Here is a 60,948-nt window from a genome sequence, read left to right on the forward strand (position 1 = left end):
TTATCCAAAAACAGTTAAACCAAAAAAAAAAACCTTAGCTGCTATATTTAGCTAGAAGTCAAATATGGCCAACCTTGGTCTTTTGCTTGTCTGGGGTCAGGTGTCAGGGGCCAAATGTCAGCGGGGCTGAAATGACAGTTTATTTTTGGTGCAAACAAGACGGCTATTTAAGGCTACATAAAAAGGCCGGACAGATAATTATACCGGCGCTTGGTCGGCTGCCATTTATCCACCCACCCCGCTGGTCAATTGCAGCCATATGTGAACAGACTAGGGGGTCTGCCTTACTGCCGCCATCTGTGTAGATGTGTGTTTGCATTCATTGTTTTTTCTGATGGCATTTTTTTGCCTTCCTGTGTGTAAATACACTCTGAATTGTCTCTTATGAATGTGTTACCCCCCCCCCCCCCCCCCCCCCCTTATGCAACCTCATCCTGCAGTAGCGCTCGTGTACTTGTGTGGTTTGTCTGTATAAATGTTAGGATCTCACAGTTCCTCTGTTGCTGGAATGGCCCCGAACCTTTTCAATTTGGCTTTAGAAGTCCAAACACTGCTGGGCAGCCGTCCTCCCACATACGGAATCAAATCCTTCAGAAAGGTTTGTTTGTGCTACGGCCTTCGAAACCACCCGGGCTCCGACCTGAGCTCAGCGTTTACAGAGCAGCAAACGTAGCCAGGATGAAACTGAAGGCACCAAATGACAGGGAACACCTTCAGCGTGTTTTGTTACTGATCATAATAACAAAACCCTCTGGAACGAGAAGAAATACCAGTGTGTTTGTTTGAACCTAGATAGATAGCTAGATAGATAGCTACCCAACTATAAAACTGGCTATCTATCTAGCAAGTCAATTGACTAACAAACTGGCAATGTAGCAACCTAGCTAGCTATCTAGCAGTCCAGTCTCATCAAGATCATATAGACACAATGAAGTGACCAAATATCTGAAACTCCAGCTCCTGGCTCCAGCTTCTGTGCTTTCTCCCTGGACCAATCAGCAAATAGAAGACGTTATGAATAGTGACACTGATGTTTTGGGCTGTTTTAGATTTGTAGTCTGCCTGTATGGCAGCGGAGGAAGTGAAGGAAGCCATTCAGGTCTGTGCTGGCCACATTTCCAAATACTGAATGGACATTAGCAGCCGCCTCTTTCGGGTCAGTTCTTCTCTTTTCACAGTGGAGGATGGTTGTTTACAGCGCAGGCAACTTACTGTAAGCTTCTTACTGTTGAACTGGTGCATTACATACATCGCTTGCAAACATTAGCTATTGGGTAAAATTTAAAACCTCAACACAGAACACGCCTCCAGAAACCAATCATTTCTCAACAGCCGAGTCCAGACCTTCTGGACAAGCGCAGTACAAGGGTCTAGCCTTGCCTTTTACCAAGCTAAGCTTTAGCATAACATACATTTTAGCTAAACAATCTTTGCACATAGCAACATCAATGTCAAACTACCTGCAGAGGTTCAGAACAACATAATTCTTTGGTTCTGGTGAGAAAAAAGGTTTCAAGAACTGACTTTTACAACAGCATTTTGCTGATTTAAACAGCATTTTGTTGAACTCCAGCAGTTTTTCAACGTCTTTCAACGGCTCACTAGAGCAAGTTTCACTTCTGGATCTCGAGTTGGATTTCGACTAACAGATTATTCTAGTGATGGATTGTTCTGACACCAAGAAGTGTTGAATGCATTGCTGCTGAAAGAAACGCATGCAAAGACATGAGCCTCCACACTGGATTTTGACATGTCTAGAAGTGAATTAAGTGATTAAATAAGTAAGTACTGAAATACAGCATTACGTTATTTGGCTAATTATTAGGTTTATGTGGAGGCCATTTGCACAATATGAGTTTCCCATTTTGACAAAACTTGCAGTTAAAGCTTCATCTGGGTCTAAATGCCCTGCATTTGAATAGAATATAATATAATAGAATAGAATAGAATAGAATAGAATAGAATAGAATAGAATAGAATAGACATGCCCCTTGTTGTCCCATAATGGGGGATTAATACAAAATTAATCTACCCCCCCATATATACATATATAAATAAATATATACAATATATATATGTTGTACAATACAAAATATATAAAAACAGAATAAGGAACAACATACTGTACAGCAAGGGCAACATCTTAGCATATTTAAGCATACTGCTGTCACACTATATATACATAACATATAAGTATCTATGTGAGTTAATGAAGCTGCACTGTAAAAAATGTACAGTCACAAATATATTCAAGAGCAGTAACTCATATGACAGAAAAGTCAGCATATTGATTCAACTTCTAAATTCAACTTCTGAGTTTTATTGTGAAGGTCAAACTTATAGCTAAGTTACTTAGCTGTAGCTTAGACCAGCTTGTCAGAGACAAGGTTCCATTCTGACATCAACCGGTCAGAGGCAGAAAATCATTTGCCCCGTTCAGAAACTGAAGAGTGTGATCTCACACTGTAAGTTCAACAGGCCAAACCTTCATTTAGAAGTTGAACTTTTTCAGTAACTTTGCTGATGAACAGACCGTTGGGGATTGGCCGATAATTCTCTATGAACCTTCCAAAAACTGACCAAAGACATAACAGGTTAAGAATGGTTGTTCAGTCGGAGGTTCTGAGAACTTTCTTCTTTAAAACTAAATTAAAGGATCTCCTCATAACCGTGAACTTGAACCAAGCCAAACTAGTTAGTTCATTGCAAACCCAGTTTTAATCTATGAAGAATACTCATGTGTGGATCACAGACTCTGGAAAACACCTAATGATCTCATTCTGAGCAGAGCATACACACATGAGTAAACCACCTAGAATCCTACAATCATTTGCATCAGTGAATTCCCATGACATTATGGAGCTCAGTCACCAGTTTCACTTTACAAAAATATATCAGCCAACTGTTACAGTGCTGTGTTGGTGTCCTTGTATTTCTAGCTGTTTAGTTCCATTCAATTATTTTTTTTTCTTGTCTTTCTACATTTCTCCTCTAGGCCTTGCCATTGTTCATATGAATCAGAAACCAGTTAAAGTCTCATGTGCTTGTGGGCCTCACCTTGATCAGCGGTGCTGATGAACAAAAGCTTGTGGTGACGGTTTTGAGACTTTGGTGTTAAGGATTAAACGCTGCTATGATCATTGTGCCATTAAATTAGGAGGTGCTGCATTATAATTGCTTGAAGTCAAAAGCCAGATTCCTTTCTATTCAGTCAAACTTTACGCTAATAGACTTGTTGGAGAGTTGCTTGTCCTGACAGTCACACTGCCAGGCTAATAAACGCCTGACTGAAAGGGAGGGCGCCCCGTGTGTGATGCAAAGAGAAAACTAATTATTTACCGTGCCTCGCAAAAGTATTTACATTATAACGTTCGACGTAATCTTCAGATTGGATGTAATAGCACAAGACGAAGCAGGGCTTAAATGTGTTGAAGAAGCTTCTCGTGGTAAATCTCCCCTCAAATTCGGACTCTGACCAGTTTTCCTGTCCCTGCTGATGGAAAGCATTCCCCCACCGCAGAAATGTCTGCTCTGCTTTTAGTGGTGGAGACATTCACCGACAATCCGATTGTCTTGAACGGCTCTCTGCTCTGAACGTCTCAGTCCGTGAGAGCTCCTTTGTATTTTACAGCTTTGCTTATTGCAATTTTCTGCACACGCTGCAGTGGCTCAGTTTATACTATTTCATTTGAAAATGGATTGATTTAATTGGTGAATAAATAAAGTAGAAGAAAGGGCTGGGATTTTAGATTTTATGACAATAGCTTTTTTTTCTGTAAGAAAATATAGTTATTTACTTAATGCAGATTATTCAACTTTTACCCACAAAAATTATTCAAATAAAACTATATTATGGATAAAATGGCTCGTTCTCAGAAAAATGGACACTTGAGGTGAACGTATCCTGAAGATTTGATTCCTTTCAAGGAGCCGTAAGTCTCATCAGTTGTGCAGACCTTGTCACATGCTTGCTGTGTAGTGTTGGTCGAATCCCGTCACCAGTTAAATTGAATGAGTTTTGTGGCTGTAACATGACGAAATGTCCAAAAGTTGAAGCAGCAAGAACAAGAATGAATTTGTTCAAACTTCTTAAATGTTGAAAGTAAGAGTAGAATTCACAGTGTTCCCCATGAGAAATGTTGGCATTGCACCTTTCACTGGGTTTGAAATATCTTAACGCATCTTAAGTGAGTTTTACGGCTGAAAATACGTCTTAAAAAAAAACTCTAACTCTAAACTGGTAACAGGTGTCTCAGCTAAAGTTGGGATGCATCAGGTCTCAAAGTGAACAATCTTCCAGATGTCTGAATCTGGTTTTTATAGATCCAGTATTGGTCTAAAGGCAGACACGATTCAGCCGAATCTGAAGTCATGTTCAATTACTCAGGTTCAGCATAAAGTCAAAAGCCAGTCAAACTTTCCAACTAAATCTGTCAAATGAAAACTCGTCGACAGGAGGCATCGGCGAGGCCTCCTGTCGATGCCTCGTCTTCTCTGTGTCACAAAGTTCAGATCTCACCTTCAGCGGTTCAGAAGTGCTGCCATTGGGTCAGAATCTAGTTGGAAACTTTGATTCAAGCTGAACAGCTGCTAACTTGTTTTTAGAGTAATTGACTTTACTTAGTTTTTCTTTCTAACACAGCATACAGCCCTTGAGCGTCTTGAAGGAGATTGTTTGCTGTTCAGATGTTTCGCCCATATTTGATGCCATCACTGTGTATCACATTTTCATAACAATTATAATAATCTTGTTAGATGAAATGAAAACTTGTCTTGTATTAAGTTAAAAATAAAGGGCAAACCAGGAACCAGAATCGTCTGGCTGCTGAAGGAACAGGAACATTGAGGAAAATCAAACACAGAATAGAAACACCTGAACAGAAAATAATGATTCTATTCATTAAGGACAAAATTGAAATACAAACTAATCTGGCATACCAAAAAAAAAAAACCTCCTAAATCTAACCATTGGTTGTGTCATTCTTGGCGGCAGCATTTGTGGTAAAATTTTGATCAGATTTCATTTGAGATGTTGACTTCACCACTCCACCACCTCCATTTTGTTTGCTTTTGTACGCACATCCATTCAGACTCATCAGACTACCATCATGAGCCGATGGCCTCAAGTTCTCCTTCAGGATTCTCTGGTCCATCAGAGAATTCAGAGCTCCACCAGTAACATCAGGTTTTCCAGGTCTTAAAGAAACAGAGCAGCTCCATACAATGAAACTTCCGCCACCGTGTTAGACAACAGAGATGATGCTGCATTTCTGAGTCATAAGTTCCCCCCCAAAATAAATTCTAAATTAAAGTAAAGATACTCAAAAACGTACTGAAGTACAGTACTCCATTAAACGTAACGGTCCACCGCTCATAATGGTGGAGTTCCACAATCAGTCCATGAAATATTTCCCAAAGTTCTTGGGGATCATCCAGCTGTTCTTTGACCGAATGTGAGCTCAACAACCTTTGTGTTCTTTTTGGTCTCCTCCAGGGAAGCTGTCTCTTTGTTATTGTTGAATCCTGAACACTTTAACTCAGCCCAGGGACGCCGCAGCGCTTTTCATGATGTTCTGGGTTCTGTTGGAACCTCTTAGATGAGTCACCGGTGTAACGCTGTTCCATTTGAGGATAACGGTTCTCACTGTGCCCACCATCGGCCTTTAAAGCTCTGGGAATGGACGCGTCACTGTTTCCAAGCTAATAGACAACAATGGCTTTGATTCTCATTTGATCTGCTGCGTTTTGAGCCGTTTTATGTCTTCATGTGGTCAGAGGTTATTTCTAAGTGATTTCTTCTTTCTACGTGCCTAACAGGAAACTGGAGCAAACAGTGTGGTCATTCACAATCACTTTATGAGTTTAATTTTATGGCATCGATTCACAACAACTATATCCTGTAATTGCACCATGCGGGAAAAAAAGAAAAATGAAAAAGAAGAAGTTTGGAGAGTTGTGTCAAAACTGTGAACACAGAGGAAATCCTTAGAGTCACAAATACTTTTTCTCAAAACTGCTGCCAGTTGAGTTGCAGCAGCTTGAAATCATCCATTCCGATCTCAAAAGTGTGTAAGATGGGAAGATAAACACATGGATAATTTCACTGTGATGCTTTAGTGTCAAATAAATATATAAAATTAATTTTTTTTAACAAAAGGAAGCTGTTGATCTCCATCAAGTAAACATGGAGCTCAGTCGATCAGCTTCTGATCAGCTGAAACCCAACAAGAACGATTAAGACATTCTCTCCCTCCATTCACCCAATGAAACGATACAGGGCAAAGTTCAAAGGTTAGATGTTTTTGTCTATTTCGAGGTATTAAATAAAGTACATGAGTATTGGTAGGGATTATTTTTATAATATTAACTTAAATTGTCATTTGAAAATAGGTTTAAAAAGAGTGAAATATTGAAAATTAATTCATCCAATGTACCGGAAGCATAACCTCACACTGAAAATTAAAAAGAAACTTCAATTTATTGCTCGTAAAATACATTTTTTTTCTTGTTTTTTATAATTATTTTGATTTTTTTCTACAAAGGAAATTTCAAATGAAAGAAAAATATTTTCAACAAGTGTCTTTTATTCCAAAAATCATCTGTTGAATAATGGAGTATCAGGGCCAGGCTGCAGGAATTTTTGTTTAAGAGAAGAAATTAAAGACAGATAGTTTCTCTCTGTGATAGAAGGGATTAACTTGATTCTCTGTGTGTGGGGGTGTGGGTGTGGGTGTGTGTGTGTGTGTTAACTATAGATGTTTATATGATTATCCTTGCAGTGTGTATTTATGTGCAGTTGGGGAAAGTTGTTCTGCTGCGATGTGAAACCGTTTCTGCATCAGAAAGTTGAAGTGACACAAGAACAACTCGGATTCCTCCCTGTTCCCACATGAGATCATTCGTTTCTGCTTTACAAAAGACCCCCAACTTTCTGTGTCTGAAAACTGTAAGCTGATAAGATTCTGAGGTTAAGCCACTAAAACCTTGACTAGTTTTAGAAGAATTTGATTTTTTTTTTTCCCTTTGGCTCACTGAGGGTTGTGATGTCTTTTTGAGGGAAGCTAATGGTTGTTTGACTTGGTGCCTGTAGATCAGGTGAGTCTCCAATCTAGATGTTGACTTCCTGAGCAATTTTGTTCAGTTTTCTTCTCCATTCAGTGCTCTGTTTCTGCTTTCTCTCATTGAACTAGATTTCTCCAGTAGAGTTTCAACTCGGCCAATCAGCGAACAGAAGGAGAAGTTGTGAACGTTGACGTTGATTTTCTGCGCTGGTTTAGAATTGTAGTCTGCTCTGTAGTTTTAGCGATGGCAGTGGAGGAAGTGAACAGCTCATGTTGGTCAACGTTCCAAACATTAAATTAAGATTAGCAGCCATCTGGTTTGTCTTGACATTTCTCTCTTTGTAGGAGACGATTGTTGCTCGCAGCGCAGACAACCTCCAGTTAGCTTCACAACGACTAACTAGCGCATTACATACGTCGGAGGTAAACGTTAGCAATTGGATGAATTTTAAAACTTCAACAGAGTTCACGTCTCCAGCACAAAAATGGTTTCTCAAACGCCGAGGTTCCAGACCGTCTGGATGAAGCGAAGCATAGAACAACGGGCCCAGACCTCATTTACATTGCCTTAGTAGAGACGTTCGAGAGAATGTTCATATCTGAGTTTAGCACATGTTAGGGGTTCATGTATGAAACGACAATAAAAGTTGCTCTGGAACCATGCAAGCAAAATGTTCTGTGTGCCAGAAAACCAGCCCTGAATTGAACCTCCCCACGGTGAAACATGGTGGAGGCAGAACTGTGAGTAGATCGAAACGAGAATCTTCAAAATTGCCATTCACAGATTCTATCCATCCACACTGAGGTGGGAATGATGTGAAAGGATGAATGGGCAAACATTTCAGTATCTAGATTTACAAAGCTGGCACAGACGTATCCTAAATACTTACACCGCCTTGTAACCCTAATGCTAAACCTAGTGGGTAACCCATAGTGTAACCTCAGAAAGTGCGAAATACAAATACAATCTCTTCTTCTTTTCTTATTGGTTTTCCCTTTAGGGGTCGCCACAGCAACTCATCTATTTCCATCTAACCCTAACTTCTGCATCTTCTTCTCTCAAATATGAATACATGCACAATCTTTGGATTTTGTTTGCAAAACAAAAACTAAAAAAACCCCACAACATTCCCAGGCACTACTTGGTGTTGGTTTATCAACTAAATCGTTGAAGCCCAGCTAGTGTATAGATCAGGGGCCCTCAAATCCAAGCACTGTCCATGTCTCACACACTTGTTCACACCTGTTTTTTTCTTTCCACGAGGAACTGAGAGGTTCCAAGTTTAACCCTTGAGAGACCCCAGTCTTCAGAGTAGTTTGGTTTCCTGCAGAGCTTCTGCAGGTTATATGTTGCAGATTTTGCAAATGAATGTACAGAAGCTGAGAGCGGACATTTTCTTCTCATTCTTTTTCCCGATGGTCTTCTCCAGATAACAAGTTAATTTTGAGAAAACACACTTTGTTTCGTCGTTGCTTTGAGTTGAGCGTGTTACGCCTGAGTCCATCCTTCAAATGCGCGCCACGGCTGAAAACGTCCGCTCTGGGCTTCCGTACGAACGCTCTCGATTGATTTAAAAAAATAAATAAATAAATAAAAAACTTTCAGCACATGTTGTTTTATATTAATTTCGTATTGATATATATGGCAGAGGTGATGGAATTTACTGTGCTAAATTGTGCTAAATTTTTACAAAAGAAAAAAAAATCCATATAACTTGTCAATTTTTACCAGCTGGATGCTTTCTCCAGAAGATTCTCAAAGAAGAAGAAAACCTGCTCCCCACTGGGCCACATTATCTCAGATTGGGACACCTGCCTTACATTCAGGGAAAGCTGAGTAATGACAAAAGCGGTCATGTGTGAGGCCATACTGTTTTTATAAGGACCCAGAAAATACCAGATTTAGTGACCAAGCATCCGTATTCCTGAAGTACTCAGCGCTGTGCAGAGAACCCAGCATTTTTTTCTTTAAGTAAACGTTGAGTAATGGGAATCACGGCTCATGGAGAAGATAAGATTGCACAAACCAAATGTTGCTGCTGTTGGGAATAACCACATCGCTCCAGCTCCAGTGTTTTTCCTTCATCAGAATTAATGTCTCACTGTTGGTTTACGCATCGAGTGATTCCGATTGGCTCACTCCCACTGTCCAAAAAAACGCATTTTATAATTTTCCAAACTCTACCGGCATAAATAAAATGTACGAGATCACATATCTCTTTTCTCATCTCGAAAGATAGACAGCCTTGCCCCCCCACCCCGTTCCTTTTGGGGTTGTTTTTTTTTTTTTTTTTTTTTTTTGTTCAACAATGGTGAAAAGCATCTGGTAACACTTCGGTGTAATTGCTGCTGAGAAACCCAGAAGATCTGAGAGGAGAAGAAAATTCCAACATGTTTTCCCTCCATCCTTCTCCTGCCCCGTTCGTGTCCGTGCTGGAATCCTACCAGCGTTTGGGCAAACACAAATGAGAGGGGTGTTCTGAGTTAAAAAAAATAAAATAAAATTTACAAAAATTAAGCAAAATACAAGAAGGGTATTTTTCAGAGACAGTGTGTGCAGAAAAGGTGTTTTCCAGAGTTAAGCCGTGAGAAGCTTATAGTCGGTGCCATTTTCTTTGGCAGCAGTCACTATTCCTTCTTAAAGATACAGAGCAGTAAATAGTAACACATGATTGTTAATGAATAACTAGTCTACCCTCAGCTGGTGTGGTATTTCCTTGTCTCTCCCTGTTTCAGCTGCCAGGTCTAAACATTAAGGTTGTGGTGTTTCCACACTCTGGTCAGTAGTTATCAGCTCCCACCTGAATTCTTTTATGCAAACCTCAAATATCAGTCCTTATTATTGTTGACCGATAATACCCCAAGGATTGGAGATTAAAAAAAATAAATTACAACTTTTTACCCTTAAAAAGCGATAATTTTCCAAGCAATATTCTTATCAGTGGTATTACATGTATCATTCTTCATGTGTCTATAGAAAACATGAATTGTTCACCTACAACAGAGTATTAGAGGAAAAACCTTTTTTCATTTAAAAAATAGTCAGAATATTACTAAATCTCAGACTCCAAAGTCTTTGTTTTCAGATGTTAAATGCTAAAGTTATTCCACTGATCAACAGGCAAAAAATGTCTTTGGTTTTTCCAACTGCTTTACGGTCATGTTGATGAGCTGAATCCAAAAATCACCTTGGTTTTGCTCAATCAGATCAACTCTCTGAACTGTGGAGCAACATGAGCATCAAAATGCACGACTTGTTCTCACATCTGGATCAGTTTGCTGAGAATCTGGATCAATGAGTGAAGAGCAGGAGGAGAGATTCCATCAGGAGAGAGAAGAGACGGAGAATTTTACACAATGAAGACCTAATGTTCACTTACCCTGACCAGTGTTTATTATTCAATTTACAAAAATTCAAGTTAGTAACATTTAATTAATAGACTGTGTTAGAAAACAGTTTTTTTCTGCTAAAACCTTTTTATGGATGAGAAATATTAATGGAGATGAACTGAAAATGTCATCAATTTAGACCAGATTTCTCTAGATGAAATTAGAATACAAACCTGACCTGATTGAGAAAAATGCAAAATAGTCCTAATTCAGTTGAACAAACATAGGCAACTTCCAAAAATTATTTGTAACCCAGTGTAATTATTGAAGACTGGAGACACATGATGTATGAATTGTTTTGTCTTAAAATCTTCCATTCTCTAAACTAAAAGTCACAGTATCAGTGGGAGGGTGATTTAGGTTGCAAAGTTGCATCTGACCAATAAGATGCGACCAGAATTCAGATGTTAGGCCTTAATGCTGAGAGCCATATTTGGAGAGAAACCAAAAGATGGGTTTTCGGGCCTGGTTTTGTTAGCACAGAACAAACCTTACCAATCTGTAAGTTGACCGTGAACTCATCTGTACCTCAACATGTTTTAAATGTGAAGCTATTTGGTGAAAACATTGTCATGTGAATGGATGATGATCCCAAATGAAGCAACAGGTCTGCAACAGGATCAAAGCCATCCACAGAAAACAGAAACTCTTAGACATGCTGTAGGGTCAAAGTCTCAAATCACAATCATCAGACAAATCCGTCGTCTGGTGAACCTGAATCAGCTTCTCAGCATTCAACCAAGTTCTACAGACACCAGCTGATGACTTCACAATGTGACTCAGGTGTGTGGGTGCACATCTAACAGTCATGAACATCAACTTGATGAAACTGTCTTGGGAAAAACAGAATGTATTCAGTCAGAAGCTTCTTCAAGTTCACTGTAACACAGACTGCTACAGGAGATACTTCCTGCCAAAAGCCATCACTGTCTGCAATAACTTTTGAATTAACATGAATTTGAATTAACATGAGTTACAAAAACATTTAATTCCCTTTTGGGACCAATAAAATATTTTGAACTGAATAGAATTTGATCAAATTCATAGAGTGTCTCTGGTAACCTCAAGAGACAATGTGTTTAAATATTCTATTTAAAACATTAATAGAAAAACATAAGAATAGTCACAAAAATGAAACTTTTGTATTTGTGTTGTTGAACACAAACTTTAACAAGAATGATAGAAAGTGGAGTAAAGTCCAGTAAACTCATTTATCCATGAGGGGCAACTTGTTGTGTTTATCAGCAGGAGGTTAGGCGTACTCCCTGAATCTGGTTATGAGCAGCAGTGTGTTTTCACTGGTCCAAGATCATCCATATGTGTTTTCCCATTTTGTTACAACCACAAACCTGAATGGTTTTTTTATTATTATTATTGGGATTTTATATGATAGACCAACACAAAATAGTAGATAATTTTGAATTGAAAAATTATGCATTTATTTCCCTTCTTCTTTTTTATTTTTTGGTTTTTTGCAAAGAATCACCATTTCAATGCGTTAACACCTGCAGATCATTTGGGGTATGTCTCTATCAACTTTCCCATTCAGATTCTCAGTCGGGTTTTTGTCTGGTCTTTGACTAGGCCGTTTTGACCCTCAGTAAGCTTCGGTCTGAACCCGCCGTCTTCACCTCCAGTCCCAGTGGGACCTGGTGTCCTGAAACGGTTAGTCTCCGGTCCAACACACAAATCAAACAACTGAATCACCTCCTCAGTTCAGTCCAGTTCTACAGAGTCCTGCTCATGACTGGATTATTTGAACACACACACACACATGTTTGCGCAGCTGTCTTTGCGGGGACTTTCCATTGACTTCCACTCATTTCTACAGCCTAAACCTTACCCTTACCCTTATCCTAACCCTAACCATTACATACCTAACCCTAACCAAAACTCAATTCACACCTTAGTCCTAAATCTGACCCATGACCCAAAAACAGCGTTTCCCCTTGTGGGGACCAGGGTTCGGTCCCCACAAGGAGCAGTGTGTCCCCACGACGTAGTATATGTCAGGAAAATGGGCCCCAGAAGGTATTAGAAACAAACGCGCGCCCACACACCCCAACACATTGCATATTTTAGATGTGTCTTTGTTCCAAAACACCTGATGACCTCCTTTGCATGCAATCAAGTGCTGCAGAAGCCTGTTAATCACCCACTTATTGAAGTCAGGTGGGTGGCAGAAGGGAAACACCTAAACCACCCAGGGCAGTGAACCCTGAAGACCAGAAACACTGACCTTACCTGACCCTGCTCTAAACCATCTTCTCCCTGACCCTTCGGCTGTGTGCTTTGTTCTTCATGATCAAGCTTATCTACTAATCTTCTCTAACACACCTCTGAAGCCTTTACAGAAAAGCTTTAATCCAACTCTAGTCTGTTTGCCTAGAAAGTCCAGTTTGTTTGGTGAAGTGTGAATGAATAATCCAACTCTGATGTGGAACCAGAAAGCAAACTTTAGTCCGCCTACAAACCCAGAGTTCACTTGGGTTCTGTTCAAGTGAACTCTGGTGCAGTTTGAATGGATATGTGGACACCAAGCAAACTCCAAAACCAGGAGGTGGACTGTAGCCCAAGGCATTCTGGGTAAATGTGACTAAAACACAAGCAGGAGAAACAAAAGAGAAATCCTACAACTGCTAAAATCTGACACGATTCCATTTTTGTTTACATTTAATGAAAAAGGGAGTTGAGCTCCGTGTCTTCTGGAGATGTTTTGGTGTTGTTTCCTGCAGTGGTTCTTGGTGCAGCGCCCCCAACAGGTGAGGAGGGGAACAGGTTGATCAGAGGGTTTGGTTTGAAACCGAACTGCAGCAGCTGAAAATGTAAGAAATTTAGCAATTTTGGTCCCCAAACAAAACTGAGTGAAAACACTCTAACATACACATGGGAGCTCTGTTTATTAAGTGACAAGTAGGCATTACTATTACTCAATTTTTTAAGGTAATTACTATTGAAATTGACCCAGAAATTTTAGGTAGAGCTAACCTCATTTCTTTTCGCGTTTCAGAGCTGTTGACAATAGATTCTCTTTACTAAAAGTATGTGGTTAAATTTACCCAACCAAATTTAATCCAAATTCTTACCTCATTTTTAAATTCTGCAGATTGTTTTTACGGTGTGAGTACCTCCAGGTTCACATTCAGATGTTATCTGTAGGCTGTTTCTCCATGTTCAGGGCCCTCTCTAAAAGTCGGAAAATGTGTGTTACTTTGTAAAAAAAAAAAAAAAAGTCAAATCCTGCCGTTCAAACGACCTGGACGCATTTGGATGCGAAGTGCAACAGAGCTGGAAGGTTTGGGTGTTTGTTTACTCCTCACTAAGATATACTGAGACAGAACCTGACAGCATGTTTAGCTCTTCATCTGCAGCGCGGTGACACTTTAATCAGCAGATCTCGTGGTCAGACAGACATGAGACCTGCTTACAACACACACAAACACTGACCACACACACACACACACGCACACACACCGATGCAGCCTGCTATCACTGAAATAAATACTTTGCACCCACACCTTACCACATTTCGCCAACAATCCCGACCACACCAATGAGCCCACCCTGACTCCAAATCCAAATCCACCATCACAACTGACTCTAATTTAACGTTTCAAGTCTGTGTGGCACCAGGGTGGCAGAGCGGCAGGGTGGCACTGCTGACGGGTTGTGGGTGTCTGTGGAGCCAGAGTGGGGGGGTGCATGTGCATCCAAGCTGTTAGCCAGGCTTCAAAGCACTTGTTAATTTTGCTTGGTAGAATATATAAGGTTTTACACACTTGTCACTTTACTGCAGCGAGGGCTTTTTTTGAAAGTTATTGGTGCGAGGATTGTTTTCTTGTGATGCCAAATTGATTCAGTATCCTGCTGGAATGTTGCTTTGGACCTGAGCATTCAGCAATTTTCAAAATGGTGTTTGGAACAAAGTAACTCCAGTTTTAATAAATGAAGACAAAAATATATTAAAAAAAAAAAAAAAAACAGGCTTCACAATAATTGGAGAGCAATTGTTCTTTTTAAAGGGGACGCATGGAAACATTTAAAACTTTTCTTAAAAAGAGAAGAGAAAACGCCTGTAAACCGAAATGACAAAAACAAAACATCACCTCTGACTCAGTTTTAATGATATCGTTTTATGTGCAAATTAAAGCGTCAAATAAAAATTTTGTGGAATGAGGGCAATAAATTCATATCTTTCCAGTTCATTAAATTATATTTGATCGACTTCAAACGAACCATTTTGGCTTCTTTCTTCTTTTTTTCTATACTGACTTCTAAAACTGTAGCAAAAGATAGTGTGATAAAAATGAGTTTTGATGGAGGCTCCAACGTTGGAAACACATCGCTGAACTTTGCCTGTCACCACTGGACACTTTGCCCACTGACAATTATTAAACTATTTTTCTCCCAGACGATCCGTGGTAAATGTGGGACCTATATCCCTCATGGCTGGATCTACTGTGGGCGGAGCCTGTGGGTGGAGCCTGTGGGTGGAGCCTATCGGCATGTCATCTGCTATTGAACATTCATTTGGAGAAACCTTATATCCACAAGTGAACACGCAAGCACACACACACACACACACACACCCCCTCTTTCTGTCTTCAGAAAGACTTAGCGTTGACTTCTATTCATTTTTCACTCATTTCTTTATTTTGTAACCAGGTTGCTGTGTATTGCAGACTTCTGCCCAGGTCCCTCTTGAAAATGAGATCCAGATCTCAGTGGGGTTTAACTGGTTAAATTAAATTAAATAAAGGAAATTTCTACAGCCTAACCTTTACCCTAAACCTGACCATTACCAGTAAACCTAACCTAGCTCTGGTTCTGCTCTGCATCCCCAGAGCGAGAACCAAACATGGACAAGCAGCATTCAGCTTCTATGCACCACAAATCTGGAACAAACTTCTTGAAAACGGCAAAATAACTGAAACACTGAGTTCCTTTAAATCTTGGCTAAAATCCCTCCTGTTTCGAGTTGCTTTGGAAACATAATAACTGGAACAATGACCAACATATTTTGACGTGCATTGATGATTTTGATGACGGCACTCGACAAAATGTAATGTTTGTTGCTGGTTTCACAGTTGGTGACTGTATGATGTTTTTATGATTTTTTAAAAATGTTTTAATGATGCACTGTAAAACAATTGAGCCACATTTAGTTGTGTCTACTATCTTCTATTCTTTATGTCAATTAAATTTAGCCAGTTTTAGATTTTGAACCTAAATGTTTGTGAAAGATAAACTTACAGTAGTAAGTTGGGCTAAACTTTTATTCATTCTGTCAAACCTCCAGGAGTTGAATAAACTAGAGTTTTTAGATAAGCGCTTATGGTTGCAAACGGTTTATACAGCTTGAGGATAAAGTCCCGCTCACACTAAATGCTTCTGAGCAGAATTCATGGTGATGATCAACATTTAATATCTCATCAGAGATTTTGTTTATGCAATTTGAAACAAGAATTTAGATTTTTCTAAAGTAGCATAAGTATTTATTTTGACTTGGTATTGTGAGTGGAATTCATGGAGGAATGTGTGTCGTTTAACAAAAGAGGCTTAAATTGCAGTTTTATGTTAAAACTCACGTTTCAAGATTAATGAACTTAAAAAAACAATGTTTAGACAACTTGTCTCTTTCTGTTACATCGACTTGATGAACTTTAATTCCGGAGTTGAAACCAAAAGACTTTTCTTGTTGACTTGAATTGAATTTTCAAGGCAACAGGTGAACTTTCATTTCCAAGTTGAACCAACTTCAAATGTTTTACAGTGTGTAAACAACTTTGAACTGCGTTGGTGCTGAAATGTGATGCACAAGTAAACTTTCATTGATGGACTGATTAACTCAATTTGCGCCTTAGTCCAAAACCAAACTCCTAACCCAAACAATCCTCTTCTTCGGGCTTTGGGACCCACAAGGAAAACATGGTCCCCACAATGAACACACACATGTGTTCACTCAGGTATGGATTCAGTCTGTCTTGGACTGCGGTTGAATTAAATTGGCACTGTGAGCTTTTTAATGACATTGACTTCTAAAGAACTGATTGTCTCTATTGTCATTAGACTGAAACAGAACAACACAATTCTAAAAGTAACTCCACATGATGCAAGTGATAAAAAAAAGATTTCAATAAATAAAACACACACACACATAATATAAAACAGAGCGCAGGGCGACCAGGTGGCTGTGAGGAGAAGGGGGAGGAGCTAATGAGTATATGAATGTTTAATCATAGCAGAGAGCTCTTAGTGAGTCTGGAGGTTCTGGGTTTTTATTGTTATAAATGCATGTAGTTTCTCTCTCTCTCTTTCTGCAGGTGTAGAAGCAGATTCCTACTGTGTTTTGTTTTCTCTCTATCCTTCTTTCTCTGCTCTTATCGCCCTTTTTCCCTCTTAACTTTGTACCCCTCTTTTCCCTTCCTTTTTTCTCTCTTGCACTTTTCGTTTCTGCCTCCATTCCCGTTGCACAAACTGCATAAAGTGATCCATTATAGCTAAAGCTGTAATGCTCCACTTGCTAATGTAAATCCGTTGGGCTTCTCCAGACCACAAGTCTGACTGCTGCACTGCAGAACAGCACACATATAGAAAATAGAAAACATCACAAATTAAGTCTAGGTGTAAAATACAGGCATTTTGGAAGAGAGAGAGAGAGAGAGAGAGAGGCCCAAAGCGAAACAGATTCTAAACCGCACTTAAGAGGCGACGTGAGGTGGTTCTCTACAAAACCTTCAGTCTCACTTTAATCTGACCAAAGTGTTTTAGTGATGGTAAGACAGAAATCTTTTTCACTAACATCTATATGAAAGGGGAAAATGGTTCTGGTTTGTAGATAGCATCTGATGGTTGAGATAACATCCAGCAGACTTGGTGACCCCAAGCTTCCCCTCCTGGCAGCTCAATGAAAATGAGTTTTGGATTTTTTTTTTTTTTTAAACCTCCCTTTAGTTGCATTTGGCTTAAAGGGATGATTATTAGTGATGCCAAAACGATGCGTGTTTTTAAAATTGCTCTTTTAATAAATATACATAGGAGCTGAGGACCCCCAAAAAAAGAGCCAACTTTGGATTGATTTAGCAGTAGTACGCGATATTGTATCTCATTTTTGTTTTCTGAACCTGAGAATCTGTTCTCAGCTGGATATTGAGCAAGGAAATGGTTTCACCACCTGACCAACCATTTTACTAACAGAGTTTTACACAGACAGTTAAACAGGAGCGCAGTCTGTCACACTGATTAAACTAAAGATGTTTTCAAACTGCAGTTAACATTACCCACATTATGTTGGCAAGATTATTACCAAAATGTTACATATGACATAAAGTATTGGTCTTTCTATAACCAACCTTCAATAACAATAACCACGTCCGTCCAGCAACGTCTATTGAAAAGCTGATTTTGTGTATTTATTTAATTTATTAATCATGGCTACGTATAGCAAGCATTTTGAGAGAGAGAGACCCAAATCCTGTTTTTAAAACTGAAAATACATTTCTTCAGCCAAGACAAAAAGCATCTCATCACCTTTCTAAAATAATGACCCGAGATATTTTTTGCTAAAAGTGATTTTTGTTTGCCTGGATGTTTCAGGGGTGTCCAAAGTGTGGCCCGGGAGCCATTTGTGGCCCGGGAGCCATTTGTGGCCTCTGGGCTGATTTAGTGCGACCCCTGAATCATACAAATTAGTCTCGCAGGTGGTTGATGCAGATGGAGACTTTTTTTTAATTTAACTAGAGCAAAACTAGTAAAACCTTTTCCAATTAAAAACAGTCATCTTTTAAGCTTTCTTCAGTAGAGGAAAAAAATAAATCAGTAAAGTGAAATGATGTGAAACCTTTCAGAAGCTTCATACCTTCAACGACTTCTACACATTCTTTCCTCCAAAACAATAAGACTATTTTCTTGGTTTAATAAAAATATTACATGCTTTGTTTATTGTTGAACAGAAACAAAATCCTCAATAAAACTTTAAGTTTAAACTTTTTTATTTTTTATTTTATTTTATTTGACCCACAAGTGCCCTTGAGGTGATGATTTTGGCCCACGTAACGAAAGGTTTGGACATCCCTGGATCATCTTTTAGCAAGAAATGACTTAGGCCTTTATCTTAAGAAGGTGACGATTTAAAAAGTTGATGTCTTCTCTAAATAAATAAAAATCCTTTTGAATGTTTGGACGGTGATACGATAACATCCTTTCCTACAAAAATTAAAGTCAATAAAATCTGCCTACTTTATTTACTTTTTTAGTTTCTTTTTCTTTCTCTTTTCACTCAATGGTTTTGCGACAAAACGTTTGGGCTCCCCTGGCTTCCTGCTCAAAACATACAGGTCTGGTGTATTGGAGAGAGCTCTAAAGATTAGGGTGGTTGCCAAGAGGCCTTCCACTCTGACAGACTTGCAGCTCATCGCCAAAGAGAAATGATCAAACTAATAATTAAAGCATACAAAAAGATGGTCAACATTTATAATATTGTTGAGCGCTGTAAAGCCAACAAAGATTTTTCAGTTGATTTTTAAATATGGAAGAAATCATTGTCAACATGCCATTAATTTAAAAAAATGCAATCAAAACCTTTTTTTCTTTTAAACTGATGCTTCTTCTACAGTGTTTGCTTCCTGTAGAGATGAATGTCTCATTTCAAATCACAAACTTCTCGGTACAAGTTAAATCTGAGTCTGTCAGCTGTGTGCCAAACTTTGTGAATATTTTTCATTAACCGTTTACAGTCACTGCTGCTCAGTTTATCTCACATATCTTCTGACTCAGTCATAAATTCTGTTTTTTTTGTCTGTGCAAGGGGTGTGGATCTCCACCATGTGAGCACGCACGCCCACGCCCACGCACACACACTGCATTCATGTGCAGTCGGCGGTGACCACTGCCCTCTACAGGTTTAATCAGGCAGTAAATACCAAACACTTTCTGATTTGTGTTTGTTTCTCAGCAGCGTCTGCAACCAAATTCATTTCATGATCAAGATGCAGCTTAAAGATATCACACCAGGATTTATTAATTAATTCTGTGCGTCTTTCAAGCAGCAGTTCACACATCAACATCGTTTCTAAAACTGCGTAAATATTTTAAAGCTTTCTTCAGGTGCACACAGGATTTCGCACGCTTACATTTTGGCCTCTTTAAACGTGATGCTTGTTAAGCAGTAAAAAAAAAATCTGATGTGAAAATCACTGAGTAAAAGCTGAATTCATTACATGTTGTAGTCACAGAGAATTATTTATAGAATTTTTGACTTATTTACAATTTATACATGGCCTATGCTTGAGTAAGAACAATTTCTGAAGTGACTGTTTGAAAAGAAATCTGATGGAAGTCACCTTTAACCATCGAGCCTCTAAATCCGCCTCCCAACTGAGCCTGCTGGTGTTGGAGGAACAGCAGCATCATTTTAAAACACTTAGAAAAAAAATAGAAAGAAAATAAACACGGTGGAGTTACAAATGTCCTATTGTTTCTCTTTTCAGCTACTTCCTCTTCCTGAGCAGGTCATGGATAGTTTTTGAAACAGTCCAGATGATTGGTCAGCAGTTGGCTTGTTGTCAGGCGTTAAAGGTTTATTATATGAGCCAAAGTGGATTCATGTGTTCTGTATAATAGATACTTTGACGTGGTTAAATAAATGCAAGAATCTTCAAATAGGACTGTACCATATCACAGAGTTCAATGTTGTTCATGATGTGTCAATTTAATTATGAAATTATGAGCTCAGGGAAATATTGACTGGAATATTTTAAGAATATTAATTATGACACGTTTTGTTTTTAACAGTACAGCACATGCTATGAATGCATTTATTCATTTTATTTGCTTTATTTGAATAACAAAATGCCAATGTGTCTATTTGCTGGACTGTGGTATTTCTCAATACAAATTATTATGAAAACATGCAACGCGATCATTTCTGCAGGAGTAGCGATTTCCATTTTCTATTTTGTTCCTGTCCAGCGGTGCTCAGCAAACAGGAAGATTTGTGAAAACAGGTAAACTGCTTCACTGTCGAAGGCCCAACTTTGGAGTTAAAATGGTGTCAGGAGTGTATTTCATCTTCTGACTCTTGGTACCAATTGTAACAAAGATACGATGCAAAGACGACAATCATCTAATCCTGTCGCAAAAAAGTAATTAATCAATTAATGGCGTGATAAGTTCAAATGAGCCTGGTAATTCCCATCCTGATTAATGTTTTTGAAGGCCAGTTTGGTTTACGGAGACATCATAATCCATTTTATTTATGGTTTCGATTGTGCGTATTTTCAAATTCCGTTTCGTTTATTGTTTTTAGTTGTGTTTTATTTTGCATATTTAATAAATCTTCCAGTTCCGGTGGTGAGTGTTCTTCACCAAAACTAAAGTTTATTGCTCTCTGAGAGGCTGAACCTGCATTATTAGGCCATTGTCAATATAATACTTGAAAATGGCCTCAAAACAACATCAAAATGTTGCAATAGTTATCGGGACAATTTATCGCCCAGCAGAATTTGCTATGGTAACAGGCATTCGTTAACTGAAGGCCTAAATACGACTGAAGACAGAAGAGGAAGAATAAAAGGACAAAAGAGAAAGAAGGTGATGTGTAAAAATGTATTTTAAAAAACCCATAAAACACATCACTGGTCAATTGTATTTGTATTTCTTAAATATGTAAATAAAACGAGATTAAAAATAGCAGCAAACATCCCAGTATAAATATCAACACCTTACAAATCAAATCAAACATGCTGAGTAAATAGGTCAGTGATTTTTATTTTCCTCCCCTTTAGATTATCGATTAAAAAACACATTAAAATAAGGACCAATTGAGGTTTAATGTGTTTTTCCACTCATCTACAGCTTTTTGTGAATTCTGTCTTATGACGTTTACCTGAATAAAAATAGAAACTGTATCTATGTGTGGTTTTTTTGAACGTGTTGAGTGATGAAGTGGTAAACAGGAGGAAGCTGCTGACTTTTGCCCTGAGGCTCCACAGGGGGAGAAACATTTTCCCTTCATACGAAACCTTTGATCACACACCCTTTAATCACTTCCTGTAGATTATACAGTATACGTGCACCCGGCACTGCCCCCGCTCTGTGTAGGCGTGTGTGTGTGTGTGTGTGCACCATGCGTTATGGCTTGAAGGCAGCCAGGGGGAGATGTAGTCATCCAGCCTGATGGCAGACAGCGATAGGGAAGAAAATGAGACAGAGGCATGATATCATCAAAGAGTGACAACCGGAGCGAGTTATAAATACACCAGGCTGAAAGCAATGAGCCGCATGAACTGACCAACTGACTCAGCACATTTACGTCCTGCAAAAATCCATCACTGGAGGTCCAGCTCCAGCTATTTCATCTGTCCTGGCCGACGAATACAGCGGTCATGGTTTGTGAGTGCAGCTAAATGTGCAAAGAAGCATTGATGGAATTAAAGTCCTTCAGTTTTGCTTGTAATTATGTGTATTAAAAAAACTGCTGTGTTTGTGTTTTTGTTGTTTTTAGACTGAGATCTAAAAAAAAAAAACCTGAGTCAACATCTCCAGTGGGAGGTCAGAAGTGAAAACAATTCCACAAATCTGAAATAAAAAAACGAAAAACAAATAACTTCTCCAATGGATTTCCAAAAATATGCATTGTGAGTCTTTTACCGAGGAAACTTAACATGTATATGTGTGTGAGTGTGTGTTTTCATCCCACCAGTTTGCACAAACACTGTGGTGGGTTCCACTGTACGCCCACTACAGGGTGACTGCATGCAGAACGTCAGAAGATCCCCCCCCCAAAAAACCACTGGAGCGGTCACCACACCCTCTGCTTCTTCAAACCCAATCATCATCCAGGACCCTGGTAGGACCACAACCACCTACACACTGCACACAACTCTGTTCTGTAAGGGATCATGCACCGCGTCGTATGACACACGGCACCGTGATCACAAAGCTGCCTCCACGTGGGCCCATGTGGAGTCTGGGTGTTTCAGGAGGCAGGGCATGACCTCTGCCAGCACCAGGTCAGCTCTTAAAAGACGCAAATGCACTGGTGGGAAAGGAGATGGAGCTGGTGGGGTTACGTAAGACCAGTTAGACGCAGAAGGTCTCACCTCCAACCAAAACGGAGACCCTGGAAGTCAGCTCCTGAAGAAGACGGCTCACATGGGGACTCTAAGAAGTGTATTTGGGCTGTAGTTTATTTTATGGACTTATTTACATTAATCTCACTTAATAATTTTTGGTTTAGTGTTGACGACTTGCTTTTTTGTGTTGAAATCATTTAAAAGTTACGCATTTTTAAGGTAGAGGAACTTTTTACTTTGTCTTTTCTTAAAACAATTAAGTTCAAAGCCGTGTTTGTATCCTAAGTCTGACGTCATGACGAAGCTTCACCAGGGACAGATCCTGAACCAACCAGGGTCCTGTGGTGGCGCAGCGGTTCAGCACAACCCACATAAGGAGACCTTAGTCCTCCACACTACCGTGGCAGGGTCCATTCTCAGCCTGATAACTTTTACTGCATGTCTTTCCTGTCTAATTATTCTCCAATAAAAGCCACCTGAGCTAAATAAAGGTCCTTTATTAGTTTACTTCTTTATTTGAAGTAAACTGAACGATTTTACTAAGACTGACTTAAATTTGTCAACTTAAACCAAATTAAAAAATCAAGTTGGATAAACTTAATTGAATTACTTGTTACCAATTGAAGCAATTTTTTTTCCCACCAATGGTTGCAGTGAACTCCCCTCCCCCTCCACACACACACACACACACCTCTCCCTCCCACCTCAGTTTGTCAAAATGTGACAAACGCCGACACAGCAGAAGCGTGCTGAATAGAAACGCTGTCTGGTTCTGCAGAGACCACGCCGGCTGCTGCCACTTATATAAGACTGCAGATGTAACAGCGACCTGAGACCCAACATCACCAGCTCTGTTTCTATTATCCATAAAATTGCACAAATTGAAATTAAGCTGCTGTTCTGGTTCTGGTGTTTCTGATTACACCAGAACCGGTACCCTTCTCTACTGTGTTATCAGGAAGTAGGAATTTGACTTGGAGTCAGAAGAAACTGCCATCATTTTAATGAAAATGTTTGAGTTTTGAAAGACCAAAATTGTTTCAGGCACAGAGTGAAGAGGACTTTGAGGCAACAGATCAGGCTGATAGATCAGTGTGTCGCTGAGGGACTCATCATTCGCTATGTGCTGTGCAGCAAAGGGTCAGAGTTGTCTTCCAAAACAGAAGCCATGGGGTCACTAACGACTTGAGCTTGAAGAGTTTCCTCTGGTTACTGAAGAACCTGTGAGGCTTTGGTCATGAACAATGAACACTTCTGGAAAGGAGCCGTGTGGCTCTGTCAAAGTCTGCTGACAGTTCCTCTCCACAGATTGCTCATAATGTGGTTCATTACCAGGTTCAATGACTCAATCACTAAAGCCAAGATTGTCATCATCAGACACTTTACTTAGTACTGATTTTGAGTTTAAATGTATTGTATGTCATTACAATGAAAACATCCCTAAGAAAAGGATTTTGCTTGAAATACCAAACATCAAAATCAAAATGAGATTCTTGACCTCTGCTAGACTGGTCATCTGGAGAGATACAGGCTTTCCTTGTTCTAGTATCTCATCAAAGCCTGCCTGTATGTTAAATTAGATCTTCATTGTCCCTAACCTTGCTTTGCTCTAATCTGTGTTAAAGTATCATTGCAGCCAGAGAAGGATGTCTATCTATCTATCTATCTATCTATCTATCTATCTATCTATCTATCTATCTATCTATCTATCTATCTATCTATCTATCTATCTATCTATCTATCTATCTATCTATCTATCTATCTATCTATCCATCCATCCATCCATCCATCCATCCATCCATCCATCCATCCATCCATCCATCCATCGTCTATTTCTGCTTGCAGGATTGTGGCGGTCATTGGGATGGAGACATGGTACACCAAGTCCATTCCAGGGCTTAAAATGACTTGTACAGTTTAATTCTTAATAAGTGCAAAAATACCAAATCCTATTCTTTATGCATACTGTCAAAGAGTAGCCAGAAAATTCTTCACTCTATTTTTTCTACATTCTATCTATCTATAAAGATTCAATTACAGTCTTCAGTGAATGCAAGGTAGTGCATACTTACAAAATGATATATTAGTTCTTGAATTTATTTGCAAAAAAATCTAAAATGAACCATGCAATTATGGCTTATGTCAGATTAAATAAGAACCCAAAGTCATCATATTCATAATAAGTATCCAACATGTAATCTCCGTATAAACCAAGCTGTCCCCTGAAGGGGTCAGAGGCTTGTTAGCGAACATTAGAGAACAAACAGCATCATGAAGATGAAGGGACACAGACAGCAGACAGGTCAGGGAGAAAGTTGTGTAGAAATTTAAAGCAGGATTCAGTTCAAACACAATATTCCCAACATCTGAATATCTCAACCCAACGTCTGGAAATGGAGAAGAAAAGCAAAACTGCAAAGGTAAGCATTAATGACAGAAGTAGCTAAATGGGTCAGTGATCTACTCTGTTCAGGAGTTGTGGAGATCCAGAGCTCAGATAGAAGGATCTGTTCCATACAGACCACAAACCTGGCCTGCATGGAAGACTGGCCAGATGAAAAGTCTTGTTCAATGTTAATTAATGTGCTTTTCCAAAGCCTTAAAAAGAATTGATAACAATGTATGCCTTGAATAAAGTTGCATCTTAGTAACAAATCTGGTCATTTTCTTTTTCTTTCCAACATTTGGTATACAGACCTCCAGGGCCGGCCCAAGGCATAAGCAAACTAAGCAAACATTTATGCTAGGGTCTTTGTGTGAAACTGAGTTTAAACTTTAAATGAGTTGATTCTCATGGTTGGCTCTGAATATTTCGGAGGTATTTTTGGCTTCATAATGACGTGTTTGATACAATTTGATAACAATAATTAAAACATCTCAATGTTTGACATTGTCTAGCAAAATGTTTTTACATCAGGCTACAGTAGCTGCTACATCGATGAGCTGCTCTATGCTGTAGTTGGGGATTTGTTGTTTGCTGCTGAGCAAAATCATTTTGTGGCTAAAAACATTATTTTACATCAACTTCTAAGTTATGTGAAACTTCTGTTAAAATCATTTGAAGGCTCAGAATCAGTCCAGTACCGGTACCGGTCCACATTCTCAGGGGAGAAAGACTCACCTGGTATGAATTACATTTTTAGCTATTGGAGTTTTGCTTAAGAGAAATTTATTTAATCAAAAAATGTCATGAATATGTGTGTAGAGCTGCACCGATTGTAGTTTTCTGGCCGATCCCTGATTATCGATCTTTAAAATGCCTGACCTGCTGATTTTGATTTTCCCTGATATTATTATTTTTTTGTCTGAAATGTTGCTAAATATAACAAGAAAGTCAGTGAGTTGGCAACAGTGGGGTGAATATTGTTAACTGTAAACACTCAGACTTGACCTGGTGGGTCGGTCTGTCAGTCAAACCTCTCACTGTAGAGCAGAAGAGGACAGAGATGATTTATAAACCTTTGCTGACGAAGATAAGATGGGCTTCATGTGCAGATCATGATCCCCCAAAATGAAGGAAATCGGTGCCCAGAAATCAACTGGTTGATAAATCAGTCGACCAATAAATGTATCTTATTATACATGTATATAATGTAAACAGCAATACCAGAGATGCAATAGGTTTATAGCAGGTGTGTGAATGATCTAATGATAGGACTGCTGATTGCAGCCAGTCCACATTATTACCAGAACTAGAGGGCCCCAAAACCACATTTCGCTTAGGGCCCCATGGAGGCTTGGGCCGGCCCTGCGGATCTCCTCGTAATGGCCCCCTCAACCCCACGACTAGTGCTGGTCAGTTGAAATATGAGAAATGCCGACACAGCAGCAGGCTGCGTGCTGAATGGACCAGCTGTCAGTGTCCACACAGCACACCCTGCTGCACAGCAAAGGCCTCCGGGTCGGTCCCAGCTCTCCACATGTCCAAAATCAACAGCGGTTCCACTGGCTGTCGGGCCGTGGTGATGGCTGGGAAGTACCTGTCCGGTCCGGGCCGATGTTCTGCGGTGCTCGCCGGGACCTCAGGCCGGCAGCGGGGGCAGATGTGTGCCGATCAGCGCCGTACGGGGAGCTCCACCGCAGCCCGCATGGGAGGGCGAACCGCGGCCGCGGGTCAGCAGGAAAGTCCCGGGTATTTCTCCGCCGCTGACCGACATGCGCTGGCGAACCGGAACTTAATTTACCGGGACGTGAAGGCTTTCCTCAGCGAGGTCGGTGGGGATCCTCGCGAGGCTCGGTACTGGCTGGCCCAGTTCCAGAGAGCGAACTTATCTCAGTCGCCTGCTTTTGCTGTGCTGGAGGTAAACTTTTCTTTATTTGTTCACAATGAAATAACCGAGAGTTTGATGTTTTCGAGATTTTTTTAATTTAAAAGTCTTCAAAACTGAACTTAATTTCAGGCAGTTTATGCCACGAGGCCCGGTCTGACATGCCCGGGCCTCCGGGCTGTCAAACGTATTATTTTTTTGGACCATATCAAAATAAGCAAAATAGTTTTCACACATCTGTTCCTTATCATGATTTTTTTTTAAATATTGCACTATTTATTTTAAATTTGTTATCTACAGTGTAACAGAGCTTTTTAAAGATCCTATCATGTTTTTTTCTATACACAGAGTAGTTTTATAGATGTTTCTCATAGCAACAGTGTATATAAAGAAATAAGAATTTCTTTCTCAGCTCATGGCTCAGTTTCTGACACAACCACGTTTGTGTTTGGGGAAAAAGTTTCTCGCATTTAGCTGTGTTCGCTTCCACAGGTTTTTAATGTCAAATCTGCTTCACCACGCTTACATTGTAATTACAGATGTCAATTACAGATAGTCAGAGGACACCAATTTTATGTTAAAATGTCCTGCCATGCAGCAGCACCAGCTCATGTGATCAACTGGCCAGTACCATAACTGAACCCTGGCCCGACAAAAGGGAGTGAACCGTCCCTTCTGACCCAAACGTCAGGCCGGTCCTGCAGGAAATGTTCCTGCTGATAGTTAGAAACAAATTAAGTTCCACAAAAGATGAAATACAATTCCAAAGTAAAATTTGTTTATTAGTACTTTAAAAAAATGTTTATGATATTATCTCTAGACATGTCTTCACATGTAGAAAAAATCACCCAAAATGTCAGGACTGTGTGTGGCGACAGAACACACTTCCTGAAACACACAACTTAAAGTTGACTGTTTTTAAATCACTTATCTACACACAAAAAAATACAAATAAAAGCACCTGATTTTATTCCTTTTGCAGTGACCAAAGTACAAAGTGCTTCCTACTTTTGAACTCTCAACATTTCTGTGTCTCTTCGAGGTGGACGACTTGGTATTCCAAAGCAGGGAGACGGTACAGAGCCTGGCCTTTGGCCTGTCGTTCCTGCAGCGGATGGACATGAAGCCCGTGGTGGTGATGGGCTGCTCCTATAACCAGGAATCAGGGTCTTGGTGCACCAGAGGGCTGGTGGAGCGGTGCCAGCAGCTCACTGAAGCTCTACAGCTACACTCAGCAACTGTCCTACCATTCTTCTCTGCAGAGTCCTTCCTGCAGCTGCATGAGGCACCACAAGGCAGCAGGTTAGGACAAAACTTATCTTATAGCCGCTAAGGAGGAGTCTCTGAAGGTTATAGGACCTGGTGACTTCTACAATAGACAACACGGATGATGATGCATGATGTAACAATGATAATGCAGTCATTTACCCTTCGAAATGTCCCACTCCCTCTTATTAAAACACTAACTATTGCTTTGTTGCGTAAGAAAAATATATTGTTCACATGGGATTAGCTACAGAAAGGTTTCCGTCCACATGAACACAAACACGCCTCAGAGTAGCTTTAAACATGCCAAACCCATAGGGGGCAGTGCAGCATAAAGCTAAAACTTTGTCGACCAATCAGATTGCTTCAAAATAACCATGACTTCCTGTTAAGATTTAAACATGGCTCCAGGAGGTTCATTTGTGTGGACAAATACATAAGTTGAGCCACTTTTAAATACCGTATCAGAATATAGTTATTAAAACACAGCATGGTGTTGACTGGGAAGCACACGCAAACACAGTTTTTACAAATCTGAGTTTCTTTACGTAATCGTTTTTAGTGACATTAAACATAGTTTTTGTGTGGATGAAAGGCCAAAGTTCATAAAAATTTATTAGTTTTCCCAAATACACGACTACTTGTGGACTAGGCCTGAATCAAACTGTTCCGTTTCTGGTTAAGATGAAGAGTTAGCGAATGACAGCAAATATTTCTGCACCTGGTCTGCAGAGTGGATCTTCAGGGCTTACCGTCCCTTGACTTGTGTAGGTCAAGGGTCAGGAAAGGGGAAGCTTAGCATCACTGCAGACCCCACACAAACTGTTTAGTCTTTTATTTGGGGGTGTCAGAATGTAATATGCCTGAATATTAGTCTGTGCTACCCTCAGATTTTTAAAAGTACGTTAACTTTCACTTCATAACATCCCAGTAAAACACATCAAAATTAATAGGTGGAAGGGAAGAAAATGTAACGACATTCAAGTGGTGTGAAATACTTTTACTGTGATTCCAAAATGTCATGACAAACTTCCACGTTTCCTGGCGTCGATGCTTTCCTTCTCCTTCTGTTATGTTAGTAGAGTTCTATCCTTTTCTCTGCAGTGCTCCACACTCCATTTCTGTGGACATCAGCCTCCTCCAGTGGAGTCTGGACTGTGGGACCATCCCGCTGGTCTGCCCAGTTGGGAGGGACGGACGAGGATGCTCGTTGGTGCTGGACCCAACGGAGGTCACGGCAGCCATTTCTCGAGCCCTGCAGCCCCTCAAAGTCATGTTTCTGAACAACTCAGGAGGCCTGCGGGGCGAAAAACACAAGGCACAAGACCAGCCCTCCTGCATGCACGTCGAATGTGAATACGCACTGCTTACTCACGTATACCTCTCTCCGTTTGAGTGACAGGTACTGGACACGGTGTCACTGCCCACTGACCTACCTGGTCTGTCTGCAGCGGAGTGGCTGAGCCAAGTGGAGCGCCGCAGGCTGACCACCATCGCCAGACTGCTAAATCAGCTGCCAACAGAGTCCTCAGCTGTGATCACCTCTGCAGACACTCTGCTGACTGAGCTCTTCAGCCACCGGGGTGAGGCCTAAGAGCACAAGGCAAAGGCCAAACATGTTCCACTTCCTCACAGCATTCCGATCTTTTCAAAAAATTTGATCAAAATGGGAGGCGTGTCTGATTGTTTTGAAAAGCGGCAGCAGTCTGAACGGTCATGTCGCATTTTATGGAGCCCCCTAGTGGACATGGAGGATTTTTTTCTTTTCCATTCCCTCGCAATAGGTTTTGGGTTCTCTCGCAATAATGTACTGCAGTGTTGTAGTACTTGAGACCATTTTTTTGATGGTCTCGTCTCGGTCTTGGGCGCTGAGGACTCAGGATTTTATTTAAAGACCAGTCAAGACCGCAACTGTGGAAATATCACTAAACTTACAGCGTACTGTCCAGTTTATTTGTTAAGATGTTTGTTTTCACTGGATGCAAAACGCACCAATTATAATCCAAGCAATAATGTGATTTACCAATTACGCGTTTCTGTTACTGTCCCTTCTAACCCCCTTTGTTCTGCTTATTTTGTTAGATAAGCAGAACAAAGAGTTTGTTTTGCTTTGAATATTGGTTACATTTCTTTCAGCTCTAAGTATTTAATATTGTTGGAAATATTAGTTTAATTATGCTAGTTTTAATGCTAGCTTTAACTCTACTGCATGTTTAAATATTAGACAGACCATGATTGTTTTGAGTAGGTTTAGGTTAGATTTAGACTCATGGTTTAGTCAATACATAACTTAATCAGTAGAACATTTTTCTTAGATATAATGATCACGATTTGATTAAAATTAGTCTCATCAGTAGTTTTTTTTTATATTAGATCACATTCTTAAGAGTGTATAAATCATATATTCATTTGAAAATGTTTTAGTTCATTATAACCAAAGGAGTTGAAAAGTAATCAGAAAATATTGAGTGTAACATATGTTTTGGTATTGAAAACTGCTCATGTCTGTTTTATCAGAGTTTGAGGATATTATATGATACATGTGCTAATTTTAATAGTCAAAATCTGCTGTTTTAATGGGAGAAGTCAGGAGAGCTCTGTGCGGTTCAGGAACCAGTTTGAAGGGATGAAAAACACAGATAGCTGATAAACTTTAGTCTCGCTTTCTTGAGTAAAATGACTCTGTATGAAATGAGCACATCTATTGTTCGTATGCTGGGAAAGTGCACAGGGAGGACAGCTTAGACAGCGATGAATTCATTCCTTGGCCTTGGTAACACCTGCATGGTCTCTGGTGTACAAACAGCAACACGTCATTACGGGCTGTTTGAGTCCACCTCTAAACGGTACGTTAGAACGCATCAGACTATAGAAACACGCCTTGATATAAATGTAATTGAGCTAAAACAGCTGGTCAGATCACTGGGGGGGAACTGTCTTAACTGCCACACGCAGTGGTCTCCGAAGGCGCGTCTTCGTGTTTTTGTATTTTTCTAAGGTAATTAATTTCTTCTTTGTGGCTTTGGTTTCTGATAATTATGATAGCTGTTGATGTGATTTTATGCATTTGATTGTTTTTCCGAGCTCTGTGTGCAGCACACAGGACAGTCTGAGTTGAGCGGCTGCTAGCTTGATTGCATCTGTTTTTGACCTGCAGAATATCTTCTTAATTAATTTAGTAATTTGTTTTCTGTCCTGCATTTCATGTCAGGTTCTGGAACCCTTTTCAAAAACGGCGACCCCATACACAGGTCAGTAAATATTACACAAGCCCACGAAACCTGATCCATGCATCATAAAACAAAAATAACCTCTGTGACAAGGACACGCCTTCTGAAAGAATGGAAATCCCGACACACTGCTTCAGACTTGCACATAAACACACACACACGGCGTCTCTGTTGCTCTGTTCGTGCAGGTACACCTCTCTGGATGAGATCGACGTGGAGCGTCTGCTGACTCTCATCAACAAGTCGTTCGATAAAACTCTGAGGCGGGATTACGTGGAGGCTTTGAAGGGACGGATGCACTGCGTCTACCTCTCTGAAGGGTGCGTTCAAGTAGTGCTGGGGAAAACATCTGACAAAGTCAAGCTGTTAATGTGCATTTCATTTCTCCAGTATTTGTACTGTTTGAACTTTTTCATGTTTTGCTGTGTTACAACCACGGACCCTAATGTGGGATTTAATGTGACATAGTCTGGAAATGACTCATGGTTTTCAACCATTCTCACTAATTAAAATCCAAAAAGTGTTGCATGGATTTGTTTTGAGGTCCCTTCAGCCAACACTTTGTAGAGCATCTGAGTGAAGTTGACCCCTTCTCCCCCCACCTTCTTCAAATCAGACAAAATTGGTGTCAATCAACAAGTTTAAAGGTAATTTTGATTTTGTAAAAGTTTGGGGGGGCTGGTTGACCTTTTGACCTTTAAATTTTCATTAATATCTTCAAACATAAACCAGCACAAACAAAAAAAATTGCTGCACAAACGTAGCACTAATGTTTGACACCAATTTTGTCTGGTTTGAAGAAGGTATGGGGACAACTTCACTCAGGTTTTTTCTTTGCAAACCAGCTCAGATTGAACAGAAAGTCTCTGATCACTAGTTTTTATTGGAACAGCTTCTCAATCATCAGTCAGAGACTCGTCTTGCCCCACCTGCAGCGATTAAGCGTCATCATGCCCACAGATCAATGTATCAAGATATATATAATGTCCCTAGGCAGCAATTTGTATTACAGCCAGCAGAGAAAGCATTCACCAAAAATAGATACAGTAAATATAATAGAAACTATCACAGCAAAGTAAAGACACAGTAATGGACATGAAGCCTTCCAACCACTTGTTGTGTTCCCTAGTATTCATGCTCTCTGTGTGTTTCCATCTACTAGTTTGGAGCAAATCAACCAGGCGGTGTAAGGAATAATTTTGCCACATGTTGACGTTTCATATGGCTGTCATAAACAGGAAGTAGAGGTTGCTAACTAGCACTGACCGGACATTTCCAGAGATGCCGAGAGTCCTCCCATCCAAGTTTGAACTTTTCCCATTTCCATGCCTCTGCTAAGGCACAGACCCACCACTAGATGGAAGCATTCACTGCGTCAGCACTTATTCACCAAACTTGTTTCCTTCTCACCTTTTACTCTTTTTCATTAACTCTTTTTCAGAGGTACCAAATCCATCTGAAGCGAGAGTAAAATCTTTTCATATGAGATTGAGAAAATTCTTCCAAATGTCGCCGTTTCTGTCAACCTTTTCTAATGTGATACATAAAAATACACATAAAAAATCTTTGATGGAAACACAGCTAAGTAAATGAAATGCACTCTGCATTTTCAGATAGGAAAAGTGCAGAGTGAGATGCCATTTTCCTTCCATCTCACTACACTCCACTTAATTTGTGTTGTCTGCTAAAGTCTCATCATCGGTTGCTGTTTGTGTCTGTAGTCCTGTTGCTGTTTGTGTCTGATCAGTACCAACATGTGTGAGAAAGCATCACATTTTTACATTAATGTCCTCCCCCAGCTACAGTGCAGCGGCCATCATCACGATGGAGCCCGTCAACGGTGGGACCCCCTACCTGGACAAGTTTGTGGTGAGCAGCAGTAAGCAGGGGCAGGGCACCAGCCACATCCTGTGGGAGTGCATCCGACAGGATCTGGGCAAGCTGTTCTGGAGGTCAAAGGCCACCAACAGGATCAACCCGTGGTTAGTCCCACACAAAAATATTAACGTGGTATCTAGTTGACGTTCTCTTATTAAATACAGTCTGGAACTGCGTTTGAAATTTGTTCAGACTTCAGTGGGAATTACTTCAAGCAGTAATGTCTAATCTGAAGCTCCAGTCCTCATAAAGGACCCCAGTAGCTTGTAGGAGGTTGCTTTTGGATTCATAAGTGTTCCTTAAAGAAAGAGGAATGTTGGTCATTTGGTGGTTTGCAGCATTCAGGTATTCGTTTAAAAATGCCATGAAGGAAAGGCATCACACGTAGAGTTAAATGGTAACTCTACCATTTAAGAGTTAAATGGTAAGGATTGATCCCAAGCACAGTGTATCAGTAAAGAGTCCTAAGTTTCAGTAAAGTTAGAAACAACTCCAAAGCCTCCATTATGTTGTGAAAAGACGATAAAGTCTAACAGAAGCCAACAGCTGCGGTTCTACAGCTGGTACAGTTGGTTGTTGGATGTTGTGTTCAGTTCTAACACGTTGTCGGGTTCTGACCTGAAAACAATCAGAGGAGCTGAGCAGGAAGCATCAGATCACAGCCTCCCTTTGCTTTCATCCTCCTCTGTCCAGGTACTTTAAGCATTGTGACGGCAGCTTTGTAAACGGAGTGTGGACAGTCTTCTGGTTTGGTCTGACGGACATCAGAGACTCGTACGCGCTGCTGGAGCACGCCAAGAGCCTCTCCGACTCATTCCAAAGCTGCTGCCTCACCTCCACCCAGCAGCCTCCTGCCTCTCCTCCTGCTGCTGCTGCTTCCTGAACTCCTGCTTCTCATTCGATGGTTTTTCAGCTCTGGAGACCAACTACAAAATATATGACTAGATTCTGATTTTGGAAGTTTTCTCCTTTCTTGGACTTTAATAAAAAAAAAAAAAAAAAAAAAAAAAAACACTTGCTGCAAAATTCTTTAGCATTTTGGACGTGCATTTACGAAGTATTTGGATCATATTAAGAAAAAATAAATAAATAAAATTATGACAAAAAAAGTCATAATGTTATGGGAATAAAGTCGAAATAATAGGAAATTGAAGTTGTGATAATATAATATTGAGGTCATAATATTTTGAAAATAATGTTAAGACTTTTTTCTCATATTATTTCAACTTTATTTTATTTTTGTACAACTTCATACACATAACATTATGACTTAATTCTCATAATTTATGACTTTATTCTTGCAATTTTCTTTCTTTTTTTTATTATTTTCTTAATACTCCGTTATGGCTTACTGAGTAACTGTCAGGGATATTCTTATTTGGGTTTGTCCTAAAGTAAAGCTGGGGACAGATTTAAAATATGGATTCGATTTCTAAATGAAAAATATCACCCAGCTACTTTGCAATGCAGTCTCCAGAACTGAAAACAAAACAAAAAAACATCTCACATATTAAAGCACTCATGTGTCATTAAAGGGTTTTTTTTGCACATGGAAAGGTCTAATTATTTCTTGCAAGGAGTTTTTCTGTTCATCTGTCTGTGGTTCCTTCTGGATAGCAACACATTTCACAGTTAAGATTTCATGTTTGTAACTGAAAGAAAAAAGACAAAAAAGCACACAGCTGGAATCTGCCACATAGCTACCAACTTACAGAGCAGCATGTTTAAATAAAGAGAGAAATTGCACATATTTTTGTACTCGAAATTCTGAAAATGAGTTCTAAGCTGCATTGAACACTACTACAGTAAATTACACCACACACCATGTAAAGTAGACGATAGTAACCCTCCTTTAATTAGGCAATAATAATAATAATAATAAAATAAAGAAATGGCAGGTTTTTGGGTTTCTGGCAAAACAGAGCATTGTTCCAACCGTACAATGAATCTGCATATACAGTGTAAAACACCAGTTATATAACCCACTATTGTAAAACTAAACCTAATGCCGGCAGAAAATATACCTTACCTTGCAGGCCTGTTCAGATGCTCATGAATGTAGGAATCCCACCGACTCAACAGTCCAGAGCTTCTTCACTCATCGAGCAAAATATTAAAGTACACTCGGTACCTTGTGTAATCGTGATTTTCCACAGATGAATCCGGGCAACACTTCGTCCTGTGTCCAGAAGAACCTCAAAGCGACCCGAAGAAACAGCAGTTCAGGAATGATGCAGTTGTGTGGTTTCCATATGGTATCCACGTGCTCCACATCTACTCGCCCTCAGTTCCCACGTAGCCAGAGTGACTATCTGGAGTCCGTCTCTCGTTATCCAGTCCGGTAACGATCTTCTGTAGCCCTTTAAGTTCCACTCTAGCAGCGAAACAGCAGCTTAGCCTACAGTAGTCCATGTTAGCGAACAGCTAGGTTAGCTTCGCTCTAACTCTCGAGTAAATACAGCGGCAAAGAAAACAAACATACAGACCAACAGCTTCTCTTTGAAACTCTACTGTTTCCTGCTAACTTGCATACTGTATATTATAACTTCTCCTTACAAGTTTCAGCTTACTCACTTCGAAACCAGCTAACTGCTCCTCCTCTGCTATCGCCTCTCCCGCTCAACCAACTCTTCTTCTTCTTCTTCTTCTTTAGATTTTAACGGCAGCTTGCATCCATTTACGTTGCACTACTGCCCTCTATTGCCTCCTACCACCTACACCTCAAATTCTCTTAAAAATCCCAGTGTTTTTAAAAAAACGAAAAATCTTCTTTTTCCCCTCAATACTATTCAGCTGATCGATCACCTTCTCAAATTTCAATTCCCTACTAACACCTAGTTCTGTTTTTAATAATCTTCTTTGACTTGCGTATTTCCTACATTTAATCAAAACATGTTCCACTGTTTCTACTTCATCACACCATCTACATAAACCAGTAAGGTGTTTCCCCATCTTAAAAAGAGTTCCGTTTAGGAAACTATGCCCAGTTCTTATTCTATTTATAATTATCTCTTCCCTCCTGTTTAATCCTCTGATCCTTTCTACATCGACTGTATTTTGTATTCTAAATAAATGTCTTCCATTTATTTCATTTACCCTCCTATCTTCCCATATCTTCTTGCTTTCTTTCCAAATTATACTTTTGCCTTCAGATTTAGATAACTTTATTTGCATATCAATATCATCTTTTTTAATTGTCTCCTTAGCCAGCCTGTCCGCTCTTTCATTCCCCATAATACCTACATGAGCAGGAGTCCAGAATAATACAACATTTTTATTTTGTTCACATATCCTATGATGAACCGCCATAATCTCATATAAAATATTTTGATGATTTTTTGTACGTCCCTTTCTGATACTCATCAACGCAGATAGAGAGTCACTACAAACTATTATTTTATTCCTATCAGTTTCCTCCACCCATTCTAAAGCTACTAAAACAGCACCTAGTTCTACCGCGAATACACTCAAATAATCAGATGTTCTTTTTGAAATACTAATCTTTAATTCAGGAATCACTACGGCTAAACTGGTTGCTTCACTTTTAGGGTCTTTCGACCCATCCGTATAAATTTGCAAATATTCATTATATTTATTCTGCATTTGATTATAAAATTCTTGGCAAGTATCTAATGTGTTCCTTTTCCTAATATTTGTTAGTGTTCTGTCTACATTAATATATTTCCAAATCCATGTCGGTCTCAAAGTTAACCAACTTTCTCCCGTTCTCTTTTTTTCTCTTCACACCTGTGCTACCTTCACAGACCGTACACCTGTAGGAAAATACAATTTTCTCTGGCAATTCCCCACAAAGTAAAGATAACTTATTTTAAACAATGCAAACATATTTTAATAACTTTATATGAACTTTGAAATGTTAATTGAAATAAAAAGATATAATAAATGAACTTATCCTTACTATTTATTATATTATACATCTCTTATGTTATTTCTATCCGGGTTACATGTATATAATTTACAGTTTTTTGGTTACCAGCTGTGTGTGTAACGTATCACAAAAGTTTAAAAGTTGCTTTAAATAAAGCCAGTGGCGGCTTTTAAACATTGACACGTGGCGTGACTGTATTTTTCACATTCTGAAAATGAAATCATTTGTAATAATTCGTCGAAAAATGTGACAGTATCCCATGGAGACAAAGCAGGCTCGAGCCATTCCCGAGAGGGACAAACAACAAAGCTGTCCTGGACGGTTGCAGCCAGAAGATGGCGGTAGAGCAACCCAAACGATGCCAGTGAACTCTAACGTACAGGAAGAAGACGTGAACTTCCGGTCAGTGCAATAACAAACAATGGCGGAGGAAGGACCAGGTAGAGTAGCCAAAGCGACCGAGACAGCCGCAGAGATGCAGCTTCTCCGCCGCCGACAGCAGCTGGACTACTTCCAGAAGAACGCAGCGCGGATCCGGAGCAGGAACCTGCTGACCGGCCTGGGCATCGGAGCGATCGTGGTCGGCATCTGTATCCTTCACAGCTCACTTCCACAACAAGAGGTTGACTGAAGGAGCAAGATGTCTATTAGAGCTGGAAATCAAACCTTAAATTATCAGTGAGAGAGAGAGAGAGTTGACATGAAGAAATAAAAAACTGTAAAATTATACCAATTTACAGGTAAAAAAGGTAAAAAAGAAAAAAACAGACAGCTGAGGTTGAAAAGCAGGAAGTTCAGGAATATTCCTCAATTTACTTCGAACATTGTGAATAGTTGTAACCTAAAAATGTTTATTTTAGCTTTGATATGGTCGTGAAAAGTTGCACTGTACTTTATGTTGAAAACAGTGACAGGGAACTTCCTGCACTGCAACATAAAGACATTTGTCAAACAAGCTGTCTCACAAGGAATGAAGACTGAAGTCCTGACTTGTTGATCACAGGTACAACTAAACATCATCTAATTACATCATCTATTTTGAAGCTATTATTAACTCTTTTAAAACATTAATTTTACACGATTTGACCAACTTCACTAAAATATAAAAAAAGGATGTAGAAAATGCAGCAAATTCCGTCCTTCACGTTATGGCTGATAAACTCAGCCTTATCAATTAATTGTTAATCAATCAACTTCAAATTAACTCATTAATCAATAACCTTAATCGCTACTATCAGATACGTTTCGTACTCCCGCCCTGTTCACATCTGGACAATGAACAGACTGAATGTTCTGCCTGGTTTTGTTTCTGTTTTTTGTTGGTTTTTTCTGTATGAAAAAATCCTGGATCATAAGTTGATAAATATTTTTGCAGAAATTTTGCAATAAACTCACAATTACACATTAGTGCGGAAACAGTGCAGCGACCTGTTGAATTTTGCACGAATTTCCACAATTGTGGAATCGCTAAAAAGTGACTGATGCAATTTGGCAGAAAACCAGGTAAAAACTGCTTTGATTTGATTGATAAAATAATATTTAATCACACAGCTGTTAGGTTGTATTTACGTGCCCCTCTGGGCCAAATTAGAAGCAACGGCGCGCCTTATATGGCCCTCAGGGTCTTCAGTTTAACACATGTGCCATAAACCTTAATGCATTTCATTTTTAGGCGCAAAACAGTGTTGAACAATCACATGACATTTTAGTAAAAATTCTAAAATGTGGCCTGTGTTTGTATTCAGCCCTGTTTGCTTTGATAGAAAGCCTCAGCGTTCAGACAGGCTGTTATATCGGAGATGATCACTGCTGATGAGATTTGCTTTAACTAGCCCTCCATCAGTCAGCTACACCATCTTGTCAGTCAAACAGGAGAGGATCGTGGAGGAGCTGGATGAAGAGGCCAGGATCCACATCATCAGGGGCCCGCGGACTGGGGCCAACTCCTGATCAGGGGCTCAGCTGGGCAAACATGCGGATCCATCACACGTCCATTTCTCGTTTTACACATTTTATTCCACTGATTGCATAAAGTCTGCTGATAAATGTTTAGTTTCTCCTATTTTGAACATTAATTTAAAAAAATGCTAACACAAGTGATACATGTGTACATTCTGACATAAAAATATTATAATGAAATAAAGTCAGAACAGTTGGAAATCTGTGAAGGTTTTTTCTGTTTATATATTTATATATATATCCTGAAAGGCGTCTTCAGATATTTAGTCAATAACCACAAGTATGGCATTGATATTCAGAAAATTATGCCACAAACAAACAGAACCCAGGAAAACAAAGCGAGGGACGCTTAAACAAACAAAATGGAATATGTGCAGAAAAGGTAAATGTGTTTTACTAGGAGGAGCTCAGCAAGAAAACAAAAGGTTCAAGCAAAACAAGCAATCTGGAGCAGTCGCACATAAAGTCATCCATCACTCCCAGTAAGCCGTGCCTCAGATCCCAGTAAGCAAATAGACAGGAAATCTGAGTCCATGGAACTGTCACCGAAGGAAATGAGTAATGAGAAACGAATCTTAGTGCTGTTTGGATTGGAACAAGTTGTAACAGATACAAGACAAGTTCATGTGACCTCAGAGAAAGTGTGTATACATAATATAAATACATTAAATATTAGATCTACGGTCTGTGTTAAATGTCATTTATGGGAGGCCCCTGATGGTTCAGTGGCCTGGTTTGCTTGTGTCTTGCGCATGTGACATGCTTTTTGCGCATGCTTTGCTGAAGGCAAAGCAGAGGATTTGACCATATCCTCTGCTTTGGTTAATCTGCATATCGAGTAAGAGTTGGAGCAGTGCTGTGATTGGTTGGTTAAGTCCTTTTACCGAGTGTACTCACAGAAAACAAATATGACCTCAACGACTCAAAGCTCTCCAACTGCTGCTGCAGCCTGAGGTGAGTTCAGATATCGTCCAGTGAAGCTTTTCCATAAATGGAGTCTTAAAAAGTCTGGCAGGTTTGTTGAGAAAAAACTAGAAGGTGAAAACAAAGACTGACTTTATGACCGATTACTAATGTGCAGTTTGGACTTTTACTGATGTCTGTACTATCTATGGATTACTTGCAGCGTATAGGATAAATTGCTCAGTTATTGTTAGATTATTGTATGATTGCCTTAACTAGCAACTTGTGCTTTTAAAGAATTGCAAAAACAGGTGCAGGTGGAGAAAAGATATGGACAAGTCCGAGTAGGTAGGCAGGAGGTACTTAAAGGTCCCATAAGTAATCCTATGGGAAATTCCATGTAAGCTCTCTGTAGAAACCCAATTGTTACCACCAAAGTCTTCTTTTAGTACCAGAAAACCAATGAGGTCTTCTGGTTCTGGTTCTGGTTCTGCTCTGCATCCCCGGAACCAAACATGGAGAAGAAGCATTCAGCTTCTATGCACCTCAAATCTGGAAAAAACTTCCAGGAAACTGCAGCCAAAACACCGAGTTCCCTTCAAGCTCGACTAAAAACTCAGCTGTTTAGAGTTGCTTTTGAACCAACCACTATAAATGAAGCATTGATGTGTAACCATGGTACTTGACAAAATGTAATGTTTCAACAGTTGACTGCAGGCACAGGGGGGTGAAGGGGGCGTGAGCACCTGCCCCTTTTATCCTTGATGCCCCTAGTGACCTTTTTGAGTTTTTTAAAATTAATTTAAATTTTTCATTATTATTATTTTTAATCTGTGTGCCCTTCAGCAATAATATTTAGCTAAATATAATAATTTAGTAAAAATAAACTAGTCTGGCTGCCCTCAGTCTAATAATGACTCTCAGAGCCTCCATGTTGTTCAGACTCCAGGTCCATGGTGAGGAGGAGGAGGATCTGTTCCTCTAACTATCAAATTATGGGCAAGAATATTTTTTTATATGCTGGTTTGTGAATAAAAACGTAGGTCTGATGTTGACGTTAGAAAAACTGTTTCTATTTATATTTTCATAATCGTCCTTGCAATACCAGGAAAAACCCGCCTCGCCCCTAAACACAGAAACGCTTTCGGTTGCAGAAAGAATTTCTGACTTTAACTTTATCCTTCTTGCCCGGTTCGCTACAGGCAGCTTGAGTCGGGTCCACCGACAGATATAAAGAATATCTGTCTTTATCAGACGTCCTGATATAAGACACGGTACCGACTGTCACCGAGAGTCGCGACGCACCTCAAAGCCCCAGTACCACCTGGTACCACCTGGTACCACCTGCTCTCTGTTTGCTCTGCTTCTCCTTAACGTTTCTACCAGGCGGGTTAAAGCCGCTGCTGACGGGATCTGGGCTGGAGGTGAGCAGCTGTAAATAGAACTTATTGCAGAACCTCAAGTGTTAAAGGAAGATTCGGCCCATTTAGAGTCACAAAATAAACATCAGAGAAAATATTGTAGCAATAATTAGAACCGCAGCAAAAAGCCAAACATGCCACAATGAAATGATTCAAAATGTCTCCAAAGCATCGGGGGACTGACATAGGGGCCACCGGGGGATTCCAGGTAGATTCCAGGTAGATTCCAGAGATGCGCATCGCAGCGGCTGTTCATGCAGGGCCGGCCTGAGGTAATATGGGGCCTTAGACAGATTTTATTATTAGGGCTTAATTAGTAAAATGGCAGCAATTTTGCTTATTTCCTAACTTCATAACCTTTGACCTTCTCTCCTCTGGTCTGTTTAACAGCTACAGTCTCAGATCAGCTCAGCCCTCCAGGACTGTCAGCAGCAGAAACAGAAACTTTATATCTGTTGGGGAAAATATAGACTAGATTTGCTTTGCATTTCCCCACATGATGGCAATGATATAGTAGGATCCAATTAAAGTCTTGATTAATTTGGGTTGTTATGTTGTTGTACAGAGTTTTAAGATCTTGTTCAATGTGCCCCTTTTTAATTTGAGCCCCCGCCCCTCCAAAGGTCTCTGCACGGCCCTGGTTGACTGTGTGTTCTATGACTCTGTATTTTTGTGTTTTTATGATACAAAGCACTTTGAACTGCCTTGTTGCTGAAATACTCAAATAAGCTTGATTGATTGATAATCATAATGCTAATCTGATTCCAGGCAGAGACATTATGAGGACCATCTTGGTCGCTGTCCCATTGATGTCTGTCCTTTACTTTGCCTGTGGGCAGAATTTGGGCCTCAGAGAAGGAATCATTACATTTTATGAAATACAGAAACCCTGGAGCGAAGCCCAGGCCTCCTGCAGGGAGAATCACACTGACCTGATCACTATCAGGACAGAAACAGTCATTCAGGCGCTGAATGGCACCAGGGGCTGGATTGGACTGCACAGAGACAACAACAAGAGCCACTGGAAGTGGTCCAGAAGAGACGAGACAGCAACATTCTTCAATTGGGATGAAAATGGTGAGCGAGACGAATTCTGTTCAGTAAATGTTGCAGTGACGTCTGCAATTAGCTAAACCGTTTTCATGTTGGGGTGGAGCTTTTTAATCCAGGTTCGCTTTAGAAAAACGTACAGAGTCGATTGTATTTATTGTGTTTCAGAAAGCGGGAATGAGTAAGTATGGAGGGAGGGAAAAGGGAACAATACAAGGAAGGAAGGAAAAAAGAAAGGAGGGAGGGACAAAAACGATGGAGAAGAAAACACATATAATTTTCCAAACTCTTATTTTCTTTGTCCATATACTCAGTGAGACGAGGGAGTTGAAATCAAATTATATGTCAAGCTCTGTTTGCCTACATAAAATATATCTGTTTATGTCCACGGAAATTAATATTTTATCAGTAAAAGTGTCCAACATAACATAACTTTTATTGCGATAAACTAAGAAATATATTTCCAGGTAGACCCTTTAGAAGGTTTACATACAAAGTATGTGTGAATATACTGTAGGTTTAATAGGTAGTGGCTTAATAGGTGAATAATAAGATAAGAGTGTTTTTTTTTTTGCAGTTATAATCTCTAGCAGAATCTTGCTCGAGAGTGCAGTATGATTCATTCTTCAAAGTAGAGGTACAATAAAAAACTTGCTTACTCTTACATCTGTGTTTTTTTCTCATAGAACCGTCACAATATGAGCACTGTGTCTTTCAGCGGCCGTTAACTAAAAAGTGGTCAAGTGTTCCGTGTAACGCAACACGTGTCTTCATTTGCTATGATGACGTGCTGGTTCTGGTGAAGGAGAATAAGACATGGGACGAGGCGTTGGAGCACTGCAGGACTCTGAACAATGTCAACAGCTACGACCTGGCAACCCTCATCACCCCCGACGACCACGACTTTGCACGAGAGACAACCCTACTGGCAACCACTGAGGAGGTGGGCTGCTGTTTACTCTGTGTTGCTTTTGTTAACCAACTCACCCTCTGTTTTTATGTTGACCTCTCTGCTACATGTCGGTAGGTGTGGACGGGCCTGCGTTTCCTTGGCGATGAGTGGTTCTGGGTGGGCGGAGAACCGGTGCAGTACCAGGACATTCCAAGCTGCCCGGGTGTCTGGTGTGGCGTCCTGGAGAAGAACAGCAAGTCATTATTTGGAATCAGAGACTGCAGCCAGAGAAGGAACTTCTTCTGTTACTTAAAATCTAAAATCCTGTAGAAAAACTTGTGAAAAGAGGCTCTTCATTCATTAGCTTAAACTGCTGGATGGATGGATGGATGGATGGATGGATGGATGGATGGATGGATGGATGGATGGATGGATGGATGGATGGATGGCAAGAATAAGCCATGCTAGAAGCTTTCTATTCAAAGAACTCTAGTTGCTGTGTCAACTAATGAATCATATATTATGGATTCTGAATATGAAGTTTAGGGTTTTGTTGAAACATGATTATTGAGTTGAGTTGCTATGTTTACAACTCTAAACCTATTCAATGAATTAGGACAATATTGGAAAATCTTTTTTTTTTTTTTTCAAAAAACTGTCACGAAGTGAAACATATTATATAGATTAACTACACCAATGGATATCTGAAATCCGTTATTTATGTTAATTATTATGATTTTCTGCTTACACTTAAAGGGGCAGTTTTATGTAAAATTGACTCTTTTGAGCTTGGATGAAAACAGACTTCCCCTGCGACTCCCCCACTCAGCTCCTTCAGACTAGCGGCAGCAGCAAATAGAAAACACCTGGTGGAACTGCACATCTGCTGAGCTCGTTATACAAGGTACTTGTCAGTGTAAGGCTGGTAAAAACATTGTTAAAGGGTTAATAGAGGAGCCGTGTTGTGATGACTTCCTGAAGGCAGAGCTTCAAAAAGAGCAGGAGTTTTTAAAGAGAGGCCCAATTTCAAGATGTTAAATTGCAAAGTCAAATGAATTTTTAAGTCATATTTGAAATGGATAGCACTTTTGTACCTGAAGGCAACATAGTTACTTGATTGTGCTGTGAAGTGGCGGTTTGTTCCTGGAAAATACATAATACTGTGCTAATATTTTACTGCTTTTGTACTGTCATATGTGACAGTACAAAACTAGAACAGGTTCATTCTTGACTGAAAAGTTTCTATAAAACCTAACAAGTGTAATACACTTTAAAATTTTGGTTTGACTCAACATGGACACACTCTGGTAACATGTTGCAATAGATAATAAATTTCATATAAACTTATGTTTAATTTTTACCAAAAATTGTGTGAGTGCAAAATTGTACTGACTCATACACTGAGTTTCTTGTATTTTAATTTTATCACATGTTTTAATATATAAAATTGTGTAAAGCATTATGTTGTTAGTAGAATCCTCTGAATTATTTGTAAATAATAAATAAGCTGTGGTTGAAAACTTCAAAATGTTGTTTTTTCGGTTCGAGTGCCCCGTACTTCATATCTACCAGGTTTTTCTGATAACACTCTTCAGGGTGGAAGAATGAAGGTTTGCCATTTTCAGATTCAGTGAGATGAAAACTTCAAAAGAACCATAGCAGCTGTTAAAAAAGAAACTGTGTGCTATAGAGGCATGTCGTCTGTTCTAGACAGTTGCTGGTTGTGCCAATCTGTCGCCAATTTCTACTTTTACAGTTTTGGTCAATCGTTTTTGACTTTTTGGGGTGTGAAAAGTTGTTTGGCGGAAGATGTTAATTTGTACCTGAAAACATATTGTCACAAAGGAGAAAGGACAAATTGACCTGTGGATGTTTTTATGAAACACTGCTTAGGATCCTACATAGCGCTAGCTTGTATAAAAGAAAACTAGAGAAAGATTAATGGGTGACTGTGTTTTTTCAGAACTCTTAGCTTCAGTCCTAGTGATAAAACAGATTAATTATATTATCCATTGTGACTTACAACTTGACACACAAAAGAAACTTTGTGCTTTTTATGTATACCTAACACTGTCGAACAGCCACAATCTCACAAGATTAGAGTTTTACTGAAAGTCAAACTCAAAGATGTAAAAGGAAGAAACAGCCCCTAAAGCGAACTTGTGGCATTTGGCCACATGGAGAAACTTGCGTGGGCATAAAGGCCAAGACAAGATGAGAACATATCTGTTTAACAAATGCTGTGTCTTGTACAGCTTAAAGGAATAAAAGAATTTGAATATTCTTTGCATTTCGAACACAGCATTCAAAACTGACAAAGGAAATTTGACCTTAGAGACATACAATGTTGATTTATAAAACAAACAAACAAAAAAAAACAGAACACCAATTTTGCTTTTATGTGTTGATTTAAAGAAAGAACAAGAAATTACCAGTTGCAAAAATTAAAGTGAGACGACAGGGAACGTCACAAAAACTTTATTTTCAGGGTTGATAAAAACAGAACCTTGAAGGTTTATAAGAAATACTTTGTTGGCTAAAAGAAATCAGAGGCTGATCAAACATTTATTTAATTTACAGCACATTTAATCTCTGAACACTGATATGTGATATGTGTTTTTCTATACACCAGTAACAGATGCCAAAGACGGGTTGAAGAGTCTTTTAAGTGACACGGTCAGAAGCAGCAAGGGAGACTGAGGACAGGCGTCTTTACTTTATTCTCTGGAACTTCGTAACTATTTCCTGTCTTTTATCAGTCTACACGCCAACAACTTCAACAAATAAAATGACAAGTCACATATAAAGGATCAAAAACATTTTGGATATTATAACTAGGATGAAACAAGCGAAGTGCTGTGTTTGTGTTGGTTTGCCATTTTTTAAAGTCTTTTCAGTTGGTGTTTAGGTTTTGTTACTAATGTCTTTGAATAACAATTACCTACTGATATTTTTCCAAATTTCCTGTGAACTTTAAAAAACATTATCTCAAAAAGTGGTACATAGTACCCCCTATGTGCCCCTTATGTACATAGGAGGTACCCCTAGGGGGCTTGCCAAGCCCCCTACCACTGGGCTTGGCAAGTTTTCTAGGGGGGAAACCTTGTGTGAAATATGAAGAAAAACAGAATGTGTTCAACTAAAAGTCCTACAGATATAGCATATAAGTAAATGTTTAAAAAGCATGTTTTGAAATGGGGCAGGGTTGATTTGGAAGCTCTGTTTGCCTGACTTAATCCTGACTTAATTAAAACAGATTTAGTAAAGCAGGAAACGAAAGATCTTTTTGCCGCAAGGGAGCAATGTATTTGAAAATTTCATTTCCCTATACAAATAATCTGAGAGGTTAATGGTCATACAAAGACATGCTACTTTTTTATCAGTCCAACCTGTTTACTTTGATGCCACATGCATCCCCGACTTAATAAAGTCAATTAAATAATTAGGATATCATATTCAGATGTCTTTTTGTAGCATGAAGCTGCCCTGATACCTGCATTCAACCAGCTTCTGCACATGCTGCTCGAGGACACTACATTTTGTATTTATTCTGGACATAAAAAACATTTCAATTAAAAATAAATCTGTAAGGGATCTTGTTACAAACACTGTTGTATGTGAACAGCTTGAGAGGTTTGGCTGAAAGGTGTGAAACAGAAGTTGGAGGCAGCTGAGTGAGTGGTGTGGTAGCCGGGGTAATCTGCATTTTAATGTTTTGTGTCGTTCTGTGATTGGTCGGTGGAGACTTTCTACTGGGTATAAACACGGAGACTCAGCATCACCAGAAGAAGAGCTCCAAAAACCTCTACAGCCTGTGGTGAGTACAGAATTATTACTCAGGATTATGGATAAAGTGTCACATGGAGCAGGCGGAAAAACAGAATGTTTTAAAACTTTCTTAAATATATGATCACCAATGACATATTTTTTGACATTTAGTAGTTGATATAATCCATACTGATTTCAGATTGGTTCTGATCCTGTGCGTGTAGAGGTTTTAGGGTCGCTTTAGCACACAGGAAAAAAACTTTTCTTTCACAGTTGAAAGTCAAACTTCATGAGGGTTTTAAATCAAACAGTAAAGAGACAGAGAGAGAGCAGGCTCAACGGGTCACGGAACAAACAAACACAAATCTACAGAAACAATGAAATACAGTGGCACAAAAAGGAGGACAAATGGTAAAATGGCAATTTTTGGCAACTATTTCCAGATTATTATTAACGTTATTATTATTATTATTATTATTATTATTATTATATGTTTCCTGTTTGAGTTCATCTGGAATCACACAGAGATGTTTTGGGTGGAAATAAAATAAAACAAAATAAGAACCAAAAGGAATGTAAGTATGTTTTGTGATGTTATGTTATTTTCCTCTCTCCTCCTCCTGTCCTGCGGTGCCATCAGCTGTCGTACTGAGATGATGTTTGGTATAATATGAGCTGTGAGGAAGAGCACACTGATTTGTTTGTATTGCTGATTGATGTGCCATTGATATTTGTTGGAAAATGTGAAAATTGTGGGGCGAGCAAACACGTCATGTTTATATCTACACTAATTTCCCTGCATTTATATCTATTGTATGTTCTGTGGCGAAACACGTCACCATTTCTCTAACTGAATTTGTTCCTAAAGGTGCAACAGGCATGAAAATTTCACCAGATGGCAGTAAGAACCTGTTCACACACAATGCACGAAATCAAAGCAGAAATGTCCCTAAGTGAAGTTACATTTCAAACTCACATGAGTAGAAACAAGCAGTTTTGTATTAATGTGAAAACTTGTGTGGTGTTTCTCATCCAGGTGCTCCTTTTTTTTGGAACATGTCAGTGTTTCTCTCCATCCTTTTACAGCCTTTAGGTATTTTACAGAGGTTAATGTTTAAAGCTGCAATATGTAACTTTTATTAAAAGAAAAAAAATTTGTTTTTTTTTACATATTTGTTGAAACTGTCACTATTGTCACGAGACAGCATAATATCAGGCAGATAATATGGGAAACAAAAAAATCTAACTCCTCTGTCTTCTCCCAGTGCTAACTAGAGACAACCAATCAGAGCCAGGAGGAGGTCCTAACACTGTCAATCACCCTCCGTGTGGCGCTGCTCGTTGCCCCATCCCCACATTTCTGATACGCTGTAGTAGCTTCTTTCTGATGGCAGAGCCTGTCAGGAATGCTAAGGCTAGTTAGCATAGCCACCAATGACGGATGAATGGATGGTTTTCCTGAAACAGTAAGTTGTTATTTAGCAAATTTAGCAGCGAGTTCACATGGTGGATTGACAGCGCTAAGCCCCTCCCCCTGGCTCAGATTGCTTCTTCAGACAGCAATAGCAGCTCACGGAGGAGGTGGAGGAGGGATCGAGATTATCTGTCTCAGAGTAAACTGCCACAACATGGTGACAGTTTTAACAAATATGTAAAAAACATTTATTTAAAAAAAAAAAGTTACATACTGCAGCTTTAATAACATGCATATCTGATCCCAGGTGTTTGGATGGCCTTCGGTGGAAACATGATTTGGTTCGTCTTCATCTTTGTCCCCTTGATGCTGACCGTTCATCCTGTCAGGAGCCAAAACACCAGACTCACTCTGACGTTTAAACATTATTCTGATTGGGCTACTTGGCGACAGGCTCAGTCTGCCTGTCGAGAGAAACACAGCGACCTGGCCGCCATCAGAACTAAAACAGAAATGCAAGCTTATTCCGGCAGCCTAGGCTGGATCGGATTGTACCGTGATAACAATACCGGTCCGTGGAAATGGTCCAGAGGAGAGGAGATTGCAACCTTCTTCAACTGGGAACTTAATGGTGAGCAGAGCAACTAGGTGATATTTTATCATCAGGTTTTTTTTGCTGTGTTATTCAATTCAATACAATTCAATAAAAAAAACCTCCTTTAATCCAAAGAGGAAAGTTAAATGTACTTGATATAATGTCCAAGCTTCCTGAAAAAAAAAGTTATTGTAGATGTAACACTGCAGTTCCTCCTGCAGAGGTCAGTGTTACTGCAGAAGTCGTGACCCATTTAGTCAGATCAGACATGAGACAGTTAAACAATTAGATGTTCCAACAGAACAATAATTCAAAACACACCTAATAATAAAACTGCTTTCAGAACAGAACAAGGAGACGGACGTTAGGCTTCTTACAGGACCGATTCAAAGCCCCAACCACTGGAGGCTCTGCTTAAAAAAAAAAACTATTTAAATCAAACTTGCATCTAACTATAGATGTCTCTTAGTTAGATATTTAAGAGACATCTAACTATATATATTTGCACCACTACCAATTTTACAGGTTTTCCCACGCTTACAGCATGTAGAAATCTGTCATGTTAATCATAAGCGCTCTTCTACTGTGAGTGACGGAATCTAAAACAATATAGTCCGTAAAAACTCACTATGATTTTTTTTTAAAGTAATTAATTTGCCTTTCATTGCACAGCCACCTCCCGTAAGCGCTGATGATGACATCAGATACTCTCTGATCTAAGTAACTGATTTAACAGAATCCTCATCCTCTGTGCTGCTTTGTTTGCAGAACCAAAAAGCGGCAAGCTCTGTGTCTTTCAGTACCTAACCAAATGGAGGAGTGAAAGTTGTGACTTTCCACATACTTACTTGTGTTATGACGAGGACCTGGTTCTGGTGAAGGAGAATAAGACGTGGGAGGAGGCGTTGGAGCACTGCAGGACTCTGAAAGAAGGGAACAGATATGACCTGGCAACCCTGATCACCCCCGACGACCACAACTACGCACGAGAGAGAGCCCAATACGCTACCACTGAGGAGGTGGGCCGCTGTTTACTCTGCACTGATGCTGTTGACCGACTCATCCTCTTGCTTTGTGGTGTATCTTAACCCTGAATTAAACCAGTCTACTAAACTACTCTTCAAGCCGGAATCCTGAAAATGACCCAATGAGAGCATTTAGGTTACCTGTCCGCCATGCTCTCATATTATTATTAAACCGTAAACATCTCGTAGTGTCCCCTGCTCCGCTCTTACGTTTGTTTTATCCCTTAAGTACGTTTGAGATTATCAACCACTTAGCATAGTTAGCTTAGCTACAGACTGTTTGCCTCCATTTCACTGGCATTTAAAGAACAAAGGAAAAAACTCTACCAACATATTTAAGTTGTACCTGTACCGTTTTACCACACCTAACAACAGATGAGTCAGTCAGCAGCAGCTCTAACTCCCATATCAGAATAATTCCTCCTCCCTGCCCCAGTGAAAACGGTGAGCAACACTGTGTTCAGAGACAAGCTAGTTAGCATCATTCCAGGGAGTCTATGTGGATTTTTCATGTCTCACTGCTCTTTTTACAATTACATAACAAAACAATATATTTATCAGTGATGGAAAATCAAACAATGTTTATAACATTATAATAAAAAACAGCCTCTTGTCAGTCCAGGAGGAGATTCATCTTTTCACAGATTGTCTGTCTCATAACAAACTGTCATGACAAGAAAGCAAGGCAGCTGCACGCTTTTAAAATTGTGCCGCTTCTTATGGGTCAAATAGGCTCAAGAAATTGTAACAGCAGGGGGGCCCAATTTAATTTTTTTGTCATGGGGTTAAATTTTCCTGGCGGCGCCCCTGGTCTCATATATTTGGAAGTTTGAACAACCACGCTTAAAAAACAAGAAAAAGAAAAAAATTAAATTTCACAAACAATTGACTTGACGCCGGCTCCGCGCCAATGCGGAAGTAGAGCAATCCTCCGACAACCACGCTTAATAAGGAAGACTAACGGACCTCAATGCTACCCTAGACATTTTTGTTTATAAGTCATTTTTGCCTTATAAACCAACACTGAGGCGAAGACTGTGGGCAAGAAAATTCTGTAACTGGTCCTACGTCAGGTCTGTAAGGTTATTAGCGGGAAATAACGGAGAAATCAGATAAAGCCCAAGAAGACAAAAGAGGGACAAAAAAGTCTGATTGGCTTAAATAATACTGGCTTGTAAAAATCTGCCTTCAAATGCTAGAAATAAACAGTATTATGAAACGGTGTTGAAATGCCAATATGGCAGTTAGCGCAGTCTGTTTTCATGCTGCCATTGGAATCTACACGCATAAAAACCAGCATAACTACCTTCACTTATTGTTCTGTAAATGATTAGATGTTTAACATTGTTATTTTAATTTAACTGAGTTGTGAGTCGTTAGCATGGAGCTATCAGTAAGTATCGTTATGACAAAAACTGGGATGTTTACTACCAGTTACCTTCATGGTGCTGACTAACGTGGTAGTTCCCGTCCATCAGTTTCATTCAACTGGGTGTGAGTTGGGCTGCAGTTCTTGCATTATTCCAGACTCCTTTTTGATTTTGGAAATGTAATAAATTGTATTCCGCCCTCTGTATGTTCTGGGTGACCGCTGTCGGGATTGCATATTACCCAATGACAACTTTGACCGTGATTATCTATTATTTTCCTCAAAATCTCTCTGACTGCAGCGTGTTTTCTATGATACTGTGAATATTCTCGGAGTATTGTACTTGGAACGCTGATTGGTCAGTTGCTGACAAGTACCCTGGAATGATTGGGGGAGGATTGCTCTACGTCAGCATGGGGGCGGAGCCGGCGTCATGTCAATTGGACTTGAGTGACTTCAGGCTGCAGAGCGAACGTAGCCTTTTTTTGCCACATGAGGGCAGCATATTACCACTGTACTGTATTCATGTGGCTCTCTGCTACATGTCGGCAGGTGTGGACGGGTCTGCGTTACCTGGGCGATGAGTGGGTCTGGAGTGCTGGAGAACCGGTGCAGTACCCGGACACCCCAGGCTGCCCAGTTAGCAGGTGTGGCGTCCTGGAGAAGAAGAGCGACTCCCTGTTTGGGATCAGAGACTGCGGCCAGAGGAAGAACTTCTTCTGCTATAAGGAACCTGTTGGCAGCTGAAAGCCTCCGAGGTTCTTCACACAGAACTTCCTGCTGTCTGTAACAACACAGAACATTTAGAAACGTTTAATACGCACACTGACATTATACACAGGTTAAGTAAAAGATGTATATACAATAAAGTAGAGCTACCACTAATTATTATTGTCCTATCAATTACTGAGACAATTAATCAATCAAATCAAGAAATGCCACATTCTGCACATTTTTCATTTAAGCACTGAAGCTTATTTTATAAAATATAAACTACATATACAGTACAGACCAAAAGTTTGGACACACCTTCTAATTCAATGGGTTTTCTTTATTTTCATGACTATTTATAAGGCAAGAAATCCCACTTATTAACCTGACAGGGCACACCTATGAAGTGAAAACCATTTCAGGCAGTGTTGTATAAAGTACTGAAATCTCAGAGTCAAGTAAAAGTATAAGTACCTCTCCAAAATATGACTTTGGTAAAAGTCCAAGTCACTGACTGAAATGTTACTTGAGTTAAAGTCTTAAAGTATCTGAAACTTCTTGTACTTAAGTATGGAAATTACTGTAAAAATGGATGTACTCAAGTAATGTAATGAAAAGTACAAGTAAAAAGTAAAACAAAGCAAATGCAGTTTGAATGACATTTTTTATATTTTGGTAAACTTGTCAAATACACTTAAAATAATGTACACAACCAAGTGCAGGCAAAATTAAACCTGCTAATAGATATACCTGCAGGCATCATTTAGTTAAGAAAATTAGGTGCTTTACCTATAGCACAAGGTTAACTTAACCTGCTTTACAACTGAACCAGCTTCTTAGTATACCCTCCAGGACAGAAAATACAAAGTTTTTGTAAGCCTTAAGTTTTCCCTTCAAGTAAGGTCAGTGCTGAAAATGAGAAAAATAAATAGTACAGAAAATGCGGCCAACATGAAGAAAAAGATCTGTTACGATTACTCTACTTCACAAATCAGTGAATCAGTCAATCCTACAGTCAGTAGGTGGTGCACACAACTGGTCATTATGCAAAAGAAAAAAAGAATTGGGAGGGAAATGCAGCTTATTGGCATCTGAAGAGGGAGACCTTTTTTGTAAACCTGGTTTTGAACTTGCATGCCTTTTGTATATTCGTTAAATTTAGTCTAAATTGCTATCGCTATGGCTTCTGTCCCCCCTTGAACAGAGGAGTCTAGGTAGCCTGCTACAGTCAACATTAGGCCTCAGCTAAATACACCACATGTGGAACTGAAACAATGCCAAACAAAGTTCATTTATGGTCAATGTTTCACAATACAATAGTGTCTAGTGACCAAGCTATAGTTACTGAAACAGGAGGATTATAACCATTTCATAAGAAGTTACCGCGATGTGTTTCTTCAAGTTGGACGGGGAGTTTTTGTAAGATAGAATTTCCACATCTTCGGGCAGGAATAACATAAACTGCATGCGGTACGACGAATCTTTAACACCCACGAAAGAGTATGTTGTGTTTAAATAAGGCCATGGGCTCTCATCACCAGCTGGTGGTTCCCCTGGAGCCGTGTCCGACGTAGTTGCAGTCGTTGTGGTCTCCGTCTCCTCCTCCATGTGGCTACTGCTAATTGCGAGACTTGCTTTGTGTTTAATGGGAGAAGCGAAACAGGTGTATCCTATTGGTGGTGATGAACAAGCCCAGGCAAGCAGGATACCGACTTTGTTCGGTAGCCTACTTGCTACTTGCTAATCAGTAGGTGGGATCAAAACACTTGCGTTTCTCTCTCTCGCTTTTTTGTAACGAGTAACTAAACCACACATTGAAAATGTATCGGAGTAAAAGTACGCAATTAAGTTCGGAAATATAGTGAAGTAAAAGTGAAAGTCATCAAAAACTTTCATACTCGAGGAAAGTATGAAGTACTCCAAAATATACTTAAGTAAAGTAGTGAAGTATTTTTACTTCGTTACTATACAACACTGATTTCAGGTGACTACCTCTTGAAGCTCATCAAGAAAATGCAGAGTGTGTGCAAAGCAGTAATCACAGCAAAAGGTTGCTGCTTTGAAGAAACTAGAATATAAGGGCTATTTTCAGTTGTTTTACACTTTTTTGTTTAGTGCATATTTCCACATGTGTTATTCATAGTTTTGATGCCTTCAGTGTGAATCTACAATGTCAATAGTCATGAAAATAAAGGAAACTCATTGAATTAAAAGGTGTGTCCAAACTTTTGGTCTGTACTGTATGTATAAAAAATGCAGATAAACAAATAATCCAATTTCTTTTTTAAATGTGAAAATGAACATCTTATTGCCTAAAATGCAATAACATCATTCCTTAACTGAATGCTTGATTGTATATAGTAAAGGAATCATCTGCAGCTTTTAACAGATACATTTGATTGGTGAATACAGAGATATTTTTAGAAAAATGTGTTGCGATACAGATTTAGTCATCATATGTTCTGTCCTGTTTTTAGGTGTCTGTTGTCAGATCCCACACAATTAAAATTTAAGTCAGAATAAGTTTGTGATGTGTCACTGTCTTTTAAAGCTTTAATGTCAGTTTATTGTATGACATAGTTAAGTTAATAAATCTCATTATGTCTACCACATGTTTGTGTGATTTTTATTTCCTTTAACATATTACTGAAAAAAGATTTTGCATTTGTCTGACTGACTGCCATCTATCCAGCTGTCAGTCTATAGACGGCTTTATTAGCCTTTTACCCACTAAGCAGTAATTGAAACCTATAAATATGTTGCATTTTGGTGCTTTCTTTGTATGTTCTCCCTGTGCAGATGTTGGTTTTCTGTAGTTTTCCAGTCTCTTGCTACCTTCTAAAAACATATGCAGTATTTCAATAAATCATTGTAATTTGTCCAGTTATGTTCCGGTGGTGTAAAAAAAATGATTTGCCTCCATAAACACTCCTTCTGTTTTTGGCTCTTTTTTTAATCACACTTAAATCTTTGAAATTTAAAGACAGAGTTAATACAAAGGCCATTTATTTAATTATGATTTTATTCAGTAAGGGTAAAACAGCTGTTCAAACCAACCTGACAATTACACAATTCCCCTTGAAATCTCTGTCTTTCACTAATAATATATCAATATGAATTCTGAAATTAATGAGCCTCATTGCATTCAGTTCTATCCATCTCTTAAATTTTCCTCTCATGCTCTGGTTTTGAAGTAGACAAGTACAGGTTTTAATAGTCACCTTACAAGTTTTTGTTGTTTTTTGTCACAATAAAATCCTTTGGAACATCAGACACATTTTAATTTCAGAAAAAGATTCTCCAACACCTCCACCCAACTTTTTTCTACCTCAACTAAGTTCATTGAAAAGAAAGTTGAAGCCACCAAATAATCTGGAAAATCAGGGATCTCCCAGAGCGGTCACACAGAGAGCCATCCATCACTCCCAGTGAGCCACACCTCAGAGCCCAGTAAGCAAATAGGCAGGAAACTGGAGTCCATCGAATTGTCACATATGTAAATGAAGTAAAGACAATTTTACAAAGGATGACCATGCTTTTCTGTGTGTGTGGATGTGTGTGTGTGTGTGTGTGTGTCCAATCTGACATCCTGAGCACTATGGAAGAGGTTTTCTTCCATCTCTGGTCATCTTTTCTTCAGTTGCAACCAGTAATGCTGTTCTGTCCAGGCACTGCAGAAAAGCAGTGCCTAGTTTTCTCCACTCATACTGCTTAGAATTAATGCCAAAAAGTTCAATCTTGGTTTCATAAGACCAGAGAATTTTATTTCTCAGTCTAGGAATCTTTCATGTGTTATTTATCAAACTATGCAGGTTTTCATCCATCTGGCAATGAAGAGAAGCTTCCCTTGTCCAGATCTTTTGTAATCCTTACACAGTTCTGTCTCTGAGTCCTTGGGCAGTTCCTTCCACCTCATGATTCTCATTTGCTCTGACATGAACTGTGAGCTGTGAGGTCTTGTATAGACATGTGTGTGTGTGTTTCATAATCAAGTCCAGATGAATTAAAGTAGAACCATGTCAGTGAGGATCAGAAGAAATGTGCAGCATATTAGTTCAATATAACCATCACAGAAAAGAGTCTCAATACTTACGACCGTTTCAATTTTTCTTTTTTAATAAATTTGCAAAAATTGTCACATTTCTGTTTTTTTCTTTCAAGATGTGATGCTGAGTGTACACTGATGAGCTTTTCGATTTGAGCAAAAACAGTGAAAAATATACAGGGGCCTGAATACTTTCTGTTTCCATTATATACAGACATGCAAATAGAGAAAGCAAACCTGTCTGTAACCAACAATCTTTATGATGTTTTAAAGAATGCAATACATGTAAAGTTAACCCTATGGCATTTGTCTACAAATAGACAAGCTTTAAAGTGGAGAACATTAGTATGGTAATGATTTTGATGTTGACTTTTGAGAAAATGTAATGAGTTTCTTTTGTTTGATTTTGATGGTTTCATGATTGGTTACGTTGCTATCATGTAAAACATTTTGAACTGCCTGGTGACTGAATAAATAAACTTGACTTGACTACCGTACTTTGTCTTTAATGTTGGTGTTTTGACATGTAGCTGCCCAAAGAATCAAAAGAGACCAGACACAGACAGGATTTCAAAAGACACGAGTGTTGGACTAGCAGCAGAAATCTGTTTAACAAATGCAATGTTTTGTCTGTCACTGAAGCATTGAAGTATTTGAATGTTCGTAAATTCAAAAACATGACATTCAAATTCAATTACATATCCCCTGAAACAAGATACAAGTGGTGTTTGTAAAAGGATTTAATTTAACCACATTAACAGTAATGAGGACACCGGTTTCCTCTTTGACCCATTGGATAACATGGAGGGTAACAGTTCTAGGGGTTTTCAAGACTTTAGCAACATTAAGCAAATCAGAGACAAAAAGATCACTTAAGGACAGAATACGGCTTTCATCTTCCTCTTGATTCATATGACGGCGTCATTGAGAAGTTTGAAGAGTTTCCTCTTCTGTCAGTTACAGCAGCCCCTTCACCAGCCTCTGCAGCTGCTGTCGTTCTTATGAACATCTGAGCTTCTTTGCTTGTTAGGAACTGGTACTGGGTATTAAGAACTTTCTAATACAGTGATCCTTGATGAGGGTCTCTGTGAGGACTCCTCTGACTTCCATGCTGCTCTCCAGAGTTCTTCTGAAGTTGCTTCCGGTCTCCTCACTGGTTTCCACGGGTCCCAGTTTCCTGAGATTTAGATTTAGCTTCCTTGGATTAGTGTTTTTCCAATTCTGTTTAGTGTTTTCCTTTATCTCTGTTTGTGTTGCCTCCCTCTCTTCATTCCCTTCAGGCTACCAGTTCTACTTATTAGATAATCACCTCACCTGTTGCCCTCATCATTATCCATCTCTTCCTCAGTGTACCCACAGCTCCCTGTCTTCGTCATTCTCTACTACTGGTTGTTTCTCTGTGTTCATTCATTTCTCTGTTAAACTGCCTGATCAGTGGTTCTCTCTCCACTGAGGTCTCTGCACTTTGGTACTCTGAATTTCCCCTCTCTGGGACAGTAAAGGATATTTCTATTGTATTCTAGAAAACAAACTCAAATTATCAGCTGTATTAAAGATGACGACAGCTAAGAAATGTTCTGACAACATTATCAGACTCAGTGGTTTTTTTCTAACACATGCAGCTGGATATGCAAAGCAGAGGATGTGTGTGACAGAGTTAATCCCCATGTCTAACACGTGTTGGGACAGCGCTGTGATTGGTTGGTCGAGTCCTTTAACTGATTGTACTTAAAGGAAAACAGCTCCACCTGAAGTCTTCATAGCCATCCTACTGCTGCTTCAGCCTGAGGTGAGTTAAGATTTAGACAGATTACTGTTGATGTTAGTCAAGATTATCAAAAGTTATAGATTTTTATCCAACATGTCCATCCATGGAGCACTTTAGTTTGTCTTTGTATGTTGTATGTTTTTACATTTCTCCCCATAAACATACGTATTTGTGTGCTGATGCAGTTTGAACTTTTCAATACTGAATGTTGCACACATTTATCGATGTCAGTATTTACCAGGAGTACTAATAAATGTCAGTATTTATTACCCCTATTAATAAATGGGGTAATTTATTAATAATTTGGTGAACCTACTGGTGAAATACTGAGTTCCCCGATGTGCGCTGTATTATGTGTTAAATATTTAATGAAATTGTTCATCTGATTCCAGGTGTGTGGCATTTATTCAGTGGAAACATGATGAACATCTTCATCTTTGTCCCTTTGATGTCGGTCCTTCATTTCATCTGTGGAGATCAGCAACCTCTCAGAAAATGGAACATCACATTTCATAATGGACCTAAAACCTGGGCTGACGCCCAGAATTACTGCAGGACGCACCACACTGACTTGATCACTATCAGGAAAGGAACAGTTGATCTACCTTTACGTTACAACGGCTGGATCGGACTGCACAGAGTCCAGGGAGTCTGGGAATGGTCTAGTGGAGATGAGATCACAAATTTTCAAGGCAGTAGTAACTGTAAGCAAAACATAGCAAAGTTAAAAATGTGAAAGTTGTTTGGATTTAGGTTATTTCATCATTTGTATTCAGCTAAACAATGAAGAGAGAGAGCGCTGGCCCCAACTCCAGTCGGTCCCATCTATGACAGTTGGGGTCATAGATAGGAGTAGAGCAAAAGTTGGAGGATACCCCACCTACATAACAAAAGCATGCATTTCTCACCCTAAAAAATTAATCAGAGCTGCACAGTGGTGCAGATAGTAGAACTAAAAGTGATCTAAAAGTGCTTTGCATCAAGAAGGTCCTTGGAGGGTACTCATGCTTCCTCCCATCAGTCCAAAAACATGATTGTTAGGTTAATTGACCCCGCCTCTCTCCCTGAACGTTAGCTGGAGATAGACACCAGCACCCCTCCTGACCCCACTAGGGACAAGGGTGTTAGAAAATGGATGGATGGATAAATTACTCAAAGAACCCTTTAAAATTGGGACATCAAAGCATGGACCTGCCTACACTCCCAAAAATATTAGCCTAACATAGAGCTAAATGCATGGAATCAGTTGACCAAGGCAGCTGACTGGAACCAAATCCTAGTGCTAGCATAGCTGATTGTCGTCATGACAAACACTGCACCAATAACAGAAAGACCACAGCAGCCAATCAGTGGTGGCCAAATAGTTGTAGCTCAAATTGAATGTCCCAATCACTTACCAATTAAATCCCATTCAAGGGACAAGGACAAAGAAAATCAATTGTTACTGAGGGAAGCAGCTGTTCCACATCATACAACCAGCAACTGTTTAATAGAGAGAGGAGAGGAACCTCTAAAACCCAGTTTTGTTGACCGTTTTGCTTGTTTTTGGCAGGGGTTGCATATTTTGGGGATCTTGCTACATAATGCAGTATGAATTGTTTGTTAATGAGATTTAATCTAAAAACTCTGTTTTCGGTCTTTTATGGTATCAGCTAAAGACTGTGCCTACATCGACAATAACAACGGGTATACAGACTACTGCAATGCTAATCGAGGTTTCATTTGCTACGATGAGAGGCTGGTTCTGGTGAAGGAGAATAAGACATGGGAGGAGGCGTTGGAATACTGCAAATATATGAAGGAAAGGAAAAACTACACCCTGGCCACTCTGACCACCACCGACGACCACAACTTTGCACGAGAGAAAGCCCAGCTGGCAACCACTGAGGAGGTGGGCCATTTTTCTGCTTTATTTTTAGTTTTGTCAACCAACATATCCTCTGTGTGTAAGTTTCTCCCTGCTGCATGTCGGTAGGTGTGGACAGGCCTGCGTTACCTTGGTGATGAGTGGTTCTGGGTGGGTGGAGGACCAGTGCAGTACCAGGACATTCCAAGCTGCCCGGCTGAGAGGTGTGGAGTCCTGGAGAAGAGCGGAAACTCATTGTTTGGGATCAGAGACTGCAATGAGAGAAGGAACTTCTTCTGTTACTTAAAATCTTAAAGCAGTCATAGCTTAGCCATTTGATAAGTAAAGGCTTTTCATTTGTAGATGATGACAATTTAAGCTAGCTGGGTGGTTGGATGGCAAGAATAGGCCAATTTAGAAGGATTAGAATGATATTTTAAATGTGTGCTATGTGTAGCAATATTCCTAGTCAAAGTAAAGTCTGTCTCAAAAATATTTACCTTTGTTTGAATCCACATGCTTTGACTTGCATGTCACTGTTCTGCCTGTATTGCTAAATGTAGCGACTGATGGACCATAAAGGTTCAAGTTGATTTCTATTCTGTTCTGTTATATTCAAAGTACTCTCTAGTTGCTGTATTAATGTAAACTGTATCATTATGGGCAGTGATATGATGAAAGGGGGAGATTTAAGTTTTGACATTTTCTTCAAGTTTGATACTCTTTTGTTAGAAAGTATTTCTTGAGTTCCTGTTAACAACCCTATATGACAGATTATATAACTGGGTCTGGACGGCATTCTGTTTCAAAATATATGAAATATTTACACTGATCAAACCTAACTCAATCTTTCTCTGTGAATCGGTGGTTAGCGTATGGATCTAAATATCATTGCTATCAATACCAAGGTAACAGATTAATATTAGCGAGATGAGATTAAAACTTTTGTTGCATTTTCTCAAATTGCTCCAATTTTAGCTGCGGTAACATCACCAATTCACACAAGCAGTAAAAATATTAATTTTTAAGAGAATTCTGAGTTGGAAAAAGAAAGTTGAGGATGGAGGAGAGGGCGGGTTCACCAAACTCAACCCTGACCTCCAACAGAGACAGAGATTAAAAATCT

At 39.4% G+C, this 60,948-nt stretch overlaps 5 protein-coding genes across 6 annotated transcripts; all 5 read left to right on the forward strand.

The window, feature by feature from the left end:
* The first annotated feature begins 26,294 nt into the window (after nucleotides 1-26,294).
* Nucleotides 26,295-34,723, forward strand: nags (N-acetylglutamate synthase). The gene is given in 9 exon segments (XM_032588641.1): nucleotides 26,295-26,393; nucleotides 26,396-26,826; nucleotides 27,836-28,095; nucleotides 29,164-29,377; nucleotides 29,462-29,642; nucleotides 31,271-31,310; nucleotides 31,478-31,609; nucleotides 33,089-33,271; nucleotides 33,861-34,723. Coding segments are annotated over 9 exon segments (1,692 nt in total). The 5' UTR covers nucleotides 26,295-26,332; the 3' UTR covers nucleotides 34,051-34,723.
* A 2,713-nt stretch (nucleotides 34,724-37,436) lies between these two features.
* Nucleotides 37,437-39,211, forward strand: coa3b (cytochrome C oxidase assembly factor 3b). Its single transcript, XM_032588640.1, has 2 exons — nucleotides 37,437-37,646; nucleotides 38,900-39,211. Exons 1-2 carry the CDS (start codon nucleotides 37,478-37,480, stop codon nucleotides 39,004-39,006), a joined length of 276 nt encoding a protein of 91 aa, XP_032444531.1. The 5' UTR covers nucleotides 37,437-37,477; the 3' UTR covers nucleotides 39,007-39,211.
* Nucleotides 39,212-39,327: 116 nt separating this feature from the next.
* Nucleotides 39,328-44,809, forward strand: LOC116736264 (C-type lectin galactose-binding isoform-like). Of its 2 annotated transcripts, XM_032588639.1 has the most exons (4): nucleotides 39,328-39,969; nucleotides 42,108-42,416; nucleotides 43,076-43,332; nucleotides 43,417-44,809. In XM_032588639.1, exons 2-4 carry the CDS (start codon nucleotides 42,119-42,121, stop codon nucleotides 43,609-43,611), a joined length of 750 nt encoding a protein of 249 aa, XP_032444530.1. In that variant the 5' UTR covers nucleotides 39,328-39,969; nucleotides 42,108-42,118; the 3' UTR covers nucleotides 43,612-44,809. The 2 variants fall into 2 exon arrangements, with proteins under 2 accessions (XP_032444530.1, XP_032444528.1); XM_032588637.1 differs by lacking the exon at nucleotides 39,328-39,969 and having other exon boundaries at nucleotides 41,782-42,416.
* Nucleotides 44,810-47,019: 2,210 nt separating this feature from the next.
* Nucleotides 47,020-52,463, forward strand: LOC116735051 (macrophage mannose receptor 1-like). Its single transcript, XM_032586637.1, has 4 exons — nucleotides 47,020-47,098; nucleotides 48,771-49,094; nucleotides 49,827-50,077; nucleotides 52,005-52,463. Exons 2-4 carry the CDS (start codon nucleotides 48,779-48,781, stop codon nucleotides 52,197-52,199), a joined length of 762 nt encoding a protein of 253 aa, XP_032442528.1. The 5' UTR covers nucleotides 47,020-47,098; nucleotides 48,771-48,778; the 3' UTR covers nucleotides 52,200-52,463.
* Nucleotides 52,464-57,009: 4,546 nt separating this feature from the next.
* LOC116735492 (rheacalcin-1-like) lies at nucleotides 57,010-60,137 on the forward strand. Its single transcript, XM_032587421.1, has 3 exons — nucleotides 57,010-57,016; nucleotides 59,629-59,867; nucleotides 59,952-60,137. Exons 1-3 carry the CDS (start codon nucleotides 57,010-57,012, stop codon nucleotides 60,135-60,137), a joined length of 432 nt encoding a protein of 143 aa, XP_032443312.1.
* Nucleotides 60,138-60,948: the final 811 nt, after the last annotated feature.

This window comes from Xiphophorus hellerii, chromosome 16 (assembly GCF_003331165.1).
Source record: "Xiphophorus hellerii strain 12219 chromosome 16, Xiphophorus_hellerii-4.1, whole genome shotgun sequence".
Lineage (NCBI taxonomy): Eukaryota > Metazoa > Chordata > Actinopteri > Cyprinodontiformes > Poeciliidae > Xiphophorus > Xiphophorus hellerii.

What these genes read in the sequence shown, in the direction of transcription:
- coa3b (XM_032588640.1), top strand. Translation starts at nt 37,478, where the DNA reads ATGGCGGAGGAAGGACCAGGTAGAGTAGCCAAAGCGACCGAGACAGCC. An exon ending in AGCGATCGTGGTCGGCATCT is followed by an intron (nt 37,647 to 38,899) that starts GTATCCTTCACA and finishes GCCCTCCATCAG; the next exon opens with TCAGCTACACCATCTTGTCA.
- LOC116736264 (XM_032588639.1), top strand. Translation starts at nt 42,119, where the DNA reads ATGAGGACCATCTTGGTCGCTGTCCCATTGATGTCTGTCCTTTACTTT. An exon ending in CTTCAATTGGGATGAAAATG is followed by an intron (nt 42,417 to 43,075) that starts GTGAGCGAGACG and finishes TTTTTCTCATAG; the next exon opens with AACCGTCACAATATGAGCAC. An exon ending in TACTGGCAACCACTGAGGAG is followed by an intron (nt 43,333 to 43,416) that starts GTGGGCTGCTGT and finishes ACATGTCGGTAG; the next exon opens with GTGTGGACGGGCCTGCGTTT.
- LOC116735051 (XM_032586637.1), top strand. Translation starts at nt 48,779, where the DNA reads ATGGCCTTCGGTGGAAACATGATTTGGTTCGTCTTCATCTTTGTCCCC. An exon ending in CTTCAACTGGGAACTTAATG is followed by an intron (nt 49,095 to 49,826) that starts GTGAGCAGAGCA and finishes CTTTGTTTGCAG; the next exon opens with AACCAAAAAGCGGCAAGCTC. An exon ending in AATACGCTACCACTGAGGAG is followed by an intron (nt 50,078 to 52,004) that starts GTGGGCCGCTGT and finishes ACATGTCGGCAG; the next exon opens with GTGTGGACGGGTCTGCGTTA.
- LOC116735492 (XM_032587421.1), top strand. An exon ending in AGCTGGCAACCACTGAGGAG is followed by an intron (nt 59,868 to 59,951) that starts GTGGGCCATTTT and finishes GCATGTCGGTAG; the next exon opens with GTGTGGACAGGCCTGCGTTA.